The sequence below is a fragment of the Engystomops pustulosus genome, chromosome 4 (assembly GCF_040894005.1).
Source record: "Engystomops pustulosus chromosome 4, aEngPut4.maternal, whole genome shotgun sequence".
NCBI lineage: Eukaryota > Metazoa > Chordata > Amphibia > Anura > Leptodactylidae > Engystomops > Engystomops pustulosus.
The window spans coordinates 219,494,015-219,566,103 of NC_092414.1; the positions used below are offsets into that span (position 1 = coordinate 219,494,015).

General features: G+C 44.8%; 4 protein-coding genes across 4 annotated transcripts; all 4 read left to right on the top strand.

Annotated features, from left to right (window-relative positions):
- The first annotated feature begins 15,179 nt into the window (after positions 1–15,179).
- LOC140128641 (olfactory receptor 11L1-like) lies at positions 15,180–16,130 on the top strand. Its single transcript, XM_072150339.1, has one exon. The coding sequence runs from the start codon at positions 15,180–15,182 to the stop codon at positions 16,128–16,130; it is 951 nt and encodes a 316-aa protein (XP_072006440.1).
- Positions 16,131–30,243: 14,113 nt separating this feature from the next.
- LOC140128643 (olfactory receptor 10A7-like) lies at positions 30,244–31,170 on the top strand. Its single transcript, XM_072150340.1, has one exon. It carries the CDS (start codon positions 30,244–30,246, stop codon positions 31,168–31,170), a length of 927 nt encoding a protein of 308 aa, XP_072006441.1.
- A 6,650-nt stretch (positions 31,171–37,820) lies between these two features.
- Positions 37,821–41,066, top strand: LOC140128644 (olfactory receptor 1f45-like). The gene is made up of 2 exons (XM_072150341.1): positions 37,821–38,743; positions 40,487–41,066. Exons 1-2 carry the CDS (start codon positions 37,821–37,823, stop codon positions 41,064–41,066), a joined length of 1,503 nt encoding a protein of 500 aa, XP_072006442.1.
- Positions 41,067–54,547: 13,481 nt separating this feature from the next.
- LOC140128645 (olfactory receptor 11L1-like) lies at positions 54,548–55,474 on the top strand. Its single transcript, XM_072150342.1, has one exon. The coding sequence runs from the start codon at positions 54,548–54,550 to the stop codon at positions 55,472–55,474; it is 927 nt and encodes a 308-aa protein (XP_072006443.1).
- Positions 55,475–72,089: the final 16,615 nt, after the last annotated feature.

Consider the following 72,089-nt stretch of genomic DNA (forward strand, 5'->3'; position numbering starts at 1 on the left):
CAGATAATAGGGAAGAGCATTGCAGAGCAGGGCAGCTGTTTCCCGCTGGGTCAGGGGGGCCAGTTTCTTCCAAGCGGTCCTACTCAGATGCATGGTGACGGATACCGCGGAGAACTGCCCCGAAGAGGACAACTGAGGGGAGCAAAGTCATAGAGGCGGAGATTTCAACACTGAAGTCAAGCTCTCTCTTCATCAGAAAACCTCTTCATTGTATTTAGTGGCTCTGAACCCAAAGACATCACTAAAAAGATCTTCTGAAATCCAATGCATGATCTCAATCAAAGAGTAGGAGGTATTTGGAGCTCCTCACCTTGACTTCATTGTTAAACTCCTTGAATTTGTGCAACCAATTTACATTTTACTTCCAAGTTGATCTTCTGGATGATGTCATCCCACCAGACCATGAAAGAAACAAAAACTACAAGACGTCACATTCTTTGACAATATATTTGAATTGTTTTTTAGACCATTTGCCGATGACAGGTTCCCTTTAATGTAATATATTTGAGCATCTTATAGAGTTTACAACACCATAAAATTAATATTGATCTATAAATTAATACATAAATTATTCTAGTTCTAATGATATGGAACAGGGCACCGTACCAATTGGAAACACTTAGGCTTCATTGCCAAGATGCAATGATATGAGCCTTTCAATCAGATTATGCTTGGTTGAACAACGTACGTTTCTTGCTTGAACTTCCCCTTTTTCCAAAAACTATTGGAAGACCATTAAAATAAAATAAACTTCCTTGAATAAGATTATTTTATTTTAATGTTCTCTTTTTTATTTAAAAAATACTTTTTTAATGTAAGAAATAAAATAGAAATGTGTCTTTTTTACATAATATAGGTTCTATGGAAATTATTGGAGTAGGTGGGGGGGGGGGGGATTGGAATTCTCATGTTTATTACTTGTTTGTTTTATTTTATTGTACTATATTTCAGTTTAGATAGTTTATGCACCGGAGGGGGTCTGATCATTGCTACAACATACCTTCTGTTTTAGTAATCATTGATTGATCATCGCTGATTGTCAGTACAAGCGGTCTGCACAAACCTTAAATGATCTGCACCACCATAAGGGTGGAAGGGAGCAAGAAGTGACATTAGAGAACAAGAGGGCAGAGGCCAAACACAGCGGCCATTGAAGTGCCGCAGTTAGGTTTCACAACAGCATTTAAAAGGACAATGTCACAGATATCACTGGGATCCACGTATCTCTCTGTGACGGCGCCCGATCCCTAGCTCACTCACCTTTTCACGTTACTGCTCCCGTCCCGGCTGGCCAGCGTGTGCATTCCCGCTCCCTAGGGCACTCTCATATTTAAAGGGCCAGCGCGCCACTGACTGGCGATGGCCACTTTTGGTTTTTCTGTAAAAGCTGGCTTCTCCCAGCAACTCCTGTGCTTAGTGCTCTTTGCCAAAGAGAAAGCTTCCCTCAGCATTTGTTCCCTGCCTTCTGAACTCCTGTTATAACCCCGGACATGACCTTGACTCTGCTCCTTCGCTGGCAGCCTTGACCTCCTGCTCCGTACCCGACCTTGCATCATTGTCATCTGCCTTGACCATCTGTCTGTTCCTGACCACAAGACTGCCCAGTGATTCTGTACCTCGACCTTGGCTGCCACCTGTGGAACAACCTGGTGGCATAACACTGCAGCAAGACCATCCTGCTTTGCGGTGTGCTCTGGTGAAGACCGGGTGCCACTTAGACTCCGGTCCCAGGTGTCGACTTGTGTCGGCTTGTGTCATCGTCCGTGGTGGTCGAGGGGGTTCACTAACTCCGAGCCCTGACAGTCAACACACAAGTAAGGAGCATCGATCAACAGTGGGAGTCTTATGTATAAAAAAGCAATAATCTTTGTTTTATTTTCAGCATGTTTTCCATGTCTACCTAAAACATTTGTAGAGTGCTGCAGTTCACGGATGGTCAGGTGTCTATATGTATTGATTAGAGATGAGCGAGTATACTCGTCCAAGCTTGATGCTCGTTCGAGTATTAAGGTACTCGAAACGGCTCGTTGCTCGGACGAGTATTTCCCCTGCTCGAGATCGAGCATTTAATTAAACAAACACAGTGAAGAACAATGAAGAATAGAATAAAAAAAGGGAACACAGGATCATTTAAGTGAAAAACACAGTGAAAAACACAGTGAAGAATAGATTACAGATGTTCGGCACATCTGCTTACTTGTCGGAAGATACGTGCGGAACGGCAGCAGGGAGACATCGCGCACCAGGGAGACATCAAGCAGCAGGGAGACATCAAGCAGCACGGGGAGACATCGGGCAGCGGGGAGACATCGGGAAGCACGGGGGAGACATCGGGCAGCACGGGGGAGACATTGGGCAGCACGGGGAGACATCGGGCAGCACGGGGGAGACATCGGGCAGCACGGGGAGACATCGGGCAGCACGGGGAGACTTCAGTGGAAGAAGAGGAGCGATCCCGGGACAGCGTATCACCCCGACAAGTAAGCAGATGTGCCGAACATCTGTAATCTATTCTTCACTGTGTTTTTCACTGCGTTTTTCACTTAAATCATCCTGTGTTCACTGTTTTTATTCTATTCTTCACTGTTCTTCACATCTGCTAACTTGTCGGGAGATAATATACGCACGGAACAGTGAAGAATAGATTGCAGATGTTTGCATACATCTGATCACTTATCAGAAGACATTCTTTTTCAATTAAATAACACATTTTATTCCTGAACCATGGTCCCTTTGAAAAATGCTCGGGTCTCCCATTGACTTCAATGGGGCTCGTTATTCGAGACGAGCACTCGAACATCTGGAAAAGTTTGTCTCGAATAACGAGCACCCGAGCATTTTAGTGCTCGCTCATCTCTAGTATTGATGTTTCTGCACTTTTAAAATTACTACTGTCAATATGGTAATATGACAGCATTAAGCACGTATGTTTTACTACTGTTTGTACAAGTTGGAAGATACCATAGTGATAATGTGCTTGTCAGTACCAGGTATAATCACATGTAACCATAATAAACCTCTTTGTAAATCATGTTGCATATCTAGCCATAATGTACGTCTTAGTACATCCTATTAAAACACATTAGGGCAGATTTACTTACCCGGTCCATTCGCAATCCAGCGGCGGGTTCTCCGAAGCTGATTTGGGTCTTCTGGCGATTCGCTAAGGTAGTGCGCCCAATGTCCACCAGGTGTTGCTGCTGCGCTGAAATCTGTCGGAGTTCACAAGCTATCCTGGGTGCAGGTAAGTGTGCGTGTCAAGCGACACATTTTTTGTTTTAAATACGGCAGTTTTTCTGAATCTGTCGGGTTTTCCGATGGTCACGCCCCCCAATTTCTGTTGCGTGCATGCTGGAGCCGGCGCCACAATCTGATCACGTGCGCCAAAAACCCGGGCCAATTCATCGCAAAACGGTAATATTCGGGAAACCCGAAGGAAAAACACGATTCGGCCCCTTAGTAAATGACCCCCATTGTGCACATATTGCGAGCTCATATCGTGCTCAATATATATGGGACAGGTCCCTATAATTCCTGCCTCGTAGGAAACGTGTGTCCAAAAGCATTATCCAATATGCTTCCCTCATGTGTCATTTTTTTATATGATCTAAACCCCATTTGCTCAATGTGACCTGCTCCATAGCGGTAATAGTCATAGACTGTGTGGTCCAGTGGACTAGTACCTGCCAAATAAGAGGGCAGCTGGGTAAAAGTCTTCTCCAGAGAGATCCAAGGCTTTGCTTTGTAATTGTAACACCAGTCTAGGACTCTCGCTAAATCAGTTGCATTGTCATACGTCTTAACTAGAGATGAGCGAACATGCTCGTCCGAGCTTGATGCTCGGTCGAGCATTAGGGTACTCGAAACTGCTCGTTGCTCGGACGAATACTTTGCCCGCTCGAGAAAATGGCAGCTCCCGCCGTTTTGCTTTTTGGCGGCCAGAAACAGAGCCAATCACAAGCCAGGAGACTCTGCACTCCACCCAGCATGACGTGGTACCCTTACACGTCGATAGCAGTGGTTGGCTGGCCAGATCAGGTGACCCTGGGATAGACTAGCCGCTGGCCGCGCTGCTCGGATCATTCTGTCTCTGGATGCCGCTAGGGAGAGAGCTGCTGCTGGTCAGGGAAAGCGTTAGGGTGTTCTATTAGCTTACTGTTAGGCAGGAGTGATTCTCAAAGAACCCAACAGCCCTTCTTAGGGCTACAATAACGTTATACTTTTTTTATTTTAATTTGCATCTTTTACCATTTTGTGAGGAATTAGCAGGGGGACTTGCTACCGTTGTGTTTAGCTCTTAGTGGCACACATATCCATAGCAAAGGCTGAAGTGGCAAAATTCAGTAGGGGTTGGATTTCTATTAGGCAATAACTCAGTGTCATCTCATCTGGCATAGTAGTGTGCTTCCTTTGATACTTGGCTAGAAAATAGCCATAGGAGAATACAAATAGCTTCTTGAAGCCTACAGTAGCGTTCTATATATTTGATTTCTGGTTGATCTGCTGGTGGCTGTAGTTTCTGCAGTGCATGTACTTGCCAATTCTGAGCAATTTGTAGTGAGACTTGCGACCGCTGTGTTCTGCGCTTAGTGGCGCACATATCCATAGCAAAGGCTGAAGTGGCAAAATTCAGTAGGGGTTGGATTTCTATTAGGCAATAACTCAGTGTCATCTCATCTGGCATAGTAGTGTGCTTCCTTTGATACTTGGCTAGAAAATAGCCATAGGAGAATACAAATAGCTTCTTGAAGCCTACAGTAGCGTTCTATATATTTGATTTCTGGTTGATCTGCTGGTGGCTGTAGTTTCTGCAGTGCATGTACTTGCCAATTCTGAGCAATTTGTAGTGAGACTTGCAACCGCTGTGTTCTGCGCTTAGTGGCGCACATATCCATAGCAAAGGCTGAAGTGGGAAAATTCAGTAGGGGTTGGATTTCTATTAGGCAATAACTCAGTGTCATCTCATCTGGCATAGTAGTGTGCTTCCTTTGATACTTGGCTAGAAAATAGCCATAGGAGAATACAAATAGCTTCTTGAAGCCTACAGTAGCGTTCTATATATTTGATTTCTGGTTGATCTGCTGGTGGCTGTAGTTTCTGCAGTGCATGTACTTGCCAATTCTGAGCAATTTGTAGTGAGACTTGCGACCGCTGTGTTCTGCGCTTAGTGGCGCACATATCCATAGCAAAGGCTGAAGTGGCAAAATTCAGTAGGGGTTGGATTTCTATTAGGCAATAACTCAGTGTCATCTCATCTGGCATAGTAGTGTGCTTCCTTTGATACTTGGCTAGAAAATAGCCATAGGAGAATACAAATAGCTTCTTGAAGCCTACAGTAGCGTTCTATATATTTGATTTCTGGTTGATCTGCTGGTGGCTGTAGTTTCTGCAGTGCATGTACTTGCCAATTCTGAGCAATTTGTAGTGAGACTTGCGACCGCTGTGTTCTGCGCTTAGTGGCGCACATATCCATAGCAAAGGCTGAAGTGGCAAAATTCAGTAGGGGTTGGATTTCTATTAGGCAATAACTCAGTGTCATCTCATCTGGCATAGTAGTGTGCTTCCTTTGATACTTGGCTAGAAAATAGCCATAGGAGAATACAAATAGCTTCTTGAAGCCTACAGTAGCGTTCTATATATTTGATTTCTGGTTGATCTGCTGGTGGCTGTAGTTTCTGCAGTGCATGTACTTGCCAATTCTGAGCAATTTGTAGTGAGACTTGCGACCGCTGTGTTCTGCGCTTAGTGGCGCACATATCCATAGCAAAGGCTGAAGTGGCAAAATTCAGTAGGGGTTGGATTTCTATTAGGCAATAACTCAGTGTCATCTCATCTGGCATAGTAGTGTGCTTCCTTTGATACTTGGCTAGAAAATAGCCATAGGAGAATACAAATAGCTTCTTGAAGCCTACAGTAGCGTTCTATATATTTGATTTCTGGTTGATCTGCTGGTGGCTGTAGTTTCTGCAGTGCATGTACTTGCCAATTCTGAGCAATTTGTAGTGAGACTTGCGACCGCTGTGTTCTGCGCTTAGTGGCGCACATATCCATAGCAAAGGCTGAAGTGGCAAAATTCAGTAGGGGTTGGATTTCTATTAGGCAGTAACTCAGTGTCATCTCATCTGGCATAGTAGTGTGCTTCCTTTGATACTTGGCTAGAAAATAGCCATAGCAATAGGATAGGATTGTTTGGTTCTAAAAACTCAAAAAAAAACAAAAAACACAAAAAAAAACAAAAAACACAAAAAAACACACAAAAAAAAAAAAAAAAGTAAAAAAAAAAAAAAAAGTTATAACTCTCATTTTAAAAATGTTTAACCCCAGGGCTAGGGGTAGAGGACGAGGGCGGGGACGTGGGCGTCCAACTACTGCAGGGGTCAGAGGCCGTGGTCCTGGGCGGGGTGAGACACCACCTGCTGATGAGGGAGCAGGGGAACGCCGCAGAGCTACACTCCCTAGGTTCATGTCTGAAGTTACTGGGACTCGTGGTAGAGCACTGTTGAGGCCAGAACAGTGCGAACAGGTGATGTCGTGGATTGCTGACAATGCTTCGAGCAATTTGTCCACCACCAGTCAGTCTCCACGCAGTCCACCCATGTCACCGAAATCCCCACTCCTCCAGCTCCTGCACCTCAGCCTCCTCCCCCCCAGTCTGCCCCCTCCCAGGAAAATTTGCCATTTGAACCGGCATACTCTGAGGAACTGTTTTCTGGACCCTTCCCACAGTCACAAACCACTTGTCCGGTTGCTGCTGAGCAATTTTCCGATGCCCAGGTTTTCCACCAGTCACAGTCTGTGGGTGATGATGACCTTCTTGACGTAGTGGAAGTGTGTAAAGAGGTGTCCGACGATGAGGAGACACGGTTGTCAGACAGTGGGGAAGTTGTTGTCAGGGCAGGAAGTCCGAGGGGGGAGCAGACTGAGGGATCGGAGGATGATGAGGTGACAGACCCAAGCTGGGTTGAGAGGCCGGGTGAACACAGTGCTTCTGAGACGGAGGAGAGTCCTCGACCTGAACAGGTTGGAAGAGGCAGTGGTGGGGCCAGACGGAGAGGCAGGGCCAGAGCTGGTGCATCAGCGCCACTGTCAACTAGTGAAGCTCCCGTGGTGAGGGCTCTTGCGGCGAGGGCTAGATCTTCAGAAGTGTGGAGGTTCTTTAAGGAAACACCGGATGACCGACGGACTGTGGTGTGCAACATTTGCCAAACCAGGCTCAGCAGGGGTTCCACCACTACTAGCTTAACTACCACCAGTATGCGCAGGCATATGAATGCTAAGCACCCCACTCAGTGGCAACAAGCCCGTTCACCTCCGGCCGTGCACACCACTGCTCCTTCCCCTGTGTCAGCTGCTAGTCAGCCCCCTGCCCAGGACCCTGGCCCAAAAACCCCATCGTCGCCTCCACGATCCTCCACAGCATCCACCAGCGTTCAGCTCTCCATACCCCAGACGCTGGAGCGGAAACGCAAATATAGTGCAACCCACCCGCACGCCCAAGCCCTTAATGTGCACATCTCCAGATTGCTTAGCCTGGAGATGCTGCCCTATAGGCTAGTAGAGACCGAGGCCTTTCGCAACCTCATGGCGGCGGCCGCCCCTCGGTATTCGGTCCCCAGCCGCCACTACTTTTCCCGATGTGCCGTCCCAGCCCTGCACCAGCACGTGTCAGACAACATCATCCGTGCCCTGACCAACGCCGTTTCTGACAAGGTCCACCTGACCACGGACACGTGGACGAGTGCTGCCGGGCAGGGCCACTATATATCGCTGACGGCACATTGGGTTAACTTGGTGGAGGCTGGGACCGAGACTGACCCTGGGGCTGCTCATATACTGCCGACGCCGAGGATTGCGGGGCCTACCTCGGTCCAGGTGTTTCAGGCCTACTATGCCTCCTCCTCCTCCCACCCCTCCTCCACCTCCTCCTCCGAACTACCATCCGTGGGCACGGCGCCATCAGTCGGTAGCTCTAGGCACAGCAGCAGTGCCGTCGCTAAGCGACAGCAGGCGGTGCTCAAACTGCTGAGCCTAGGCGACAAAAGGCACACCGCCCAAGAGCTATTACAGGGCATCACGGCGCAGACTGATCTGTGGCTGGCACCGCTGAACCTCAAGCCGGGAATGGTTGTGTGTGACAACGGCCGTAACCTGGTGGCGGCTCTGCAACTCGGCAGACTGACACATGTGCCATGCCTGGCCCATGTGTTAAATCTGATAGTGCAGCGTTTCCTCAAGACATACCCCAATCTGTCTGATTTGCTCACGAAGGTGCGCCGCATCTGTGCGCATTTCAGGAAGTCCAGCCCAGATGCTGCCACTCTCAGGGCAGCGCAGCGCCGCCTCCAACTGCCCGCTCACCGACTGTTGTGCGACGTGCCCACGAGGTGGAATTCAACACTGACCATGTTATCCAGAGTTTACCAGCAGCGCAGAGCGATTGTAGACTGCCAGATGTCAACTTCCACCAGAACTGGTAGTCAGGTCAGTCAGCTTCCTCAAGTCTACAATGAGGAGTGGACGTGGATGTCTGATATCTGTCAGGTGCTGAGTAACTTTGAGGAGTCAACACAGATGGTCAGTGGCGATGCCGCCATCATCAGCCTCACCATCCCGCTGCTTGGCCTGTTGAAAAACTCTCTGGTCAGCATGAAGTCGGAAGCTTTGCGCTCGTCACAAGAGACGGGGGAAGAATATTCCCTTGTTGATAGCCAAAGCACCCTGAGGTCTGTTTCTCAGCGCATATCGGAGGAGGTGGAGGTGGAGGAGGATGAGGAGGAAGAGGAGGAGAATGTTGGCGAGACACAAGAGGGGACCATTGTTGAGTCCTTCACTGTTCAGCGTGTATGGGCAGAAGAAGAGGAGTTGGAGGAGGAGGAAATGGACAGTCAGGCCAGTGAGGGGAGTGAATTCTTACGCGTTGGTACTCTGGCGCATATGGCAGATTTCATGCTAGGCTGCCTATCCCGTGACCCTCGCGTTCAAAGAATTTATTCCAGCACCGATTACTGGGTGTTCACTCTCCTGGACCCACGGTACAAGCAAAATCTTGCCACTCTCATCCCTGCAGAGGAAAGGAGTGTGAGAATGCATGAATACCAGCAGGCCCTGGTGCACAAGCTGAAACAGTATTTCCCTTCTGACAGCGCTAGCGGCAGAGTGCGTAGTTCTGCGGGACAAGTAGCGAGGGAGAGTAGGCGAGCAGGCAGCTTGTCCAGCACTGGCAAGGGTACGCTTTACAAGGCTTTTGCCAGCTTTATGTCACCCCAGCAAGACACTGTCACCTGTCCCCAGTCTCGGCAGAGTAGGGCTGATCTTTACAGAAAGATGGTGAGGGAGTACGTAGCTGACCATACCATCGTCCTAAATGATCACACAGCTCCCTACAACTACTGGGTTTCAAAGCTGGACATGTGGCACGAACTGGCGCTGTACGCCTTGGAGGTTCTTGCCTGCCCTGCCGCTAGCGTCTTGTCCGAGCGGGTTTTCAGTGCAGCTGGTGGCATCATCACCGATAAGCGTACACGCCTGTCGACTGACAGCGCTGACAGGCTGACGCTTATTAAAATGAATAAAGGCTGGATTTCTCAGAATTTCCAATCTCCACCAGGTGAAGGAAGCTCAACCTGAATAATTGATCCACTCCTCCTCCTCCTCCTCATTTTCCTCCTTCTCCTCCTCTTTGTACAGTAAAGCAGAGGAAAATGGCTATTTTTTGACAGGGCCCACTGGCTCTTGCTATACTTCATGCATTTAATTTTTCTGGAGGGCCACCTACCCGGTCCTCTGTTTGAAACAATTTTTGTGAGTGCCACATACAGGCACTCAATCTATTCCATTTTTCTGGAGGGCCACCTACCTGCTCCTCTGGTTTGAAACATTTTTGGGACTGCCACATACAGGCACTCAATCTATTCCATTTTACTGCAGGGCCACCTACCTGCTCCTCTGGTTTGAAGAATTTTTGGGACTGCCACATACAGGCACTCAATCTATTCCATTTTACTGGAGGGCCACCTACCTGCTCCTCTGGTTTGAACAATTTTTGGGACTGCCACATACAGGCACTCAATCTATTCCATTTTACTGCAGGGCCACCTACCTGCTCCTCTGGTTTGAACAATTTTTGGGACTGCCACATACAGGCACTCAATCTATTCCATTTTACTGGAGGGCCACCTACCTGCTCCTCTGGTTTGAAACATTTTTGGGACTGCCACATACAGGCACTCAATCTATCCCATTTTACTGGAGGGCCACCTACCTGCTCCTCTGGTTTGAAACATTTTTGGGACTGCCACATACAGGCACTCAATCTATTCCATTTTACTGCAGGGCCACCTACCTGCTCCTCTGGTTTGAACAATTTTTGGGACTGCCACATACAGGCACTCAATCTATTCCATTTTACTGGAGGGCCACCTACCTGCTCCTCTGGTTTGAACAATTTTTGGGACTGCCACATACAGGCACTCAATCTATCCCATTTTACTGGAGGGCCACCTACCTGCTCCTCTGGTTTGAAAAATGTTTGGGACTGCCACATACAGGCACTATCCAAATTAAATTGTCTCCATAGCAGCCTCCACACGTTGTCTCCATTGCTACCTCCAAAAGTCGTCCATATAGCTGCCTCCATACATCGTCCCTTTATCAAACGAGGTGTGTCAGGCAGAAATTTGGGTTGTTTTCATGGATTCCACATCAAAGTTGTTAACTTTGTCGCCACCCTGCTGTGTAATCCACAAAATATACTTGCAAACTTTTACCATTTAGGGATATTATTTCAGCGCTTCTTGCGCATCTGTTTACATTCCCCTCACCCGCCATATCCTAAACTTATAAGAACGCTACTACACTTGATCTTATACAAAAGTGCTGTTTGGGGAGTAGCCTAGAGACAGGGGCTTGGATTTGCGAAAGCTCGCCTGGCAGCGGAGCGCCAGCTCCATGCGCATCATGCGCTTCTTGCGCATCTGTTTACATTCCCCTCACCCGGCATATCCTAAACTTATAAGAACGCTACTACACTTGATCTTATACAAAAGTGCTGTTTGGGGAGTAGCCTAGAGACAGGGGCTTGGATTTGCGAAAGCTCGCCTGGCAGCGGAGCGCCAGCTCCATGCGCATCATGCGCTTCTTGCGCATCTGTTTACATTCCCCTCACCCGGCATATCCTAAACTTATAAGAACGCTACTACACTTGATCTTATACAAAAGTGCTGTTTGGGGAGTAGCCTAGAGACAGGGGCTTGGATTGGCGAAAGCTCGCCTGGCAGCGGAGCGCCAGCTCCATGCGCATCATGCGCTTCTTGCGTATCTGTTTACATTCCCCTCACCCGGCATATCCTAAACTTATAAGAACGCTACTACACTTGATCTTATACAAAAGTGCTGTTTGGGGAGTAGCCTAGAGACAGGGGCTTGGATTGGCGAAAGCTCGCCTGGCAGCGGAGCGCCATCTCCATGCCAAGATCCAACTAACATAGTTTTAACTGCAGCACCTTTAATCTACTACTAGTTCACTGCCTCCATACATGGTCCCCTTATCAAACGAGCTGTGTCAGGCAGAATTTTGGGTTGTTTTCATGGCTTCCATGTTAACTTTGTCGCCACCCTGCTGTGTAATCCACAAAATATACTGGCAAACTTTTATCATGTACCGATATTATTTGAGCACTTCTTGCTCACCTCCTTTGGTTCCTCTCTGCCACCCATTGGTTTGAAGCCTGAGTCCATTTAGGGTATGTCGCCATGACACTCTCTAGCCTGCTGCCGCTGCCTCTGCATGCCGTCCCCTATAGTGTCAGGGTCAATTATTGCATGTTTTAGATGCTATCTAGCTTCATTCTGTCACTCTGTCATGGCCATGCTGTTGCCCATAATTTTGGCATAATGGTGCGTTTAAGCAGCCTCAGAGGCATCCATGCATGCTGCCCCTGCTGTTTCCTGTCCATTTCCGTGGTGTTTCCATCCTTTTCTGAGGTTCCCAGGTGTTTGGCCAAGCTTCCCTGTGCAGAGCCTTGGTCCCCTTGAAAAATGCTCGAGTCTCCCATTGACTTCAATGGGGTTCGTTATTCGAGACGAGCACTCGAGCATCGGGAAAAGTTCGTCTCGAATAACGAGTACCCGAGCATTTTAGTGTTCGCTCATCTCTAGTCTTAACCCTTTAACGCCAAAGCCACTTTTCACCTTCCTGACATTTTTTCAAATCTGCCCTGTGTCACTATAAGGGGTTAAAACTTTGTAACGCTTTGGCATATCCAAGTGATTTTGAAATTGTTTTCTCATGACACTTTGGACTTCATGTTAGCTGAAAAATTTTGGTGGTATGTTTTGCTTTTATTTATGAGAAAATCAGATATTTGGTGAAAATGGTGGAAAAATTCTCGATTTTCGAAATTCAAAATGTTCCACTGTTCCCACACATAGTCAAAACAGCAAAAAAAAGTAATAACTAACATTCACCGAATGTCTACTTTATGTGGACATGGTTTATTATGCATCCCCTCATTTTGTAGGATGTTACGGGGCTTTGAATTTTAGGTGCGGTTTTTCACATTTTCATTAAAAACGCAAAATCCTGCTATTGAGGGACCTGCTCAGGTATCAAGTCACTTTAAGAGGCCTAAGTAAAAGAAAAACCCCTTAAATTACCCCATTATAGAAATTACACCCCCTCATCATACATAAAACAATTTTAATGAAGTTTGTTAACCCTTTAATTGTTTTACAGGTTTTAAAACAAAATCGGATGCAATTTTGAAATTCAATTATTTTAGGCTAAAATAAGGTACCTTATATACTCGAGTATAAGCCTAGTTTTTCAACACAAAATTTGTGCTCAAAAACCCTAACTCGGCTTATGCTCGAGTCAACTAAAAAAATAAAGTCAAAACTCACCTTTCTGACATCACCCATAGGTCCTCTTCTGTCTGAGACAGTCTGAGACAGAAGAGGACCTATGGGGGACGTCGGAAAGATGAGTACAGTGTTATTTTTCTTCCTACTACAGGGGCTGGGCAGGCTGTATGCTACAGGGGTTGGGCAGGCTGTATGCTACAGGGGTTGGGCAGGCTGTATGCTACAGGGGCTGGGCAGGCTGTATGCTACAGGGGCTGGGAAGGCTGTATGCTACAAGGGCTGACAGACTATATACTGGGAGGCCGTAACCAATGCATTTCCCACCCTCGGCTTATACTCGAGTCAATAGGTTTTCCCAGTTTTTGTGTTGAAATTAGGGGTTTCGGCTTATACTCGGGTAGGCTTATACTCGAGTATATACGGTATTTTTTTAAAAAAAAATGTACACATTCTCAGTGTACAAAATACGAAAACACTCCACAAGGTTTGTTCCCCAATCTCTCTTGAGTATAACAATCCCCCATATGTGTTGGTAACCAGCTGTATGGGCACACTCCAGGGCACGAAGGGAAGCTGCACCATTCAGAGCAGATTATGCATTGTCACTTTTTATTGGCTAAACAATCTTTATTTTTTTGCCAATGTGGACATATAAGGGCTTATTTTTTGTGAAATCAGATGCACTTTACACATACTTCATCTTAGTGGGTCTGTAGCTTATTGATGAGATTGTATTAACTCTTAAATGTTTAAAGAAAAAGAAAATCATCAATTTTGGTTTCCTTTCTATTTGTATATTTTGTGCGTAGAACACCCTACACTAAAAATACTATATTATCTTTATTCTATAGATCACTACAACTATGGTGATACCTCATTTATGTAGTTTTTTAAATATCTTTACAATTTTACAGGAAAAAACTTATATAAAGAAAATTTATTTTGTTTTTGTATCGTCATCTTTTCATCGACATAACTTTAATATTTTTGGCTGACAGAGCTGGTTTAGGGCTCATTTTTTTATGTGTTGAGTTGTCAGTTTTCAGCGGTACAATTTTGGCACACATATCTTTTTGATCTCTTTTTGGAACATTTTTGTGAAGGGATTTTTGTTTTTACTGCGTTCAATGAATGGGTCCAATAATGTTTGTGAGTTATTGTACAGATTGTAACGGATGTGGGGATACCAAATATATTTTTTACTTTATTAGAGGAGACCCCCGTAAGCACTGCAGGAGTCCGATTCACTTGTGATGCCCTTTACAAGCCGAACCGCAGCTCGTAAGGGATTAACACCCGCTATCGGAGGAATCTCTGACCATGGGTGTTAGCGGCAGGTGTCGCCTATAATATACAGCAACACCCGCAGCCTCTGGTGTTGGCTCCGTTCAGTTCCGGTGCCAGAAGCTTGGCATAACAGTACTGTAAAATGTGGGAACGTCAAATGTTGGGAAGGGATTAAAGCCCGGGAGTCCTAACCCTCCTGCTCTTTTTTGGTCTAAATAAGGTGGTACGCTTGATTCTGGCAGGTTTGCCCGCCCAGATGAAACCATGTTATGGAGTATTCAATGAGCGGAAGAAGGAATAGGAATGGCCTCAAACAAGTATAATAGGCAAGGGAGGAAGTTCATTTTAAAAATAGTGCATCTCCCAAACCAGGCAAAATGCCTTAGGACCATTTGGAGCAGTCTCTTTGGATATTCTGGTGGACCAGGGAAAAATTCAAAGCATATAACCTGGACAGGTCTGCAGATAGATAAATCCCCAAGTATTTGATACTATCAGTAGCCCACTTAATTGTCTCTTTGAGAGAGTTAGGTAAAGATACATTTAAGGTCTCAGATTTAGACCAGTTGATTCAAAAATTGGATATTTGAGAGATCAAATGAATTTCCGGCATTCAGTTAGGTATGGAAATCTGTGGGTTAGAAATGAAGAACAATAAAGGCAACTCTGACTCTAATGACTGCACATCTTTGGCCTCATCTGTTTACTTCATTAGTTAGTTAAGAGTGTGATTATCTAATCAGGATCCTGAGGGAATATTCTGTGTTTATCTGACATTATAAAAGACGTCAACATCTGGAACATTATTTTCATTTGTGTTTATCGATCTCATAACATTATATGCGACCTCTTTACTCAAAATACCCGTGAGATCTGGAGAGCATCCTCTAAGGGGGACCATATGTGAGTAAAATGTAATTCCTCATTGTAGACTTAACTTGATACCTTTCTGGTTCTTATCAACACATTTTAACTTTTCACTTATTTTTACAGACTAATACATTTCTTGGATTATGATTGAGACATAAATGATGTGTGAGGAGAACCAGACACAAGTCACTGAGATTCATCTTCTCGGATTCCGAGGAATGTACAAATACAAATCTCTTCTATTCATTGTGTTTCTCCTGACTTACACATTAATACTGGCGGGAAATCTTCTAATAATCCTACTGGTGTCCACTATGGACCATCTCCAGATCCCGATGTTCATCTTTCTTAAACATTTATCTACAGCTGATGTCTTAATAACAACGAGTGTTGTCCCAATGATGTTGCACATAATACTCTTCGAGGAGGGAACCTTCTCCCTTTGGGTTTGCATCTTACAACTTTATTTTTTTGGTATTTTTGGGTTTGTTCAATGTTTTATCATCGCTGTCATGTCATATGATCGATATTTGGCCATTTGCCATCCATTACGTTACTCTTCACTGATGGGTCCAGATCTTTGCCTCCAGCTTATTATTGGGTCATGGTCTTTAGTAATTGTGTTACTGTTAAGTGAATTCATTTTTATTGTCCAGTTTAACTTTTGTGGCTTGAATTACATTGACCACTTCTTCTGTGACTTTGGTCCAACAATAAAATTGGCCACTTCAGACTTCATTTCTATATTGACCATGGAAGACTTTATTATTTCTATTTTTGTCTTATTTTTTCCTTTTGCTTTTATCATTTTGACCTACTTTTGTATTTCCTTCACCATTCTTAAAACGTCTTCAGCGAACGGTAAGAGAAAGGCCTTCTCCACCTGTAGCTCCCACCTGACCACCGTCTGTCTATATTATGGGACCCTGATCACAGTTTACATGGCTCCAAGTGATGAGAGCTCATCCGAAATCAACAAATACCGATCCCTGCTGTACATAGTAGTCGCTCCATTGATGAATCCTATTATCTACAGTCTGCGGAATCATGAGATCAAGAGAGCAGTGAGGAAAGTGATGAGTCACGTCTTTACAAATGAATCGAAAAGATGAAACATTTGATCTTAAGGTAGAGATGTGGCCATCGTTGCTCAAATATGATAAAGGACTTAATTTATTCATGAATCCAACGTAATATCACAACATGCTAACTTTAGCCATGAGAAATTGTAAAGCACATCACTTGGTGACCACACAGATGCATAGTGGACAAATAACTGGTGGGTTTGTGATGGCTTATTGAAAAATTCTGCACTTTTCATGAGCTTAATGAGAGGTAAAAGTTCAGGTCAATAATTTACAACATCAACTATGGAATTATGAATCATCTATGTATTAAATATCACAAAGCCGACTACATTTACTTACACCATTCGCCTAAAATTTGAGGACATCCTTATGTTTATAGAATTTTCTTGGTTCTGATCTTTAGTGATAATTTCTTCAGTGATAATTTCTGTGTTGTTTCATGTTATTATTGTTTGGAACATCTTGGTTATAGTTTGGGGAGTCTCCTTTCCGGTTTAAGTATAACTGTGCCCCTGTGACTTAATAAGGATTACAGGCAAATAATAGAGAACAGCCATTAATAGGGCAAAGATATCATATACTCGGCAGTGTATTATCACACACCATGGGTGTATTTGTCACAACTTGGACTAGTCTCATGTGTGTGTATTTGCAGCCAAAAAGTTACATGACCATAACAGAAAATGCCACCATTTCTATCTTGAACAATTGTGCAATTAACAACATACAGCTTTCTGGCACAGAAACATTCACATAAGACCAACCAAAGTAGTGATACCCCCCTCCCCCCCATTATATCAATTTGGTCATGCTCTAACATGAGTTAATTTTGTTAATGCCGGTAAAGGGTGCTCTATGCTCTTTTCCGGATGTCACCATGGTTTGATCCATTTATCAATATTGGGGAAAAAAATGGCATTGGATCTACTGTGCTAAGATGAAAGGACTAAACTAAGTGAATATTCTATGAAAATAAATATTTGAGCATTGTAAGAATGGAAGATCCCCAGATCATTGTCGTTAAAATGGAGTAGCGGCTAATCGGAGGAGTGGCTAAAGTGCCCGTTATAATACATGTTCAAATATATAATTAATAAATTACTTTACAAAAAATAAGCCAATGGTGTTATCAAAATGTAAACTTAAAAAAATAGGTAAGAACTCTGCCAAAGTCGACAGATTTCTGCTTAGGAGATATCAATTTTTCTCTTATTGTTTTACTTGTCATTTGACTGTGTGAATGCGCACTTAGCTTGCTGGCTGATTTGGAGTTTGTACCACACCCTTATCCTCCTGCACTCTGCTCTGGTCCAGTAACAGTTAATTGTTTTGACTGACGGAGCTCTCCTCCAAATCACCTGGAGCAGTCTCCAATCTTAAAAAAAATTACAATGAGTATGTCTATGTAACCCAGAAAATAAACAATAATCGCAAATAGGATTTTTTGTGATGAAAATTCCCCACTCAGCTTATACTCAGGTATATAAAAAAATGAACTGACTACTCACCATTGCAAAGGCCCGGGCAGCTTCTCTCCATCTTCAGCCCGCAGGACCACGACATCTCTGTGGGCAGCACCTCTTCTTTTTTCATGCCGGCTGCAGGTCAGCGACAGCTCTGTACACACGGCCTGGGTGGCACACAACTGTGATGTCAGCCTCCGCTGACATCACATTTGTGCGCCGGCCGGGCCGTGCGCAAGGAGCTGTCGCGGACCTGGTGCCGGCGCACAAGAAGAAAGAAAAGTGCGTTACCCACTGAGCTGTCACGGACCTGCGGAATGAAGATGAAGAGGATCTGCCCGGGCCATGTGAATGCTGAGTAGTGAGTTAACTTTTTTTTTACCGGCAAGCTATGCCCTACAGGGGGCTGGCAGGCTATACTTTACAGTGGGCTGGAAAACTATATACTACAGGGGGTGGCAGGCTATATACTACAGGGTTCTGGCAGGTTTTATACTACAGGGGCTGGCTGGCTATATACTACAGGGGGCTGGCTATATACTACAGGGGCTGGCAGGCTATATACTACAGGGGCTGGCAGGCTATATACTACAGGGGGCTGGCAGGCTATACTTTACAGTGGGCTGGAAAACTATATACTACAGGGGGTGGCAGGCTATATACTACAGGGTTCTGGCAGGTTTTATACTACAGGGGCTGGCTATATACTACAGGGGCTGGAAGGCTATATACTACAGGGGCTGGCAGGCTATATACTACAGGGGCTGGCAGGCTATATACTACAGGGGGCTCGTTGCCTATATACTACAGGGTCTGGCTATATACTGGGAGGCTGTGACCAATGCATTTCCCACCTTCAGCTTATACTCAAGTCAATAGGTTTTCCCAGTTTTTGGTGATAAAATGAGGTACAATGGCTTATACTCGGGTCAGCTTGTAATCAAGTATATACAGTAATAACCTCAAAAATTATATAAAAACATAGTGAAATAAAAAGTATCTCTTATAATAATACTTTCACAGGAAAAAGACAGGATGTATTATCAAGTATGACAAGAGTAACACCAATAAGGAAAGTAATAGGGGACAATGTATATCTAAATATGACTACTATACAGAGGATATGACCCAATTAGAAATAATAGTAAAAATAATAATAATAATAATAATAATCTTTATTTGTATAGCTTTATTTGTATAAATCCGTAGCACTTTACAAATCATAAAAACAACAAAGTTATATAAGCAAAATGAATCAAAGTATAGCTGAGTCCACCTCAAACCCTCAGCTTGTGGAAAATTTATGATTTTTAACTATTTTGTCCCGCATTAAATTGTAATAAAAAGTAAACACAAATATGTATCTACTTCATGGCCTGGAAGCCTTTCTGGAGAGCAAAAATATCCTTATGGGAAAAAAAAAACACCTAGCCTGAACGACAACTTATCTTTATTCTTTGGACCGGTACAATTACGACAATGCAGTATTCCTCTACATTTTTTCTTATGTTTACCCAATTTTTTTGAAAAAAGTTTATTGTTTTTGAATTGCCATGTTGCAAGTGCAATAACAGTTATTTTTGTGTGTCTACGGAGCTGGTTGAGAGCTTATTTTTTGCAGGATATGTTGTATTTTACATCAGTTCCATTTTCATAGTTTCATAGTTTTTAAGGCTGGAATTTATGAATTTAACAAATGGTTGGACCTCTCCGTGGCTTTCCATGTTGTGCCACCATGTTACTGCCACCTGTGGGCTCCTGCTGCTGCTTCTGCTGCCGCAACCTCCACACTCATCATTGTGCCACTTTGTGGCCTACCATGTTTCCACCACCTCCATAATTTGTCATTGTGCCACTCTGCAGCCTACTCATGCTGCTGCCAACTGACCGCTGTCTCCCCGAAACACCTTGTGATTTCCATAATGCTGTTTTCACCCTCCATCACTCAATGATGAGAGTGTGGAGGTGGCGACAGCAGAAGCAGCAGCAGTAGCCCACAGGTGGAAGCAACATGGTGGCAGTAACAGGGAAAGCCACAGATTGTCCCAATGATAGAGTGTGGAGGTGGTCGAAGCAGCAGGAGCCTGCAGGTGGCAGCAACATGGTGGCAGAAAACAGGAAAAGCCACATAGTGGCGCAATGATATAGTGTGGAGGTGGTGTCAGTAGCAGCAGGAGCCCACAAAACCCACAGCAGAAGAGGTCACATTTTGGCACAACAATGAAGTTTGAAATGAATTTGAATTTGAAATATTTAATGTAAATTTCAATTTATAGATTTGAGACGCCACATGCATAATACATTACAGTTTTCCTGAAAATATCAGCTCTTTGCCAAAAAAGAACTGCAAAAGTGGCACAAGCAGCAGCAGCTTGAGGTCAGGGGTGTGGAGGTGGCGGCAACATGGTAGGCCACAGAGTGGCACAATGATTTAGTGTGAAGGTGGCATCCGCAGCAGCAGGAGCCCACAGGTGTCAGCAACATGGTGGCAGCAACATGGAAAGTCACAGAGTGGCACAATGATAGAGTGTGGAGGTGGTGGCAGCAGCAGCAGGAATCCACAAAACCCACAGAAGAGGAGGCCACATTGTGGCACAATGATGAAGTTTGAAATTAATTTGAATTCAAAATATTCAATGTAAATTTCAATTTGTAGATTTGAGATGCCAGATTCATTCAGCATGAGGTCAGAGGTGTGGAGGTGGTGGCAACATGGTAGGCCACAGAGTGGAACAATGATAAAGTGTGAAGGTGGCATCAGCAGCAAGAGGAGGCCACAAAGTGGCACAATGACAACAGTGTGGAGGTGGCGGTGGCAGCAGGAGCCCACAGGTGGCAGCAACATGGAAAGGCACAGAGTGGCACAATGATATAGTTCGGAGGTGGCATCAGCAGCAGAAACAGGAGGCCACAAAGTGGCACAATGATAAGAGTGTGTAGGTGGCAGCAGCAGCAGGAGCCCACAGGTGGCATTGACATGGTGGCAGCAACATAGAAAGCCACAGAGTGGCACAATGATATTGTGTGGAGTTGCCATCAGCAGCAGCAATGGGAGGCCAAAAAGTCGCACAATGATATAGTGTGAAGGTGGGATCAGTAGCAGCAGGAGCCTGCAGAGTGGCACCAGGGCCAGATTAAGCTTGGTGAGGGCCCCTGGGCGCAAAATATGGTGGAGGCCCCCATTGAATGTAGTACAGACAGGGAACAACAATCGCTATAAACCGCCCCATAGCAATCACTATATACAGCTCCCCCAGGAATCACTATATACAGTTCCCCAGTAATAACTATATACAGCTCCCCCAACAATCACTGTATACAGCCCTCCAGCAATCACTATATACATCTTCCTCAGGAATCACTATATACAGCTCCCCCAGCAATCACTATATACAGCTCCCCCAGCAACTCTTTGCTGCAGGAGGTTGTTATGGAGGACTCTATGTACTTGTTCAGGAGAGGCCTGGATGCCTTTCTGCAGAGAAAAAAAATATCACGGGTTATGGGGATAAAACATTTATTTAATTCTTAAAGGTTGGACTTGATGGACTTCACTGTATACAGCTCCCCCAGCAATCACTATATAGAGCTCCCCCAGCAATCACTATATACAGCTCCTATAATAACTATATACACCCCCTATAATAATTACATATGCCCCCATAATAACTACATGCAGCCCTATAATAACTATATAGAGTCCCTTATAACTAAATACAGTCCCCCTATAATAACTATATGCAGTCCCCCTATAATAATTATATACAGTTCCTCTATAATAACTATATACAGTCCCCATATAAAAACTATATACACCCCCCTATAACTATATACAGTCCCCCTATAAGAACTATATACACCCCACCTATAACAACTATATACAGTCCCCCTATAATAACTATATACAGTCCCCCTATAAAACTATATACAGTCCCCCATATCAACTATATACACCCTCCTATAACAACTATACACACCCTCTATAACAACTTAGACTCCAAAACCAGACCCAGATCGTTACACTGGCCCTGACCATATTTACAGCTCCACATGACCTTGTTGCCGTGACCTTGGAAGAAACTGCCTTTTTGGAAAAAATTGCGGCTTGGAACTCTCCACCTCAGTTTGGCACAAGCCATTAGTTCTCTGAAGGGTCCATAACTTGGAAAGGGAGAGACTGCAGTAACAACAACTTTGACAAGAGCATGGTCAGCTTCTGCACCTTAGGATGGCTGGATGCATAGAGTTGTAATCTACTCACGCAACGACTGATGGTGCCATGCGTAGCGAGGAGCAGGTGCATCTGAACCGGGAGATTATGTTAAAGACAAACAGCTCCCTTCTTCAGAGGGAGGGAAACAGCATGTGTGCAACTAGGTGTTGCTGCTGTTGCTGTGCCTGCAGGATGGCCCACATCTGACAGCTGTTTCTCCCAGGCCATAGGATGGTGACGCTGCATGTGTTGGTGCGAGGGCCAAAGTTAGCTCCCTGGCCAAGCTTCACTTTCTGCCTGCAGATACAACATATACCCACGCTAGGCTCCTCTGGTGTCTTAACAAAAAACTGCCACATCGCCAAGGTGGTAATTTTCCTGCCAACACTCTGCACTGAGCAACTACTACCGCCCTGCCTTGCGGAGCCCGTGTGCCACGGCTTCCTTGGGCCTGCGAATCGGAATTTGTACCCGGCGGATGTTTGGCTCCCGTCGTCACACTGCTGCCACCATGATGACTCACGGCCACAGTACCGACTTGCTGCCTGCTCCACTGCCTGATGCGCAAGCTGATACTCTCTTCGCCGGACGGTGATGAATCCCTTGCTACACCCAGCTCCCAGGTGAGATTGGCTACATCATCGTCAATTTGCATTTCTCTGGCACTGCTACTCTCCTCACTGGTGTCTGTATGCACAGCCTGCCTACTGCACGAAGCAGAGGATTTCTGCCCCATCTGTTCACTGCCAAGCAGCTGCTAAATGTCCTCAAACACTTTGTCTTCGCTGAATAGTGGCGCTGTGCCCAGACCACCTGGTAGCTCTCTGGCTGAGGGAAATGTACAGGACATAGGCTGGATGAGGACAGATGAGGGCCGCTGACCTGCTCCTGGGCCATGCCAACTAATTGTTGTATCTGAGGAACCCACGGACTGTCCCACGGTTGTCAGATTTTATATGTGAGGAATTGGGTGACCTAGATCAACACACTGCTGCTAGATGACAAGGCAGTTCTGGCCTCACAGAGTCACCCCTGCTGCAAGGTCCACGTACTGTGCTGCGACCTCTGCCTGCTCCACCTGCCACCTTTCTGTCTGACATAGTGGTTAATCAACTACATGGATTTGATACTTATTTGTTGCTTTGAACTTTAGCAACAAAAAGTATTAGAATTTGCAATATACAGATACCCCACAATGGACACCCTGTAATAGGAGCGAACATCACTCTATAATCTAAGTAGATGTGACACGTATTGCTTCCTCTTAACTTTAGCAACAAAAAAATATTGTAGTCTGCGTTATACAGATGGCCCAAAACGCACACCCTGACAGTGGTCCACAAATCCCTACAGTAGCAGTGTGGATATGAAATAGATTTCTTTCTATTGGATTCAGTAACTAAAAAGAACTGCTATTTTGGGCATACAGATCCCCCAAAACGCATACCCTGGGAGAGGTCTACAAATCACTACAGCTGCCGCATAGATATGAAACAGATATCTTTAGCTAAAAAAACTAGAGAAAAAAAACTTCTTTCCCACGAATCAGCGTAAACTTCGGGTTCATGATGGAACAAATTTTCCATGAAATTTGTATTGAATTCCACTTCATTCGAATCGATTCGCCCTTCTCTAGATGCAAGTATCCACTTGGTCTCAATTCAAAAGGTCTCACCCATATCTACACTTGTAGAAACCTGTCAATAACAAATCCTCATTGATATTGTCAGGGGTTTATGCCCCAGATGGTAAATCCAGTGTGTTTGGGGGTAACATCACCTCCCCTGATATTGGTATGTACCAAATCAAGCCCCACAACCTTCAGACCCCTTGTTTTGCTAGCATGAAAAATGTGCTGCTACAGTAGAGATCATCTTACCTTGTGAGAAGTGTGCCCCCGCATTGTTGATACTCGATAGGTGCTGCTGTATTTGCTTTCTTGGTTCCTGCGAGGTTTGCCCCACATAGATATTTTGGCACAAACAAATTAACGCATAAATCAAGTTTTCATTTTGCAGTTCACATAGTTTTGCAATGTAAATTTTGAAGAGAATGTGGTTGAATGCCCTTCAGATTCTTAGCACGCCTGGCTATTAATATGTAAGATAAAGGTTGTTGAAGGTGGTCACTATTCCCAGTTAAGATTGTGTTGTCCGATCCTTTTTTGTTAAGATGTCTTCCCTCTGTGAATCACGAGCAAGTATGTAAGCTTTGGAAATTGTCTTCTTTAGGTATCCCCTGTTCCTGAATCTGTCGGTAAGTTCCTTCGCGTTTTTGTGAAAATCCTCCTGTTGTGTACAGTTCCGTCTCACCCGAATAAACTGTCCAACACGTATACTTGTATTCAGGTGGCCTGTGTGGAAACTGCTATAATGGAGGAGGCTGTTAGTCACTGGTTCTTTGCAATGTAAATATACGATCAATCCCCCACCTTTTTTGGTTAATTTGAGGTCCAAGAAATCCGCCATCACCTGTGAAGAGGTAAAAATTTGAATTATATTACAGGGGTTCCTGTTTAACCGGGCAATAAAGTCCTTACACATGTCTAAGGGTCCATCCCATAACATCAAAATGTAATCGATAAAGCAATGCCAACTTATATGGCTTATATTATATGACTCATAACTAGAGATGAGCGAGCACTAAAATGCTCAGGTGCTTGTTATTCGAGACAAACTTTTCCCGATGCTCGAGTGCTCGTCTCGAATAACGAGCCCCATTGAAGTCAATGGGAGACTCGAGCATTTTTCAAGGGGACCAAGGGTCTGCACAGGGAAGCCTGGCCAAACACCTGGAAACCTCTGAAAATTATGGAAACACCACAGAAATGGACAGGAAACAACAAGGGCAGCATGCATGGATGCCTCTGAGGCTGCTTAATCGCACCATTATGCCAAAACTATGGGCAACAGCATGGCCATGACAGAGTGACCGAATGAGGCTAGATAGCATCTAAAATATGCAATAATTGACCCTGACACTATAGAAGACGGCATGCAGAGGCAGCGACAGCAGCGGCAGGATAGAGAGTGGCATGGCGACATACCCCAAATGGACTCAGGCTTCAAACCAATGGGTGGCAGAGAGGAACCAAAGGAGGTGAGCAAGAAGCGCTGAAATGATTTCCTATGTGAACAAAAGGTTGACGGTATATTTAGTCGATAACACAGCATGGTGGCGACATAGTGACCAAGTCCGACATGTGGAGGCAGCCATGGAGACGACTTCCATGATTAAGAGTGACAGTATGGGGCATTCATATTGGTTTGCTATGATTGAAACTTCAGGTCTCCAGCATGGCGGCGACAGATGCGCTGAGTTCCATTATGTATCTGGTGAAACACCTGAAAATTCTGCCTGACACAGCTCGTTTGATAAGGGGATGATGTGCTGTATATCCTCTCGCGCTCCAGCGTCTGGGGTATAGACAGTTGAAAGCTGTGCATGGAGACATTGGTGGACGCTGTGGAGGATCGTGGAGGCGAAGTGGACAGGAAACAGCCGGGGCAGTATTCATGGATGCCTCTGAGGCTGCCTAATCTAGGGACGGAGCTGGCGGTCCGCTGCCAGGCGAGCTTTCGTCTGTCCAAGCCCCTGTCTCTCGGCTCCTCCCCACCCAAAATGGGCCTGGGCGCCAGAAGCGTTTCCTTTGAAAAAAGTATCATTTTCAAAGCAGGCGGGGGCTACAAACAACACTTCTAAGAACCTTTTGGATAAGATCAAGTGTAGTACTGTTCTTATAAGTTTGGGATATGGCGGGTGAGGGGAATGTAAACAGATGCGCAAGAAGCGCTGAAATAATATCTGTAAATGATAAAAGTTTGCCAGTATATTTTGTGGATAACACAGCAGGGTGGTGACAAAGTTAACAAGTTTGATGTGGAAGCCATGAAAACAACCCAAAATTCTGCCTGACACAGCTCGTTTGCTAAGGGGACGATGTATTGAGGCAGCTATATGGACGACTTTGGGAGGCAGCTATGGAGATGATGTGTGGAGGTAGTAATGGAGACAACGCGTGGAGGCAGCTATGGAGACAATTAAATTTGGATAGTGCCTGTATGTGGCAGTCCAAAAAAGTTTTCAAACCAGAGGACCGGGTGGGTGGCCCTCAAGAAAAATTAAATACATAGAGTACTATACCTAGAGCCAGTTGGCCCTGGCAAAAAATAGCCAGTTTCCTCTGATTTAGTGTAAAAAGAGGAGGAGAAGGAGGAAAATAAGGAGGAGGAGTTCATACATTATTCAGGTTGAGCTTCTTTCACCTGGAGGAGAATGGAAATCCTGAGAAATCCAGGCTTTATTCATCTTGATAAGCGTCAGTCTGTCAGCGCTGTCAGTCGACAGGCGTGTACACTATCGGTGATGATGCCACCAGCTGCACTGAAAACCCGCTCAGACAAAACGCTGGGGGCAGGGCAGGCAAGAACCTCCAAGGCGTACAGCGCCAGTTCGGGCCACATGTCCAGCTTTGAAACCCAGTAGTTGTAGGGAGCTGTGTGATCATTTAGGACGATGGTATGGTCAGCTACGTACTCCCTCATCATCTTTCTGTAAAGATCAGCCCTACTCTGCCGAGACTGGGGACAGGTGACAGTGTCTTGCTGGGGTGACATAAAACTGGCAAAGGCCTTGTAAAGCGTACCCCTGCCAGTGTTGGACAAGCTGCCTGCTCGCCTACTCTTACTCGCTACTTGTCCCGCAGAAGTACGCCCTCTGCCGCTAGCGCTGTTTCAGCTTGTGCACCAGAGCCTGCTGGTATTCATGCATTCTCACACTCCTTTCCTCTCCAGGGATGAGAGTGGAAAGATTTTGCTTGTACCGTGGGTCCAGGAGAGTGAATACCCAGTAATCGGAGCTGGAATAAATTCTTTAATCGCTAGGCAGCCTAGCATGAAATCTGCCATATGCGCCAGAGTCCCAACGCACAAGAATTCACTCCCCTCACTGGCCTGACTGCCCATTTCCTTCTTCTCCAACTCCTCCAACTCTTCTTCTTCTGCCCATACACGCTGAACAGTGAAGGACTGAGCAATGCTCCCCTCTTCTGTCTCGCCAACATTCTCCTCCTCTTCCTCCTCATCCACCTCCAACTCCTCCGATATGCGCTAAAAAACAGACCTGAGGGTGCTTTGGCTATCAACAAGGGAATCTTCTTCCCCCGTCTCTTGTGACGAGCGCAAAGCTTCTGACTTCATGCTGACCAGAGAGTTTTTAAACAGGCCAAGCAGCGGGATGGTGAGGCTGATGATGGCGGCATCGCCACTGACCATCTGTGTTGACTCCTCAAAGTTACTCAGCACCTGACAGATATCAGACATTCACATCCACTCCTCATTGTAGACTTGAGGAAGCTGACTGACCTGACTACCAGTTCTGGTGGAAGTTGACATCTGGCAGTCTACAATCGCTCTGCGCTGCTGGTAAACTCTGGATAACATGGTTAATGTTGAATTCCACCTCGTGGGCACGTCGCACAACAGTTGGTGAGCGGGCAGTTGGAGGCGGCGCTTCCCACTTAGCTGTTTGAGATGGATATGTATGTCACTAAGAGCTAAACACAACGGTCGCAAGTCTCCCTGCAAATTCCTCACAATATGGTACTAGCTGCACTACTAGTGCCAGCAAGCCCAGCCACAAGCAAACAAAAAAAAAAATATATAGAACGCTATTCTAGCCCTAAGAAGGGCTGTTGGGTTCTTGTAGAATCACTCCTGCCTAACAGTAAGCTAATATAACAGCCTAACGCTATCCCTGCAGCAGCAGCAGCTCTCTCCCTAACGGCATCCAGACAGAGAATGATGCGAGCAGCGCGGGCAGGGGCTAGTCTATTCCAGGGTCACCTGATCAGGCCAGCCAACCACTGCTATCGACGTGTAAGGGTACCACGTCATGCTGGGTGGAGTGAAGAGTCTCCTGGCTTGTGATTGGCTCGGTTTCTGGCTGCCAAAAATCAAAACGGCAGGAGATGCCATTTTCTTGAGCTGGTGAAGCAGTTACGAGTACACTAATGCTCGGAAGAGCATCAAGCTCGGACAAGTGTGTTTGCTCATCTCTACTCATGACTTATTATATGACTCATGGCCTATTATATGACTCATATTTTGTCAAAATCCCTCCAATGGGTACACATGCTCACCCTCCCACGACCCCAAAAAGAGGTTAGCGTAGGAGGGTGCACATCTTGTTTCAAATTTTTGTTTATAGAACTTATGATCAAAGACAAAATAGTTATGCATAAGTATGTACCCCAACTGGTCGAGTATGAATGAGTCGTGTATTCTGTCCCCCGTTGTCTTCTTGTCCAAGAAGTACGCCACTGCCGAGATCCTATCCTTATGAGCTATGTTGGTATATAGGGACTCCACGTCTAACGTGACCAGCCACATGTTGTCTGTAGTCTGTATGCAGTGTATCTTCTGAATAAGAGATGTGGAGTCCCTAATAGAGGAGGGTAGGGTCAATACCAGGGTCTGAAGAAAATGATCCACGTAACTGCACGCTTTCTCACAAAGGCCCCCAATCCCTGACACTATCGGCCACCCTGGTCAGGGATTTATAGACTTTTGGGAGCATGTAGAAGGTAGGTATCTTGGGGAGGAGACCATCATTAAATCATATTCCTTTTTCAGGATAATACTGTATTGGAACGCAGCGTCCATTAGAGTTTAAGTTTTTCCTGAAAAACCGATGTATGATCTGAGGGCAGTAAGGGGTAATATTACGTGTTGTTTAGATGACGTTTGGCCTCAATTGGATAAAGATCAATGGCCCAAAGCACAATATTACCCCCCTTATTGGCCTCCTTGATCAAAAAATTAGGATTGGATTTAAGTGATCTAATGGCCTGCCTCTCCTCCTTAGTCAAGCTCTTTCCACTACGATGGTTAATGTGGAGAGAATTGTTGTCCCGGGTCACACTATTATAAAAAATTTGGAGGGCGGGTACCAATGCCAAATTAGGTTTGGCCTGTGAGGGGAGGCGTAAAGGGCATATTTGCCTACCTGGGTTAGCAGGAGATTCATACCTGCATAGTAGATAAAGTAGATCACGGAGGGTCTGCCGATCAGTTTACGGAACTTCATCCAATAGTGAAGGTTGTTTATAAAGTACCTTAAAGGCCAAATGTTGACAGAATAAGAAAACATCTTTAATCACTTCAAATTTCTCCAAAGTGTGCATAGGTGAAAAGGTCAAACCCTTACTCAGGACTAAGGTTTCCATAGGGGTAGGTGTGTAATCTGAAAGATTGATGATTTGTAGTTTGCCCTCAATGGGGACAAAGAGGCCTGGGGGTTAATTAAATCCTATTTCTCTGTTTATTCCTTTTGTAAGTGGGGGACAGTCCCCCATATTGTCCAGTTCTTTTTTTGAGATGTATTTGTTATGTGCTTGCCCCTTCGGACCTCGTGTCGCGTTCGCTGGAATCCAATAAAAAAAAAATTCTCACCGGAGTACTGTTAGATGGGTCTTTCACCAATCATGGTTCTACCTGATAATTGTCTCTGGTTACCCCTATGTGACCATCTGAATGCTCTGTCTTTCTCAAAGTCCATTTTGTCTCTATGCATTCTATCCATTTTCCCTTGTAGTATATCCTCCTCTAAATTCTCAATTCTCTCCTAAAGTTGTGTCTGAAACAATTGTACCAGTGTCACTTTGTCAAAATGATTTACTTTTGCTTTCTAGTTCCTTGATTTTATCACAGGTCTGCGCCAAAACCATTTTATCATGCGCAATCAACATGTGTATAAGGATACTAGAGCATTGGAGTAAGGCTTTCTTTTTTTTGTCTGGAAATGGATAATATGATGGAAAAGGAAAGGACAGAAAGAGGAAGTGAGTCTTGAAGTTAGACCCTCTCAGTAGTCTCTACTCAATTGTCCATCTTACACTGAATGTTAGGGACCAAAGATGTTCATACGTACAAAATCACAGTCAGCAGGGCATCATTTTCTATAATTTATGGACAAAAAATGGCACTGAAGCCTGACTGGACACAGGTTTTGCGTATGGGATTATTTTGAAGAAGGAGCTTCTCCTCACACTCCATGCAGAAGATGGCTATGGAGTGTTGCCAGGTCACCAGGTTATCTAAAAAACTAAGTTTGGGAATGTCCATAGTTATAAAGAATTGGTTAATAGGAATTATCCACACTTATCCACACAGCAGTCTAAATTAGAATACTGTGCAATCAAAATCCTCAATGGACAACCAATTATTTGAAATCACCAGTCCCATCAGTTCACTTCACTACCTTTAGTTGTATTTTCATGTAAAGATCCTTGGGGAGATTTCCACATTTGTCTCACACATTATACGATGCTTTATAAAAGACGTGAATCCTAGTCAAATGTTAACACTTGTATAAAAGGCTCATTTATACATGTGTTTGTCTCAGATCCTCTAATAGAAATATTTAGTGAGGAAAATTTTGGACCTTCATTGAGACATAAATGATGTGTGAGGAGAACCAGACAGAAGTCACTGAGATTCATCTTCTTGGATTCCGAGGAATGTACAAATACAAAGCTCCTCTATTCATTGTGTTTCTCCTGACTTACACGTTAATACTGGGTGGAAATCTTATTATTATCCTTCTGGTGTCCACTATGGACCATCTCAAGACCCCGATGTTCTTCTTCCTGAAACATTTATCCATAGCTGATGTCCTACTAACCACCAGTGTTGTCCCCATGATGTTGCACATAATACTCTTAGATGAAGGCACTCTCCCCCTTTGGGGTTGTATGTTGCAGCTTTATTGTTTTGGTATTTTTGGTTTTACTCAAAGTTTTATCATTGCTGTCATGTCATATGATCGATATTTGGCCATTTGCCATCCATTGCGATACTCTTCCGTGATGGTTCCAGATCTTTGCCTCCAGCTTGTTATTGGCTCATGGTCTTTAAACATTTTACTAATATCAAGTCAGACTTTTGATGTTTTCCAGTTTAAATTTTGTGGCATAAATTATATTGACCACTTCTTCTGTGACTTTGGCCCCTTAATGGAACTGGCCACTTCAGACATTTCTAGTTTGATGCTTCATGACTTTGTTGATTCCATCTTAGTAATGTTATTTCCCTTGACTCTAATCATTTTTACCTATTTCTGTATTTTCTTCACTATCCTTAAATTTTCTTCAGCTAATAGTAAAAGAAAAGCCTTCTCCACTTGTAGCTCCCACCTGACCATAGTGTGTCTGTATTATGGGACTGTTATCGCAGTTTACATGACCTCAAGTGAAGAACGCACATCAAACATCAACAAGTACCGATCCCTGCTGTATATAGTAGTCACTCCATTGTTAAATCCCTTTATCTACAGTCTGAGAAATCACGAGATCAAGAGAGCCATGAGGAAAGTGTTGACTAATGTGTGATATATGTACCAGTTTGGGCTTCAGCACCCCCATATGTCTGTAAAATACTGCAGAGGGACTTCAGGGCGGGGGGACATTCATTGAGGTCGTGTTTTATCTTGGCTCCGCTGATATAGCATCATATTTGGCACCCTAAGTTGTCTTCAGCAAAACCTGTCCCACACCGTCGGAGAGGTAACTTCCTCTCAGTGGTCGGCTGACTTGAAGACCCAGACATATACTGCTCTCTGAGCGTGCAGCGCTGTCTGCATAAAGCGGGGAGCCTCAACATCTTCCGACCCGACACCGCAAGATGCGTCTGACTCCTGGACCGGCACCCCGCACTGCCGAGCAGAGTGCCATTGACAACGGGCACTGCCATTTTAAGGCCTGACACAAGGTCCATGGCGGCCACGTGGGAGAGACTGGGTGAAATGCGGGCAGGGATAAGATTTGGGCAAATGTCGGCCCAAAAGAGGAGTGCGCAAGACCTATACCCCAGCACAACTATAGCACAACCGCCACATGCTCACCCGCTGCTCCGCTCCTGCGTATTATCATCTAGCACTGGAGCTGCAGTGGAGCTGCACTGGAGTCCATTTTTAGATAAGTGACTTGCTCTGTTCATACGATTATGACTAGAGTCATTCTGCTATCTTCAGCAATACCAGGATTCTGACGAAATACATCACTTCAGAGACATTTAGCTACCCTGAACGCTGTTCATGTTCTGTTGCAATATACTGCTCTAGTGTTATTCTGTTATCTTCTATAGTTACCGAATCTGATCACCAGATCACTTCAAAACTACCTACCAAGAGTTAATTTTTTTTCTGTGTCAATTTACATCGTGCTACATCGGCTCCCCAGTCTAGCCCTCCCTTGTTACATCTTTGCTTGACACTGGGGTATGGAAAAGTACCATTTGGCTCTGCAGTCCAACATGCCCACCAAACCTTCACAATCCACCTCCCAAAGAGAACTCAAAACCACTGAGAAAGATCAGAAGCTGGGCCGCAAAAGCACTCAATCTAGTACATGCCCCCAAAATGAAGCACCATTTTCACCACTATCATCCCCAGATGACAACACCCCACCAAACTTGTCACCAGCATATGAGGCACCCTTGTCACCGGAACCCACACTGGATATGGCAGCGGCATTAGCCCAAGAAGTTCCTCTGGTCCTGATGCCATTTATAGACAAGAGATTGGAAGTCCTTCAAACCTCCATAAGCAACGCGCTAATGCAAATCACCAACAGCACGCAGGGCATAGGAGAGCTGGAAACCAGAGTAGCGGATGCCCTTCATATAATTTTTTTTCAAGGTGGTGAATACAAAAGGAAAAAAAGGTAAAAAATCAATTACAGAATTGTTGATTTTCCTACAACCCCCACTAAATAAAAAGATTATAGTTTTTCATTGATCAGGCATAGCAACTACAAAATATTTACCTGAAAAATTAATCTCATTAGCAGTGGTAGCAGAAGGAAAAATAGATTTTTCAAAAGAGAGAGAAGGTGACATGGCGGAACAATATAGAACTACACTTGTTTTGTGTCTGTCCAGAAGCCAAAAGTTAATGCGAACTGCCAGGGCCATGGCATGTTCTGAGGAATGTCCTTAACTGGTTTTGAAAATCCATATTTTAAAAAAATCCTTCACACTAGTGTAACACAGTGCTTACAGAACTCCATACAATACTGCTCAATGGAATGTTTGTCCTTTTGGATTGTTAGAATTTGGGTTTTCAGTTCAATTCAGAATAAATAGCCTCCTAAGAAACTCTTCTCAAGTTGCTGGATGATGGTCATGGAGAACCAAGCACGGAGAGGAATTTCATGGCTTGCTACACTGCATTGCCACTGTCTGGAGATGGACATAATGATAAAAAAGGAAAGGGCCGAAAGGGCAGTGAGTCCTGAAGTTAGATCCTCCCAGTTGTCTCTACACACTTGTCCATCTTACCCTGGATGTTAGGTACCAAAGTGAAAATGGAGATGAAAAAAAGTAAAAACACTGAAAGATGTTCATTCGTACAAAATCACAGTCAGCAGGGCATCATTTTCTATAATTTATGGACAAAATATGGTGCTGAAGCCTGAATAGTTACAGGTTACTTTTGAAGAAGGAGCTTCTCCTCACACTCCATACAGTAGATGGCTATTAGAGATGGGTGAATTTGTTGTAATTCAGTTCGACCCAGTTCGCCAAATTACGACAGATAACGACAGAACCTGTTCTGTTTAATGCGGATACATGTAGAAACTCCCCAAAAGAGTGCAGAGGGTGTCGGCAGTAATTTTGCATTGAGGTCACTGATCATTTTGCCCCTCATTTCATCCGTCAGTGTCCGCTTTCAATCGGTCAATAATCAGTATTGCTAAAGCCAAAAACAAACAGGAGTGGATCCAGAATATGATCCAGAGATGACCAGTAAAAGGGATATTTGCATGTCCTCTGTGTTCTGTATCCACTCCTGCTTTTGGCTATCAATTCTGAGGCTTTTCATTCCTTCTGACTTAAATGAAATGGAAAACCCAACAAAGTGCCAACGTCATAGAGTCGTGGAGGGTGAAATCACAGGGTGTTCCAGGGAGACAGCGGTCAGTTGGCAGCAGCATGACTAGACCGCATAGTGGCACAATGAAAAATTATGGAAGTGGCAGCAACAGCAGCAGCATGAGGTCGGAGAGCGGCACAATTACAAATTCTAGAGCTGGCAGCAACATGTTAGGTGACAGAGTGGCACAATGTCAAGGAGTGGAGGTGCCAGCAGCAGGAGGTCAGAAAGTGGCACAATGATAGAGTGTGGAGGTGGGTGGCAATTCCAGTCCCTGGTAAGGATGGTGGGAGGCAGATGGAGCAACTGGCAAGTAGTGAGAATCCAGATTCATATCTCAATGTTTCGGAGAGGCGACATGGCTGATCTAATCTGATGCATTAGGCATTGGTGTGTTGAAATCCTGGCCGATCCACACCTGATTCAACTTGACAAAGGTCAGTCACTCCACATTACTGGTGGACAAGCGGGTTCCCCTTGGGGTAGCGGTGGACCTCGCTGCACTGCACACCCACTCTGATGCCACACTACTGGCCGGGCATGACAGCTTCTCTACTGCAAACTCCATGAGTGGCAGCTACCTTTGGTGGCAAAGTGCTGTCCAAGTAGGTCACCACCCCACCACCTGCTGGTGCAGGGTCTGCTTCATGTCCTGCTGCTGTTGGCGGTGGCTACCCTCCTCACAAGGCGGGTGAAGGAAGCTGCTAATTAAGGACCTGAGACTTAAGCTGCTGCTGATGGAGCTGCTACTGCTCCTATCACCCCCCCCATCTCCCCACAGCAGCCTTGGCAGTAGTATGTGAGGGATGACTACCAGGAATCCCCTGGTCAGAGAGGATGAACAATGGCGCAAATAGGCAGCGGCCAACTGTCTGCACAGTATTTCTCTGTAGTACGCAAGATGTTCCTCCCTCTTGGCAGCTTGAAAAAAGTCACCCAATTTGGACTGGTAGTGAGGGTATAAGAGGGTGGAGAGCCAAAACTCATTACTAAGCCAGATGTTGACTATTCAGCTGTCACTAGTTAGGCAAAGCAGCATGCTGCGGGCCATCTGCACAAGTGACTCCCGGCCTCCTTCTCCACAGTATACTGCCACAGTGCTTCTGGGTCATCTGCCTTACCTACCTCCTCCGGATGCCCCTACTCCTCCTCTCCTGTCACCTGAGTAGAAAAAACACTAATTTCACCAAACTCTGCTTGTGCTCCAATGTCCTCCTCCTCCTCCAGTTGAGCCCCCACCGGACTCATGTGGCCATGATATGTAGTTGCCACTTCTCCACTGCTCTGACCAGACAGAATTTACAGCATCAGTTCCAGGACATGAAGCAGTGGGATGACGTTATTCATCCCGTAGTCCTGGCAACTGACTAATAGCATGGCCTCTTCAAAGGGCCTGAGCAAACGGCAGGTGTCATGCATTAGCTGCCAGTGGCTGACATCAAAGTTACACTGGGGAGTACTCCTGTCCACTTGCATCATCAAAAAATCATTAATGGCTTTTCTCTGTTCATACAGGCGGTCTAACATATGGAGGCTGAAATTCCAACGGGTGGAAACATGGCATATCAGACTATGTTGGGGGAGGCCGTTCTGACGCTGCAACTGCAAGGAGGGTGTGCTTGGCTTTGTAAGAATGGCAGAAGTGCATGCACAGTTTCCCGGCCATTTTAAGAATGTCTTGCAGGGTGCATGGACCATCCCTACTCACTGCAGCGTGGACACCATATTCCTCCCATTGTCTATCATCATGGTTCAAATTTGCAGTTGTTGTGGAGAAAGCCAAACATTGATTTCTTCTTGCATGATGCAGAGCAGTTCGTCCCCTGTGTGACATTTCGTTTGCCCAGGCAAACCAGTAGTAGAACTATGTGACACCGCTGTGCCCTGCACATGTGGAATGATGGAGCAGCACTTGTGGAGGCTGAGGTGGTGGTGGAGAAGGAAGAGGCGGACATTGGCACAGGAGCAGCAGTTTGACAATGGGGAGAAGAAAGTGGCGTCTCCTGTTCAAGTTGCTGTGCAGTACCAACAACTTGATCAGGAGCACGGTCATCTTCTGCACCTTAAGATAGCTGGATGCATAGAGTTGTCTCTTTGTAATCGCTTCCTTCAAGGGCTGTTGGCGCCATGCGTAGTGAGGAGCAGGAGCATCTGGACTGGGAGATGATGTCAAAGACAAACAGCTCCCTTCGGCTGAGGTGCTGGAGCCTTGACTGTCTGAAATGGCTTGTGTGCCACTAGGTGCTGCTGCGGCAGGATGGACCACAACATCTCCCAGGCCATTGGATGGTTACTCTGCATGTGTTAACGCAGGGCCGTGGTGCCAACGTTAGCTCCCTGGCCAGGCTTCACTTTCTGTCCACAGATTCTACATATACACACATTCTGCTCCTCTGGTGTCTGAACAAAAACTGCCACACACTGCACTGAGTGGCTAATAATGCAGCTGCCTCGCTGAGTCTCTGTGTCACTGCTTACTTGGACCTGTAAAGCGGTTTCTGTACCCTGCAGCCGTTTGGCTCCCATCCTCGCACTGCTGCCACCCTGCTAACTCACGGACACAGTAGCGACTTGCTGCCTGCTTGATGCACAAGCTGACACTCTCTTCTCCCGAAAATGATAATGAATCCCCTGCTACACCCGGCTCCCAAGTGCAATCGGCTACATCATCATTGATTTATGTTTCCCTGTCACTGCTATTCTCCTCAACAGTCTCAGCATGCACAGCCTGACTACTCCAGGAAGCAGCGGAAGTCTGCCCCACCTCTTCACTGCCAAGCAGCTGCTGACTGTCCTCAAACACTTCGTCCTTGCTGAATAGTGGCGCTGAGCGCAGACCACCTAGCAGCTCTCTGGCTGAGGGAAATGAACAGGACAGAGGCTGGTTGAGTACAGGTGAGGAGCGCTGACCTGCTCCTGGGCCATGCCAACTAATTCTTGTATCTGTCAAACCCACAAACTCTTGGCTGGGGTAGTCAGTTGTTAAATTTGAGGTATTGGATGACATAGCCAACCAATCAACAACATTTGGGCTGTTAATCAACACACTGCCACTAGATGACAACAGCAGTTGAGGCCTCACAGAGTCACCCCTGTTGCGACGTCCCCTTACTGTGCTGCAACCTCTGCCTGCTCCACCTGCAACCTTTCTGTCTGACATAGTGGTTAATCAACTATGTGGATTTGACAAGTATTTCTTGCTATCAACTTTAGCAACAAAATATTGAAATTTGTGGTATACTGATCCCCCAAAATGGACACCCTGGGATTAGAGCAGAAATCATTGCAGAAACGATGTGGATTTGACACAGATTTCTTCCTATTCACTTCAGAAACCAAAAAAATGCTATTTGGGGTTTACAGATCACCCAAAACAGATACCCTCGGATTGGAGTAGAAATCACTACAGCTGGGCGCTACAGGCAGCAAACGCAGTGTGAAATAACGAGATTGGAAATGGCCATCTGTTTTTATAGGGCTGTGTCACATCACATAAGCCTGACGGTCGCTGATTGGCTTACACGTCTGCACATGTGATCGAGGTTGTTCCTTTCTCCTTCCGAGAGTTCTCTTCCCCAAATAACACATTGTGCTCGCGCCCATTTAGCTTAAAAAACTGGGAAAAAAACTTTGTTCAAACGAATCACTGTATACTTCGGATTCGTGATGAATCGAATTTTCCCTGAAATTCGGACCGAATTTCACTTTGTTCAAATCGATTTGCCCATCTATAATGGCTATGCAGTGTTGCAAGTCATCTAAAAAACTAAATTTTGGAATGTCCATAGTTATAAGGAATGGTCAAGAAGAATTATCCACACTTATCCACATTGCAGTCTAAATTAGAATACTGTGAAATCAAAATCCTCAATGGACAACCAATTATACAAAATCACCAGTCCCATCAGTTCACTTCATTACCTTTAGTTGTATTTCCATGTAAAGATCCTTGGGGAGATTTTCACGTTTATCTAACACATTACACGATGCTTTATAAAAGACGTGAATCCTAGTCAAATGTTAACACTTGTATAAAAGGCTCATTTATACATTTGTTTGTCTCAGATCCTCTAATAAATATTTTGAACCTTCATTGAGACATAAATGATGTGCGAGGAAAATGAGACACAAGTCAATGAGATTCATCTTCTTGGATTCCGAGGTCTCTACAAGTACAAAGCTCCTCTATTCATTGTGTTTCTCCTGACTTACACATTAATACTGGGTGGAAATCTTATTATTATCCTTCTGGTGTCCGCAATGGACCATCTCAAGACCCCAATGTTCTTCTTCCTGAAACATTTATCTATAGCAGATGTCCTGCTAACCACCTGCGTTGTCCCCATGATGTTGCACATAATACTCTTAAATGAAGTCACTTTGCCCCTTTGGGGTTGTATTTTGCAGCTTTATTGTTTTGGTATTTTTGGTTTTACTCAAAGTTTTATCATTTCTATCATGTCATATGATCGATATTTGGCCATTTGCCATCCATTGCGATACTCTTCTGTGATGGTTCCAGATCTTTGCCTCCAGCTTGTTATTGGTTCATGGTGTTTACTCATTGTTCTAGCATCAAGTGAGTTTTTGGTTGTTATCCAGTTTAAATTTTGTGGCATAAATTATATTGACCACTTCTTCTGCGACTTTGGACCCACAATGGAGCTGGCCACTTCAGACATTTCTAGTTTGATGCTTCATGACTTTGTTGATTCCATCTTAGTAATGTTATTTCCCTTGACTCTAATAATTTTTACCTATTTCTGTATTTTCTTCACTATCCTTAAAATTTCTTCAGCTAATAGTAAAAGAAAAGCCTTCTCCACTTGTAGCTCCCACCTGACCATAGTGTGTCTGTATTATGGGACTGTTATCGCAGTTTACATGACCTCAAGTGAGGAACGCACATCCAACATCAACAAGTACCGATCCCTGCTGTATATAGTCGTCACTCCATTGTTAAATCCCTTTATCTATAGTCTGAGGAATCACGAGATCAAGAGAGCCTTGAGGAAAGTGTTGACTAATGTGTAAGATCTGTACCAGTTAGGCTTTATGCCTGTAAAATACTGCAGAGTATCTGCACAAATATGAACACTGCTGTATTTTACTTATGGCTGTCTTCAAATGGAACCTACTACCATGGATCTACCTATAAAAGTAGACTGGGTGGAAGGTGTATCTATAGGATGTGAGGATAGCCCTTTTAAGGGCAATTTTGAACTTTTATTTGCCTTATATGAGAATTTTCTAAAGAGTCTACTGGGGCGTTGAGTATCTGTAGCTGAGGCTACATGGCGCGGCTACTCCACGCCCCAGTAGCTTTTTTGATCCTCCTACCAGAAATTTCACCCCTCCCTCATCTGCGAAGCCTGACGGCTACACATGCACAGGTCTGCGCAGTCACTGCTCCGAAGCCAGAGCTGCGAGGAGCTACGGGCCAAAGATTTCTGGCAGGAGGATCAAAGAGGCTACTGGGGCATGGAGTAGCGGTGCCGTGTAGCCTCACCTCTGGCTACTCCACACCCCAGCAGGCTCTTTAGAAAATGTACATATTAGGCAAATAAAAGTTGTTAAAAAATTGCCGGGACGTGAGGATTAGCCCTCAAAAGATCTTCCCACCACCCAATCTACCCTTACTGGTAGATACATGGTGGTAGGTTGCCTTTAAGTGATTTCTACCTGACCTATCTTTTTTCTGCTATTTGTTATGCAAAACACAAGCCCTCATACAGCTCCGTACATGGAAAAATAAAAATGTTATAGTTTTTTGAAGATAGGGAGTAAAAAAGGGCCTTGGCGTTAAGGGGTTAAAAAAGCAACTATTTATCTTAAATTATAGTGAAATTGTTTCTCATTTAAGATTCTTATTTTTGTGATTTATAGATACATGTATATGATTCAGTGTTTAGAAGAGCATTTTTTTGCCCATATATATAAATAAATCACATAAAATCCACTTTAAATATTGTGCCCGTAGGTTGAGACCTTTCCTGTTCTATGAAAAAGACGATTCTTGGAATTTACCTGCTTCCAGTCTGAGTCAGATAAATATATTTAGAAACTTTACTTTTGTGGGCTACCTGTTTCAAGAGCTTCCTGCTCTCTTCATCAGATCCCGCAATTTACACTATAAAAATAAATTTAAAATGTATATAAAAAGATGTGAAGACCTCTCTGGCTCTGTTGCCTGTTACTTGTTCTCTGGCAGGGAGTGAGGAGGCGGGCATAAGTGATGAAGTTAGGCGCAAATAATCATCAGCCAATTATCAGCCAGTGTAGACACAATGGGCTTCTGTAATGTACATAGGAGCCCCTGAGGCTCATTTGCATTTTTGAAAGTCCCTTTTTATGTAAAATAAGCCCTTAACAGCCAAATAAAAAGTGGACCCCATTTTAGGGGACAAATCATTGTGTGCTTGGGCTATAGCACTACATCCTTGTGGTTGATTTACTTTGAGAAGCTTTTATGCATCAAATGGAAAGTGAGATAAGAACGAGCAGTCAGACCATTTTCTAATGCTCCTCTCTGTGCTGCCTGCACTGCATCAAGTAGTGTACAGGATGGCCTTCAATACAATAGAACCTGGTGACCTGAGAGAAAAAATGAGGGCGCTGCAAATGGACACCACTAACTAACTGGACCCGAGGAACCGACCGTAGTACGTCCAAATAGGAAATGTCCGCACCAATACAGTCATAAGTAACAGCGGAGCACCACAAGGGACCGTACTGTCCCCCTTTCTCTTCACCCTCTACACTTCGGACTTCAGATATAACTCGATCCTCTACCACCTGCAAACATTTTCGGACAACTTGTTTATTGTCAGTTGCATCAACGAGGGCAATGATGAGGAGTACAGAAATACCATCAGCGACTTTGTTAAGTGGAGTGAAAGCAACAATCTAGTGATCAATGTCGAAAAAACAAAGGAGATGTTGTTCCTAAAGAGGAACAACATGGCCGCAGGACCAATTAGGATAAACCGGCGAGAAATAGATCAAGTCAACACCTACAAGTACCTGGTGGTGCACATTCATGACAGGCTTGAATGGAGGACCAATATCGACTGGTTATGCAAAGAGGCCATGACCAGTTTGCACTTGTTGAGGAAGCGGAGGTCATTCCAAATCTCCACCCTAGTATTAAAAATATTTTACCAAACGATGATGGCGAGCGTATTGTTCTATGCGGTTGTCTGTTGGGGAGGAGGCTTAAACAGTAGAGAAAAGAACCGGCTCAACAAGGTCATGCGGAGAGCCCAGAGCACTATTGGGGAGACGCTGCATCCGCTGGAGGAAGTCTGGCAAACCGGATGCCTTAGGAAACTTGACGCCATAACAAAAAACTGAAGCCACCCACTACACGACATGCTACTGCAGCAACGGAGCGAGAGAAGTTATCGCTACCGCCAGGTGTGTTGCCACAACTCCTTCATCCCGAAGGCAATAGAACTATTCAACCATACGGTGGCTAAAGCAAAGAACTAAGTCACACCCTCATTCCCCCTCCCCGCAAACTCTCTCCCCACCCCCTAAAATTAAGGTAGTAACTGTAATGTTATTTGTGTTGTTTATTATGTGAAACACTGGTCATGCCTAACCTGGAGTAATGATGCAAAAAACAGTTTCCCAACGGGATTAATAAAGTTTTATTCTATTCTAAATGGAACAAAATAGCTAAGAAACATTTATTTTTTATATATATTTTCAACCCATAGAGGGCCCAATTGTTTAATAATTACAAATGCACATTTTCTTGCCTAAGTTACTTATTATTTTATTTCACCAATTGCTATTCTTCAATATATTTAAACAAATTAATTGACATATTATCAAGGTCAAGTTATTAGAAATTGTTTTATTTTTAAACTTAAATCAGACTCTGGAAACAATGATAATAAATAGAGATGAGCGAACATGCTCGTCCGAGCTTGATGCTCGGTCGAGCATTAGCGTACTCGAAACTGCTCGTTGCTCGGACGAATACTTCGCCCGCTCGAGAAAATGGCAGCTCCCACCGTTTTGCTTTTTGGCGGCCAGAAACAGAGCCAATCACAAGCCAGGAGACTCTGCACTCCACCCAGCATGACGTGGTACCCTTACACGTCGAGAGCAGTGGTTGGCTGGCCAGATCAGGTGACCCTGGGATAGACTAGCCCCTGCCTGCGCTGCTCGGATCATTCTCTGTCTGGATGCCGCTAGGGAGAGAGCTGCTGCTGGTCAGGGAAAGCGTTAGGGTGTTCTATTAGCTTACTGTTAGGCAGGAGTGATTCTCCAAGAACCCAACAGCCCTTCTTAGGGCTACAATAACGTTATACTTTTTTTTTTTTATTTGCAGCTAGTACCATATTGTGAGGAATTTGCAGGGGGACTTGCTACCGTTGTGTTTAGCTCTTAGTGGCACACATATCCACCTCAAACACCAAAGTGGGAAAATTTATTAGGGGTTTGATTTCAATTAGGCACAGTCTGAAAATTTACTTTTTATTTTACGTTTATTTTGTTTCATAACTCTGCGTCATCTCATCTGGCATAGTAGTGTGCTTTCATACTTGGCTAGAAAATAGCCATAGGAGAATCCAAACAGCTTACTTGCGCCTACAGTAGCGTTATATATATTTGATTTCTGGTTGATCTGCTGGTGGCTGTACTTGCTGCAGTGCATCTACTAGCAAATTGTGAGCAATTTGTAGTGAGACTTGCGACCGCTGTGTTTTGCGCTTAGTGACGCACATATCCATTGCAAAGACCGAAGTGGGAAAATTTAGTAGGGGTTGGATTTCAATTAGGCACAGTCTGCCATTTTTCCTTTTTTATTTTACGTTTATTTTGTTTCATAACTCTGCGTCATCTCATCTGGCATAGTAGTGTGCTTTCATACTTGGCTAGAAAATAGCCATAGGAGAATCCAAACGGCTTACTTACGCCTACAGTAGCATTATATATATTTGATTTCTGGTTGATCTGCTGGTGGCTGTACTTGCTGCAGTGCATCTACTAGCCAATTGTGAGCAATTTGTAGTGAGACTTGCGACTGCTGTGTTTTGCGCTTAGTGACGCACATATCCATTGCAAAGACCGAAGTGGGAAAATTTAGTAGGGGTTGGATTTCAATTAGGCACAGTCTGCCATTTTTCCTTTTTTATTTTACGTTTATTTTGTTTCATAACTCTGCGTCATCTCATCTGGCATAGTAGTGTGCTTTCATACTTGGCTAGAAAATAGCCATAGCAATAGGATAGCATCGTTTGGTTTTGAAAACTCAAAAACACAAAAAAAATCAAAAAACACAAAAAAAAGTTAAAAAAAAATTAAAGTTATAACTCTCATTTTAAAAATGTTTAACCCGAGGGCTAGGGGTAGAGGACGAGGGCGGGGACGTGGGCGTCCAACTACTGCAGGGGTCAGAGGCCGTGGTCCTGGCCGGGGTGAGACACCACCTGCTTATGAGGGAGCAGGGGAACGCCGCAGAGCTACACTCCCTAGGTTCATGTCTGAAGTTACTGGGACTCGTGGTAGAGCACTGTTGAGGCCAGAACAGTGCGAACAGGTGATGTCGTGGATTGCCGACAATGCTTCGAGCAATTTGTCCACCAGTCAGTCTTCCACGCAGTCCACCCATGTCACCGAAATCGCCACTCCTCCAGCTCCTGCACCTCAGCCTCCTCCCCCCCAGTCTGCCCCCTCCCAGGAAAATTTGGCATTTGAACCGGCATACTCTGAGGAACTGTTTTCTGGACCCTTCCCACAGTCACAAACCACTTGTCCGGTTGCTGCTGAGCAATTTTCCGATGCCCAGGTTTTCCACCAGTCACAGTCTGTGGGTGATGATGACCTTCTTGACGTAGTGGAAGTGTGTAAAGAGGTGTCCGACGATGAGGAGACACGGTTGTCAGACAGTGGGGAAGTTGTTGTCAGGGCAGGAAGTCCGAGGGGGGAGCAGACTGAGGGATCGGAGGATGATGAGGTGACAGACCCAAGCTGGGTTGATAGGCCGGGTGAACACAGTGCTTCTGAGACGGAGGAGAGTCCTCGACCAGAACAGGTTGGAAGAGGCAGTGGTGGGGCCAGATGGAGAGGCAGGGCCAGAGCTGGTGCATCAGCGCCAAATGTGTCAACTAGTGAAGCTCCCGTGGCGAGGGCTCTTGCGGCGAGGGCTAGATTTTCAGAAGTCTGGAGGTTCTTTAAGGAAACACCGGATGACCGACGGACTGTGGTGTGCAACATTTGCCAAACCAGGATCAGCAGGGGTTCCACCACTACTAGCTTAACTACCACCAGTATGCGCAGGCATATGAATGCTAAACACCCCACTCAGTGGCAACAAGCCCGTTCACCTCCGGCCGTGCACACCACTGCTCCTTCCCCTGTGTCAGCTGATAGTCAGCCCCCTGCCCAGGACCCTGCCACAAAAACCCCATCGTCGCCTCCACGATCCTCCACAGCATCCACCAGCGTTCAGCTCTCCATACCCCAGACGCTGGAGCGGAAACGCAAATATAGTGCAACCCACCCGCACGCCCAAGCCCTTAATGTCCACATCTCCAGATTGCTTAGCCTGGAGATGCTGCCCTATAGGCTAGTAGAGACCGAGGCCTTTCGCAACCTCATGGCGGCGGCCGCCCCTCGGTATTCGGTCCCCAGCCGCCACTACTTTTTCCGGTGTGCCGTCCCAGCCCTGCACCAGCACGTGTCAGACAACATCACCCGTGCCCTGACCAACGCCGTTTCTGACAAGGTCCACCTGACCACGGACACGTGGACGAGTGCTGCCGGGCAGGGCCACTATATATCGCTGACGGCACATTGGGTTAACTTGGTGGAGGCTGGGACCGAGTCTGACCCTGGGGCTGGTCATATACTGCCGACGCCGAGGATTGCGGGGCCTACCTCGGTCCAGGTGTTTCAGGCCTACTATGCCTCCTCCTCCTCCCACCCCTCCTCCACCTCCTCCTCCGAACTACCATCCGTGGGCACGGCGCCATCAGTCGGTAGCTCTAGGCACAGCAGCAGTGCCGTCGCTAAGCGACAGCAGGCGGTGCTCAAACTGCTGAGCCTAGGCGATAAAAGGCACACCGCCCAAGAGCTATTACAGGGCATCACGGCGCAGACTGATCTGTGGCTGGCACCGCTGAACCTGAAGCCAGGCATGGTTGTGTGTGACAACGGCCGTAACCTGGTGGCGGCTCTGCAACTCGGCAGACTGACACATGTGCCATGCCTGGCCCATGTGTTAAATCTGATAGTTCAGCGTTTCCTCAAGACATACCCCAATCTGTCAGATTTGCTCACGAAGGTGCGCCGCATCTGTGCGCATTTCAGGAAGTCCAGCACAGATGCTGCCACTCTCAGGGCAGCGCAGCGCCGCCTCCAACTGCCCGCTCACCGACTGTTGTGCGACGTGCCCACGAGGTGGAATTCAACACTGACCATGTTATCCAGAGTTTACCAGCAGCGCCGAGCCATTGTAGACTGCCAGATGTCAACTTCCACCAGAACTGGTAGTCAGGTCAGTCAGCTTCCTCAAGTCTACAATTAGGAGTGGACGTGGATGTCTGATATCTGTCAGGTGCTGAGTAACTTTGAGGAGTCAACACAGATGGTCAGTGGCGATGCCGCCATCATCAGCCTCACCATCCCGCTGCTTGGCCTGTTGAAAAACTCTCTGATCAGCATGAAGTCGGAAGCTTTGCGCTCGTCACAAGAGACGGGGGAAGAAGATTCCCTTGTTGATAGCCAAAGCACCCTTAGGTCTGTTTCTCAGCGCATATCGGAGGAGGTGGAGGTGGAGGAGGATGAGGAGGAAGAGGAGGAGAATGTTGGCGAGACACAAGAGGGGACCATTGTTGAGTCCTTTACTGTTCAGCGTGTATGGGCAGAAGAAGAGGAGTTGGAGGAGTTGGAGGAGGAGGAAATGGACAGTCAGGCCAGTGAGGGGAGTGAATTCTTACGCGTTGGTACTCTGGCGCATATGGCAGATTTCATGCTAGGCAGCCTATCCCGTGACCCTCGCGTTCAAAGAATTTATTCCAGCACCGATTACTGGGTGTTCACTCTCCTGGACCCACGGTACAAGCAAAATCTTTCCACTCTCATCCCTGCAGAGGAAAGGAGTGTGAGAATGCATGAATACCAGCAGGCCCTGGTGCACAAGCTGAAACAGTATTTCCCTTCTGACAGCGCTAGCGGCAGAGTGCGTACTTCTGCGGGACAAGTAGCGAGGGAGAGTAGGCGAGCAGGCAGCTTGTCCAGCACTGGCAAGGGTACGCTTTACAAGGCTTTTGCCAGCTTTATGTCACCCCAGCAAGACACTGTCACCTGTCCCCAGTCTCGGCAGAGTAGGGCTGATCTTTACAGAAAGATGGTGAGGGAGTACGTAGCTGACCATACCATCGTCCTAAATGATCACACAGCTCCCTACAACTACTGGGTTTCAAAGCTGGACATGTGGCACGAACTGGCGCTGTACGCCTTGGAGGTTCTTGCCTGCCCTGCCGCTAGCGTCTTGTCCGAGCGGGTTTTCAGTGCAGCTGGTGGCATCATCACCGATAAGCGTACACGCCTGTCGACTGACAGCGCTGACAGGCTGACGCTTATTAAGATGAATAAAGCCTGGATTTCTCATAATTTCCAATCTCCACCAGGTGAAGGAAGCTCAACCTGAATAATTGATCCACTCCTCCTCCTCCTCATTTTCCTCCTTCTCCTCCTCTTTGTACAGTAAAGCAGAGGAAACTGGCTATTTTTTGACAGGGCCCACTGGCTCTTGCTATAGTACTTTATGCATTTAATTTTTCTGGAGGGCCACCGACCCGGTCCTCTGTTTTAAACAATTTTTGGGAGTGCCACATACAGGCACTCAATCTATTCAATTTTTCTGGAGGGCCACCGACCCGTTCCTCTGTTTTAAACAATTTTTGGGAGTGCCACATACAGGCACTCAATCTATTCTATTTTTCTGGAGGGCCACCTGCCTGCTCCTCTGGTTTGAAAACTTTTTGGGACTGCCACATACAGGCACTCAATCGATTCCATTTTTCTGGAGGGCCACCTACCTGCTCCTCTGGTTTGAAAACTTTTTGGGACTGCCACATACAGGCACTCAATCTATTCTATTTTTCTGGAGGGCCACCTACCTGCTCCTCTGGTTTGAAAACTTTTTGGGACTGCCACATACAGGCACTCAATCTATTCAATTTTTCTGGAGGGCCACCTACCTGCTCCTCTGGTTTGAAAACTTTTTGGGACTGCCACATACAGGCACTCAATCTATTCAATTTTTCTGGAGGGCCACCTACCTGCTCCTCTGGTTTGAAAACTTTTTGGGACTGCCACATACAGGCACTCAATCTATTCAATTTTTCTGGAGGGCCACCTACCTGCTCCTCTGGTTTGAAAACTTTTTGGGACTGCCACATACAGGCACTCAATCTATTCAATTTTTCTGGAGGGCCACCTACCTGCTCCTCTGGTTTGAAAATTTTTTGGGACTGCCACATACAGGCACTATCCAAATTAAATTGTCTCCATAGCAGCCTCCACACGTTGTCTCCATTGCTACCTCCAAAAGTCGTCCTGGAAACTACAGACCCGTAAGTCTAACTGCTGTGGTGGGGAAAATATTTGAGGGGTTTATTAGAGATGCTATCCTGGAGTATCTCACTGTGTACAACCTTATAACCCAGCGTCAGCATGGGTTTATGAGAGATCGGTCCTGTCAGACTAATCTGATTGGTTTCTACGAGGAGGTAAGTTCAAGACTGGATCTGGGGGACGCTGTGGATGTTGTATATCTGGACTTTTCAAAGGCATTTGACACCGTGCCACATAAAAGGTTAGTATATAAAATGAGACTGCTGGGAGTAGGAGAAAATCTGTGTATCTGGGTAAGTAATTGGCTTAGTGATAGAAAACAGAGGGTGGTCATTAATGGCACATTCTCAGATTGGGTTGATGTTACCAGTGGAGTGCCACAGGGGTCAGTATTGGGGCCACTTCTTTTTAATATTTTTATTAATGACCTTGTAGTGGGTTTACACAGTCAAGTTTCAATATTTGCAGATGATACTAAGCTGTGTAAAGTAATAAATACTGAGGTCGATAGTTTAGCATTACAGAGGGATTTGTGGAAGCTTGAGGGATGGGCAGAGAAATGGTTGATGAGGTTTAATGTAGATAAATGTAAAGTTATGCACTTGGGCCATGGAAACAAAAAGTATAATTATGTTCTAAACGGTCAATTACTTAGTAAAACTGAAGCTGAAAAGGACTTGGGCGTATTGGTGGATGGTAAACTTAATTTTAGTGACCAGAGCCAGGCGGCTGCTGCTAAAGCAAATAAAATAATGGGATGTATCAAGAGAGGAATAGATTCTCATGATAAAGACATAGTTTTGCCCTTATACAAATCCCTGGTCAGACCACACATGGAATATTGTGTACAGTTTTGGGCACCAGTATATAAAAAGGATATAGTAGAGCTGGAACGGGTGCAGAGGAGAGCAACCAGGATTATTAGGGGAATGGGGGGACTAGAATACAATGACAGATTACAAAATTTGGGATTATTCAGTTTAGAAAAAAGACGACTGAGGGGAGACCTCATTACAATGTACAAATACCTGAACGGACAGTACAAGGATCTCTCCAAAGATCTTTTTATACCTAGGCCTGTGACCAGAAAAAGGGGGCATCCTCTACGCCTAGAGGAGAGGCGATTCTACCATCACCATAGACAAAGGTTCTTTACTGTAAGAGCAGTGAGACTATGGAACTCTCTGCCGCAGGAGGTTGTTATGGCGGACTCTATGTACATGTTCAAGAGAGGCCTGGATGACTTTCTGTAGAGAAAAAATATCACAGGTTATGTGGATAAAACATTTATTTAATTCTTGAAGGTTGGACTTGATGGACTTGCGTCTCCTTCCAGCCTTATATACTATGATACTATGATATACTATGATATAGCTGCCTCCATACATCGTCCCTTTATCAAACGAGGTGTGTCAGGCAGAAATTTGGGTTGTTTTCATGGATTCCACATCAAACTTGTTAACTTTGTCGCCACCCAGCTGTGTTATCCACAAAATATACTAATAAACTTTTATCATTTACCAATATTATTTCAGCGCTTCTTGCGCATCTGTTTACATTCCCCTCACCCGCCATATCCCAAACTTATAAGAACGCTACTACACTTGATCTTATACAAAAGGTTCTTAGAAGTGCTGTTTGGGGAGTAGCCTAGAGACAGGGGCTTGGATTGGCGAAAGCTCGCCTGGCTGCGGAGCGCCAGCTCCATCCCAAGATCCAACTAACATAGTTTTAACTGCAGCACCTTTAATCTACTACTAGTTCACTGCCTCCATAATAATAATAATAATCTTTATTTATATAGCGCCATCATATTCTGTAGCGCTTTACAAATCATAGGAAACAAATACAAATGTAATGTAACAGAGCACAACATTTGTATGGAACAACAGGAGTGAGGTCCCTGCTAGCCAGAGCTTACGGTTTATGAAGATGATGGGGTAACACGAGGTAAAAGAATATTTAATGGTCAAGCCATTCTTCTTAGGGAATAGAACAAAATATAATAAATGGAATTGCTGTCGCTTGAACCACTCAGCCGTCATCTTATATACCAGGTCCAGGGTGAATGGGACTGTAGAGAAGTCTGGTGCCTGTTGGTTGCTGGATAACAGATGGGAGGACGACACAGGACGGGTTAGTAGAAGAGTTAAAACTTCATGCAGTTAATGAGTGTTATAGGCTTGCCTAAAGAAATGGGTTTTAAGAGCACGTTTGAAACTTTGGAGGTTAGGTATTAGTCTGATAGTCCGGGGCAGAGCATTCCATAGAATTGGTGCAGCTCTAGAGAAGTCTTGGAGACGCGAGTGGGAGGTCCGCACTAGGGTAGAGGTTAATCTAAGATCACTGGCGGATCTAAGAGCACGGGTTGGGCGATAGACTGAGATAAGAGAGGAGAGGTAGGGGGGTGCAGCATTATACAGAGCTTTATGGATGAGGGTTATTATTTTAAACTATTCGAATGGAGACTGGCAGCCAGTGCAGCGACTGGCATGAACTGTAAGCATACATGGTCCCCTTATCAAACGAGCTGTGTCAGGCAGAATTTTGGGTTGTTTTCATGGCTTCCACAACAAACTTGTTAACTTTGTCGCCACCCTGCTGTGTAATCCACAAAAAATACTGGCAAACTTTTATCATTTACCGATATTATTTCAGCACTTCTTGCGCATCTGTTTACATTCCCCTCACCCGCCATATCCTAAACTTATAAGAACGCTACTACACTTGATTTTATACAAAAGGTTCTTAGAAGTGCTGTTTGGGGAGTAGCCTAGAGACAGGGGCTTGGATTGGCGAAAGCTCGCCTGGCAGCGGAGCGCCAGCTCCATGCCAAGATCCAACTAACATAGTTTTAACTGCAGCACCTTTAATCTACTACTAGTTCACTGCCTCCATACATGGTCCCCTTATCAAACGAGCTGTGTCAGGCAGAATTTTGGGTTGTTTTCATGGCTTCTATGTTAACTTTGTCGCCACCCTGCTGTGTAATCCACAAAATATACTGGCAAACTTTTATCATGTACCGATATTATTTGAGCGCTTCTTGCTCACCTCCTTTGGTTCCTCTCTGCCACCCATTGGTTTGAAGCCTGAGTCCATTTAGGGTATGTCGCCATGCCACTCTCTAGCCTGCCGCTGCTGCCGCTGCCTCTGCATGCCGTCCCCTATAGTGTCAGGGTCAATTATTGGATGTTTTAGATGCTATCTAGCTTCATTCTGTCACTCTGTCATGGCCATGCTGTTGCCCATAATTTTGGCATAATGGTGCGATTAAGCAGCCTCAGAGGCATCCATGCATGCTGCCCCTGCTGTTTCCTGTCCATTTCCGTGGTGTTTCCATCCTTTTCTGAGGTTCCCAGGTGTTTGGCCAAGCTTCCCTGTGCAGAGCCTTGGTCCCCTTGAAAAATGCTCGAGTCTCCCATTGACTTCAATGGGGTTCATTATTCGAGACGAGCACTCGAGCATCGGGAAAAGTTCGTCTCGAATAACAAGTACCCGAGCATTTTAGTGCTCGCTCATCTCTAATAATAAACCTTCACTGACTCATAATATCTGGCTCCTGGTCTGTTTTCAGCATATTAAATATTAGTCACATTTTAGGATAATTTTACTATAATTTCTATGATGGTAACAAATTTGGACCACAACAATGGGGGTCATTTACTAAGGGCCTGAATCGCGTTTTTCCATCGGGTTCCCCGAATTTTACAGTTTTGCGCCGATTTTCCATGAATTGCCCCGGGTTTTTGGCGCACGTGATCGGATTGTGGCGCACTGGCGTCGGCATGCATGCGACAGAAATCGGGGGGAGTGGCCGTAAGAAAACCCGACGGATTCGAAAAAAAACCTGTATTTTTTTTTTTTTAAAGTGTTTCTTGACAGCAGCGACACCTAGTGGACATCGGGCGCACTACCTCAGTGAATCGCCGGAAGACCCGAATCCTCCATAGAGAACGCGCCGCTGGATCGCGAATGGACCGGGTAAGTAAATCTGCCCCAATGTCTCACACTGGGATCATCTCTTAACTGAATTAAGGTTTGTGAAAGATGAAGCTAACAATGAATTTTGAGATGATAAGAAGGGACCTTAATAATCTCGTCAGGATCACATGGAGCTGCGAATTTGATCATGAAGTCTTCGACATTTGCGTTACAGAATAATGTCCTGTTTTGGCACATAAATGTAATTATTTGTACAATGAAAACTTTGACAATTTTCCAATGTATTTTCTGCATCACATTCTCAAGGTTTTTTCCAGTTTTCTGCTTGTTTTCCGAGATCAACGAGTTTTTGAGTAAACTTTCTCAGAGTAAATAATATTTAGAAACACTTCTTTTTAAGTTTTTTTTGGTTCCTATTGCATTCTTTTTTTAATATTCTTTTACAACTTTATTTGCATTTCACTATATACAGTTGTAGACGTACTGCCCGCCCATAGTCTACTTGACATCTTGCGCTCAGCAGCGGATTTATCCGACGTTGAGCTTTTGCATTTGCACTCTCGTAAAGGGAGCTGAAACGTCATCGGAACACATGGTAACTAACATCTAACACCCACAGTCGGAGTGATCTTTGCTCGTGAGTGTTTAACCTGTTAAGTGCTGCAATTAGCACACCCACTGCATTCAAACTACCTGCTGGGGTTCTCTCCCCCATGATCATCCCCCCCCCCCAGCGCGTGCTGTTGTTGGGGGGGGGGGCAATTGTTTTTATTGCGCCCAGAGTTATGATCAGGACCCTAGGGCTGTCCTCAGGCAGTGCCTGTAAGATACTGTGACAGGATCTTAAAGGCACAGGCACAAGTTTACTAAAAACCAGGATCCGGAAATAAAGAAACTCTACCTGAGTTTGGATCTGGAAAAGCAGAATTGAAAATCTTACAAAAGCAGTACAAACTAGGGGTTGTGTCACTAATTAGGGACTTCTGTCATTAGAGCACAGCATTTTGAATATACACCTATTACTAAATTTTTCTAGTTCTCAATATATAAACTTGCCAGTGTCCCCAGTACTTTGACAGTTTCATTTTACAGTTGTCGACATTTATTCCCTACTTAGTAGCCATGTAAGCAGGTCGGGCTCAGCTGAAACTATGAATCCCAGGCGGTTCCTGCAAATATTTACGTATCTCAATAGATTGAAATACAGCTGCAACATCCCCCACCGGGGCCTAGCCTTTTGTTTTTGGCCTGAAGGCGGCCGGGCCAGTATACCGGTGTGGCTGGCTATTGCCGCCTTGGGCACGCAGTGGTCCCGGTGCTTGGTATGGGGACCGGAGGGCTGTCCTACAGCCTGGCAGGTCTCCAGCTGGTGGTGTGTGCAAAAATTAGGAGGGAGAGGCTGATGTAATGGTTTATCCCTGAGGCTACCCCTGAGTGTCTGTAAGATGAGTCCCTGGGAAACGGATGGGAAAACCCGCAGTGGTAAGCAGCCTTATTCAGGGATTAGACGGAGGCAACATTGTGCAAATCAACTCACAGTTCTTTATTCAACAGCAGGCAAGCTGGAAGAGTAATGGAGAGTTTACATACAGGAAGTTTACATGCAGCCTGGTCATGGATTTTGGCTCTGGGTTTAAGTCTCTGGACTTGCCCTGGGTTCTAGGCAAGGGCCTGAGGCATCTATGGTTCCTGTTATTAGGAAGCTTTCTGTGGCAGCACTGACATGTGACTGGACTCAGCAGACTAAGACCAAGACCATGAGATCTGACTCTCTGCTCTGAAAGACCATGTGCTCCCACCCACCACCCTTGGTGCTTTACAAGAACATAATTGAACAATAACATCTCACAACGTTAACTCTTGCCTTACCCAGCAGTGGCTACAGCTGCAATTACTAAGTTCTCCAGTACTTAGAGACATCCTATAGAGGTGATCAGCCTCCCTAATAGCTCCTGACATGGAGAGGGCACTAATTACAACTAGCACCTTGCCTATGCATTGGCAGGGGTGTTGCACAGTGTATGAATACAAACTGCTTTATATGCTTTTCTGAACCGCCTGTTATTTATAGAACTGAGTAAATGAGTGTGAGACGCTTCTGCTTACGTGGTTGCTAAGCATGATTTAGCTGTTGACAACTGTAGAATGAGACTGACAATGTATTTGGGACACTGGAAAGTCAATATATTGAGAACTAGGCAAATTTGGTAATGCTATATATTACGAACATGTTCTAAATGATACACTCTGATGACAGAAGATTATTATAAGTGACATAACCACTTTAATTCTTAGGCATAGAGTGATGGAGGTGTGGTCCTATAAAAAGAGGCTTAGCTGTAGAAAAATTATTTTATGGTGGTAAAGTGGCCTTAAAGTAACACTCATGTCAAACTGTTGTGTATAAGGTAATATAATCCACAGATTTTAGACGTGTGGGTTAGTTCTCTTGAACAATCAGTCATGACACAAGAGGCTGAATAATGGTCACGATGTAGCCAATAATGTTATACATAAGATTATAGTGATATGACATTGGAGATGGAGATAAGCTCTACGACCACTTGTTCAGAAGGTGGAAGAAGCTCTGATTCCCATTTTAGGAAGACAACACCAACGCCCTGTAGACTGAACGAGCAGGGCTAAAATATTGAATGTGAAATGAAGAGAAAGATTGGAAATGGCAGCAGGGTCTGGTCAAGGATGGGAAGGGGGGAGGGGGCACCCAGAATTAAATGGCTTAAGTTGACCGATACGGTATAAAAAAACTAATGCAAAAAATTTTGTTTTAAATTCCAGGTCACCTCATGACATTCTTCTCATAAAGTAAGCTACATGGGATATTCATGGAAGACATCTATGTATCATTCATTGTGAAGTCTAATGATCTCTTATCATGTATAATAACAAAAACCATAACAATCCTGGGCGACTCTGACTCTAATGACTGCACATCTTTGGCCTCATCTGTCACTTCATTAGTTGGAGTGTGATTATCTAATCAGGATCCTGAGGGAATATTCTGTGTTTATCTGACATTATAAAAGACGTCAACATCTGGAACATTATATTATTTTGTGTTTATCGATCTCAAAACAGTTACATGTGACCTTTTTACTCAAAATACCCGTGAGATCTGGAGAGCATCCTCTAAGGGGGACCATATGTGAGTAAAATGTAATTCCTCATTGTAGATTTAATTTGATACATTTCTGGTTCTTATAATCACAACTTAACTCTTTATTTTTTTTAGAGACTAAAACATTTCTTGGATTTTGATTGAGACATAAATGATGTGCGAGGAGAACCAGACACAAGTCACCCAAATTCGTCTTCTTGGATTTCGAGGTCTCTACAAATACAAAACTCTTCTATTCATTGTGTTTCTCCTGACTTACACATTAATACTGGTGGGAAATCTTCTAATTATCCTACTGGTGTCCACTAAGGACCATCTCAAGACCCCGATGTTCTTCTTCCTGAAACATTTATCCACAGCTGATGTCCTGCTAACCACCAGTGTTGTCCCCATGATGTTGCACATAATACTCTTTGAGGGGGGCACTTTGCCCCTTTGGGGTTGTATTTTCCAGCTTTATTGTTTTGGTATTTTTGGTTTTACTCAAAGTTTTATCATTGCTGTCATGTCATATGATCGATATTTGGCCATTTGCCATCCATTGCGATACTCTTCTGTGATGGTTCCAGATCTTTGCCTCCAGCTTGTTATTGGTTCATGGTCTTTAATCATTGTACTAATATCAAGTGAGTTTTTTGTTATTATCCAGTTTAAATTTTGTGGCATAAATTATATTGACCACTTCTTCTGTGACTTTGGCCCCTTAATGGAACTGGCCACTTCGGACATTTCTAGTTTGATGCTTCATGACTTTGTTGATTCCATCTTAATAATGTTATTTCCCTTGACTCTAATCATTTTTACCTATTTCTGTATTTTCTTCACTATCCTTCAAATTTCTTCAGCTAATAGTAAAAGAAAAGCCTTCTCCACTTGTAGCTCTCACCTGACCATCGTGTGTCTGTATTATGGGACCGTTATCGCAGTTTACATGACCTCAAGTCAAGAACTCACAACCAATATCAACAAGTACCGATCCCTGCTGTATATAGTCGTCACTCCATTGTTAAATCCTATTATCTACAGTCTGAGGAATCACGAGATCAAGAGAGCCATGAGGAAAGTGTTGACTAATGTGTGATATATGTTACCAGTCCAGGCTTCAGAATCGCCCTATGCCTGTAAAATACTGCAAAGGATCTGCACAAATATGAACAATACTGTATTCACTTCTGACTGTCTTTAATTGATTTCTACTCGACCCATCTTTTTTCTGCTAACTTGGTTTTGGGCTAGCGAAGGTTACGCTGACTGTGATCGATGGATGTCATCACCACTTGCATTCCTTCCCTGCTAGTCCGGTTAGTATGGAAGTTTGTCCAATAACTTTATGGACCCGGACTCTTATATCTCCTAAGTGGATTACTTGTAAGCTTCCGAGTGCTTGAGATAAGCCTTATTTGGAGCTTGCTAGCAATTTCTGGACCTTCCTCTTTTTGTCAGCCTGACCATCAGTTTGTCTCTTGATTGTTTACTGCATTGTCCTCTTGGTTCTGCCCATATTTGTGTGACCATTTTTCTGTGTTTGTTTTGCCCAGTATTTTCACTCTGGTTTAGGAAGGGAATGTCAACCAGCTGTCACTGAATGTCTTGGGTAGAATCGGCAAGTAGGTAGGGACAGCTGGGTAGGTTTAGCTTTCCCATTGTCCATGTCTGTCGTTCTACCATCTTTTTGTCCATTCCAAAACAGTAAGATGTCTTTTAAAATAGATATAAACATTATACATGTGATCTAAAGGTATGAATGTGTTCTGTAAATAAAATGAAAACATAGTAAGCTTGTTTTTTTCAATTTACATATTTCCAAATTCTGTTTATTTTCTGAGATGCTGTTCTGGGCACATCCAGCCGAGAGAAAAATTACTGTATATACTTGTGTATAAGCATAATGTTGTGTATAAGCAAAAATAAGCAAAAAATGTGCTGTAAAACGTCCCCTCGGTTTGTATACGAGTCAATACACAAATGTGAATGCACTTAAAAAATAATAAACTTATATACTCATCCTCCGGTGGCCCTGATGCACAGCGGGGCTCCCCCGATGTCCGTGCGGGTCCCCTTTTAACTTCCACGCCTGTCTTCTTTCTTCTGTAACATTATGCTGGGCACCGCCATGTTTTTCTTCCGGGCGGCGCATAGTATGACGTCAGCAGCGGCGCCTGCCGGGGGAGAGCGATGGCAGCGCCAAGCACGATGTTACAGAAGAAAAAAGATAGGCACGGAATCCAGAAGACGAGCCGCGCTGACATCAAGGGAGCAGCGCTGCGCATCGGGGCCAGTGGAGGGTGAGTATATAAGTTTTTTTTTTAATGCTGGACTGGCTGTATACTACTGGGGGCAGGCTGGGCTGGCTGTATACTACTTGGGGCAGGCTGGGCTCGCTGTGTACTACTGGGGACAGGCTGGGGTAGCTGTATACTACTGGGGGCAGGCTGGGGTGGGTGTATACTACTGGGGGGCAGGCTGGGGTGGCTCTATACTACTGGAGGAAGGCTGTATACTACTGGGGGAAGGCTGTATACTACTGGGGTCAGGCTGTATACTACTGGGGGCAGGCTGGGCTGGCTGTATACTATTGGGGGCAGGCTGGGCTGGCTGTATACTACTGGGGGCAGGCTGGGGTGGCTCTATACTACTGGGGGCAGGCTGGGGTGGCTCCATTCTACTGAGGGCAGGTTGGGGCAGGCTGTATACTACTGGGGGCAGGCTGGGATGACTGTACACTACTGGGGCAGGATGGTGTGGCTGTATACTACTGGGGGCAGGCTGTATACTACTGGGGGCAGGCTGTGCTGGCTGTATACTACTGAGGGCAAGCTGGGCTGGCGGTATACTACTGGGGGCAGGCTGGGCAGGCTGTATAGTACAGGGGGCAGGCTGGATACTATAGGGGGCTGGCTGGCTATATACTGGGGGGTTCTGTGACCAATGCATTTCCCACCCTCGGCTTGTAGACAATTCAATAGGTTTTCCCTGTTTTTTTGGTAAAATTAGGGGTCTCGGCTTATACTCGGGTCGGCTTATACTCAAGTATATACGGTAAGTAAGGAATGGTTTGTATTATATGAGATCAATTATGTATCATGTTTGTACCAAATATCTTTTATTGTAGATGACATTTCCACTTTACCGACATATGACGTACTACTACATCACATTCCGGCTGTGGGTGTATGGGGCTGTCTCACAGGTCCTCTCCAGACAAGGTGGGCATATGCCGCATATTGCAGCAGACACCCACTGGCAACACCGGTGGTCGTTACCAGCACCGATCGCGGGTGTTAACCATATAAATGCTATGGCAAATCTGGCGGTGCATGGGCGCCGCCATCTTGGATTTGATTGTCGCCCTCTGTGAGGTTATCGGGGGTGGTGATTGGTTGCTTTGACAGCCTTGGGCATTATGAAGACCCAAGGCTATTTGGTTTTAAACTATTCATTGCAATATGCTACTGGGGGCAGGCTGGGCTGGCTGTATAATACTGAGGGCAAGCTGGGCTGGCTGTATACTACTAGGGGCAGGCTGGGCTGGCTGTATACTATTGGGGCAAGCTGGGCTGGCTGTATACTACTGGGGGCAGGCTGGGGTGGCTCTATACTACTGGGGGCAGGCTGGGGTGGCTCCATTCTACTGAGGGCAGGTTGGGGCAGGCTGTATACTACTGGGGGCAGGCTGGTGTGGCTGTATACTACTGGGGGCAGGCTGTATACTACTGGGGGAAGGCTGTGCTGGCTGTATACTACTGAGGGCAAGCTGGGCTGGCTGTATACTACTGGGGGCAGGCTGGGCAGGCTGTATAGTACAGGGGGCAGGCTGGATACTATAGGGGGCTGACTGGCTATATACTGGGGGGTTCTGTGACCAATGCATTTCCCACCCTTGGCTTATAGACAATTCAATAGGTTTTCCCTGTTTTTTTGGTAAAATTAGGGGTCTCGGCTTATACTCGGGTCGGCTTATACTCAAGTATATACGGTAAGTAAGGAATGGTTATGTATCATGTTGGTAGTAAATATCTTTTACTGTAGATGACATTTCAAACAAGGTGGGCATTTGCTGCATATTGCAGCAGACACCCACCGGCAACACAAATGCTATGGAAAATCTGGCGGTGCATGGGTGCCACCATCTTGGATTTGATTGTCGCCCTCTGTGAGGTTATTGGGGGTGGTGAGTGGTCGCTTTGACAGCCTTATGAAGACCCAAGGCTATTTGGTTTTAAACTATTCATTGCAATACGTGACTTGCACATTGTAATGAATGAGGAGCTAAATACCCATATACTTCTATACTGTAGTATGGCAGCATTTGGTAGGATCAATCAGACAAAATATGGTTAAAGTACCTAAATCAGTCCGAAAAATAGTAAAAAAATCATAAGCATGTCAGGTATCGCCGCGTCCCAAAATGTCCGATCTATCCAAATATAATTAAGGTTATTTCCAACGTTTAATACCGTAATAGAAAATAGTTGAAAAAATCAAAAATACCAATTTTGTTGCCATTTCGAAAAAAAATAAAAAATTTTATAAAAAGAGATCAAAAGGCCATTTAGTCTTAAAAATGGTAGCATTGAAAAGTCATCAAAAGTTGCAAAAAATCCAGCACAAACAGCTTGTTATGCAGAAAACAAGTCCTCACACAGCTCAGTGCATGGGGAAAAAAAGGTATGGATTTTTGAAGGTGGGGAGAAAAACATGGAAACCCAAAAATTAAAAAGGGCCACCATTTATTTTTATAGTGAAATTGTTTCTCATTTAAGATTCTTATTTTTGTGATTTTTAGATACCTTATATACTCGAGTATAAGCCTAGTTTTTCATCACAAAAAATGTGCTGAAAAACCCAAACTCGGCTTATACTCGAGTCAAAAAATAAATATATCTAAACTCACCTTTCCGGCGACCCCTGTATATCTTCTGTGCGATCTGTCCGGCAGCGGCGGCAGGCTATATACACTGGGGCAGGGTCTGGCAGGCTATATACACTGGGGCAGGGTCTGGCAGGCTATATACACTGGGGCAGGGTCTGGCAGGCTATATACACTGGGGCAGGGTCTGGCAGGCTATATACACTGGGGCATGGTCTGGCAGGCTATATACACTGGGGCAGGGTCTGGCAGGCTATATACACTGGGGCAGGGTCTGGCAGGCTATATACACTGGGGCAGGGTCTGGCAGGCTATATACACTGGGGCAGGGGCTGGCTGGCTATATACTGGGGAGGCTGTGACCAATGCATTTCCCACCCTCGGCTTATACTCGAGTCAATAGGTTTTCTCAGTATTTTGTGGTAAAATTAGGGGCCTCGGCTTATACTCGGGTCGGCTTATACTCGAGTATATACAGTACATTTATATGTTTGAGTGTTTAGAAGAGTTTTTTGCCATTTTATAATTAAATCACATAATAGCCACTTTATATATTGTGCCCGTAGTTTGAGATCTTTCCTGTTCCAATTTTGTTATGAAGAAGACAATTCTTGGAATTCACCTGCTACCAGACGGAGTCAGATAAATATATTTATAAACTTTATTTTTGTGGACTACGTGTTTCAAGAGCTTCCTGCTCTCTTCATCTGGTCCCGTAATTTACACTATAAAAATAAATTAAAAGGTATATAAAAAGATACATGTGAATAGGAATATAATAATATTTATTTCCAAGACACAAAAAAGGTTTATCATTACTTATATACACACATAAGTCACTACGGATGTAAACTTAATTTATATAGAGTACAAAATTAGATATAAATAATAGTATAAATAAATATAAAAGAGTATTAAAAAGTATAAATCTATATCAGGAATACAGACACATAATATATAAACACAAACTAAAGTTGTTGGTGTGTATTTAATTTAGATAAAAGACATTTGTAAAGGAAGAAATTCTATATGAATATGAAAAGAAATAATACAGGTACCATATACTCTCGAGGGTAAGCCAACCCAAATATCAGCTGAGGTACCTAATTTTACCACAAAAAACTGGGAAAACCTATTGTCCTGCATATAAGCCTAGAGTGGGAAATGCAATGGTGCCAGACCATGCCCCCAGTATATAGCTATCCACCCCCTGGCCCCCAGTATATAGCTATCCACCCCCTGGCACCCAGTTTATAGCTATACAGCCCCCTTGCCCCCAGTATATAACTATCCAGCCCCCTGGCCCCCAGTTTATAGCTATCCAGCCCCCTGGCCCCTAGTATATAGCTATCCAGCTCCCTGGCCCCCAGTTTATAGCTATCCTGCCCCCTGGCCTCCAGTATATAGCTATCCTGCCCCTGGCCTCCAGTATATAGCTACCAAGCCCTTGGCCCCCAGTATATAGCTATCCAGCCCTCTTGCCCCCCAGTATATAGCTATCCAGTCCCCTCACCCCCAGTATATAGCCATCCCCCTGTATACCCTAAACTCAAAACAATAAAGTCAATACACAGTTCTCCGATGCCCACACAGGTCCTCTTCTTACTTCCGGGAGTGGTAGGCCCCGTGAAGCAACATCCATGATGCAACATCTTTGCTACAAAGAGACACCATGTCCCACATGTGAACGTTCCTCTTTGTATGTGGATCGTATGTTTATTGTAACCTAAGTAACATGTTCTCTTTATTCTATGGATAGTATGATTATGGCAATAGCTTATGTATGTATTTTTCCTTAAAGGGGTATGCCTCTTTCAGCAAATTAATGTTATTGTTTGTATGATGAAAACTTACAATAGATACTCGAGTATGCGCCATGTTTTTCAGCGCAAATTTATGCTGAAAATTACCCATTTGGCTTATACTCGGGTATTTAAAAAATAAATAAATGCAGTACTCACCATTCTGACACCCCAGGCAGCTCCTCTTCTATATTCAGGTACGCTGGTGCCAGCTCCAGGTCTGTGACAGCTCCGTGCACATGTTCCGGACAGCACACAATAGTGATGTCAGCCGCCGCACAATTATGCTCTATTCGGGCCGTGCGCACGGAGCTGTCACGAACCTGGAGCCGGCACCAGTGCACCTGAAGATAGAAGAAGGGCTGCCCAGCCTGTCGGAATTATGAGTATTTGTCTTCAAAGTTTTAATTATTCAAACAATAACAATTATAATTACCATATATACTCGAGTATATGCCTAGTTTTTCAGCACAAAAAAATATGCTGAAAACCCAAACTCAGCTTATACTCGAGTAAAAAAAATATATCAAAACTCCCCTTTCCGGCTTCCCCCACTGCTGGCTATATACTAGGGCAGGGGGCTGGCTATATACTGGGGGATATGTGCTGGCAGGCTTTATAATGGGGGGCAGGTGCTGGCTATATACTATGGGGCAGGGTCCGGCAGGCTATATACTGGGGAGGCTGTGACCAATGCATTTCCCACCTTCAGCTTATACTCGATTTCCCAGGTTTTGTGGTAAAATTATGGGCATCGGCTTATACTTGGGTCGGCTTATACTCGAGTATCATTTTGATGAAATGGGAATACCCCTTTTAGTTCTACTAAACTTACAGAACAAAACCTAATGTGGGGAAAATCTATATAGTTTTTGCTTATGGGGCCTGTTTTTTTGGTACATAAGTTATAAGGTATTTTTAACAGTTTTTATTTTTTAGCTTATTTTTGATCAGGTATAAATCTTTATATATAACTTTTTAATGTAAATAAATTTTTTGGTCGAAATTTGTGGTTTGTCAAGTTCATTGAAACTTTGAAAGTTTAAAAAAATGTGCTTCTGGATATGGACATGACCCTGAAATGTAGGTAGAAATGGGAAAAGAGCTTAAAAATTTAGGTAATAACACAGGAGTTGCCCTGAAAAAAATAATAATACTTATATAATATATAATAATAAATATAATATAAATAATACAAATGAAAAAATAATTAAAAAATGCTGTTAATATTATTGGATGTTCATATCAGTTTATTCTCATAAGCAATGGATGCAGAATCCAGTATGAAAGGTTCTGGAGAACTGTTGAAATCTTCAAACTGTCTCTTAGGGCACCCAGGTTGATGCTCAAAAGATACGAGAGAGGAAGAAGAACGGAGAAACAGCTGCACTAACCTTGTGAAGTAGTTTGGATTGTAGTACAAAGGAGGCAAGATAGATTAACCGCTCACCTGAAGGCATATGAGTATGCACATGTAGAATGTAGATGACGCGCATCGGCAGCCAGTGGTCCCTTACAGTCTGCAGGTTCCGTCCCAGTCAACGGAGTAGCAGAGATGCAAATGGAGACACCCAGTCGGTAAAATGACTGGGTGTCTCCAATTTTGAATCCAGCAAATGAAGAATTTGACTTACTTGAACTGTCTAGTCCATTATAATGAATGGGATGATATTTATGATATGGTCCATATTGGCTGTGGACAGGTAGATTCTCTTGTCAGTGAGGACATCCCCAGTGGTGCAGAACAGGTGCTCAGAAACTGCCAGGGCTGCATCTGCCATAAGGCAAAGATGAAAATCTTGCCTCAGGCGGTAAAATGCAGATCCCTTTGGGGAGCGGCAAAATTTTCCGTTCTACTGTAATGTGGGTGATTTATATAATGAAGGGATGTTTAATATGTGTGGAGCGTGTGGTCAGTTGTGTTGTGAGGGGTTTGAATTAATTACGAGCACAGTGTTGTTATCCAGGTGACTTTATACTGTGACTGTGGTATTTTTTGAGATTCTGGGTGGAGATTTCCTCACAGAGTTGAAGACGTCTGGCCGCAAATTCAGCATTGATAGGTCTTGGATTGGAGAACCCAGAATAAAATCCTCTTACTGATGGAAAAGCTTGTCATCTTACAAGGTACAAGATGCCAGTAATGACTCTTAGAACCTGCCATGTGGGGGAAACAGAGCCTAGTGTCAGGACCAGTGTACCATCAATAATATTCACATTTTCCCTGGTTTTAGTAGGGGTGGGATCTTTTAGATATTCTGCACCAAACTGATCTTTTCTTATTTCAAGATTTGGCAAATTGTTACTATACTCTCTTAGGACTACTCTGACCCTCGTCTAATACCCCACTATGGTCAATACCCCATTATCTGTAGCTTCCCTTCAAGGCATACACCCTTCAGTGTCAGGCATTCGGTCATCCCCTGCAGGTTGGGCATCCGAAAGTCTGTGTTCCCATAACCACCAAAAATGTGCGAAAACCCACCCAATGATGACATCATACATTGACAAGGAGATTAAACCAACCAGAGCTTTTACTGCCCTGAACCTAGTATTTATGCATACCTCGGCAGTGGAATAGTTATGGGTGTCCCCATGTATACAGGTTGCATCAATGGTTTTGGCCTGACATTTTCAGTTCTTACTAGGGTGATCAGACTGCCTGAGTCAAAAAATGCAGATACAGTTCTACCTTCCACAGTAATCAGGCACATTTGTTTTTTACCCTCAGCATTTGGCAATAAAACACAAGCAATCTGTGCATAAACGGCAGTTTTGTAGGGGGCATCACATTGCACAGGTTCATCATAAAGTGGACAATTGGCAAAAACATGACCTGGCAAATTACATTGGAAGCATGAAATCACATCTTTACTGAGTCTCTTATAGGCCACCGACCTCCCTGGCACAGTTTGCCAGCCTCTAGAGCCTGGACCACCAGCATTTTTAGGATCTCCATGGCTCATCCATTTGTACAAAGAAACAGGAAGGGATCTTAAGTTTTTAACCATTACAACCCAATTCACCATCTGAGGGCCTGTCAGGATCTCCGCTGTAACCACTTCTTGGCTAAGTGAATCAGATCATGCATCTGAGAAAGTGAAGGTTTGTCCATGTTATAGTCCCAGTTGTGGACATGTCTTGCACGGACAGAGACCGTAACTCCAAAATGAGTTAGGATCTCCTTTTGAGCTTACTATAGTCCATTGCATCCCAATTCCCGAGGTCAAAGTATACCTTTTGAGGTTCACCTGTAAGGAAAGATGCCAAAAGTCCTGCCCACTTTTCTTTTGGCCATTCTTGTCTTTTCTTTGCTCCTCCTGTGTAGCCTGCAGTTGTGCCATCAGCCTATGGCTTGTTTTCTCCAGCTGCATTTGCTGCACTCTGGAAGCCTCCAGTTGAGATGCAACAGATTTATTTTCCTTAAAATATAGCAGCAAAAACAAAGGAATAACAAAAATAAATCCTAGGCCGTCTATCCACTAACAAGGGTCCTGACTACCAGGACCTCCTGCACGGTTTCCCAAACAACACAGCAGTAGAGTCACAGTTGTTTCCCCAGGTACAGAGAGCCCTGATTGTTATCACTGGTCTCCTTAAATTAGCCCAGCGCACCTGTAGACCAGGTAATGATGAAAAATCCTTACTGTCCGGATGGAGTAAGGCCCACAATCACTTCCCCACTCCAACAACACAGGTCCCTAGTAGATCTCAGAAAAACTAATGCAGAGATGTCTGCAAAAGAACAAACACTTTCTGGTTGCTCATCCAGGTAGAAGTGATATACCTTGGGAAATGTACACCCCATCCACAACTTCTCCAGACACTCTGTCACACTACCCAGTTTGTCTCTGAACAGTTTAAAGTGGCCTTCTTCATCAGTCTCCTTTCTGCGAAGGTCCTGGCATGTCTTCCTCCACTCTGGGACAGGAAAGACCTGGTCACAGCCAATATCACCACCTTCTTCACTGAATTCCGGTCCATCCTTGAGGAACTGGCCGGGGCATCTTCTGCTGAAAATGCTCTCCTGAATCTTCACCAAGGGGACTCCTCTTTTGGAGACTATGTGGTCCAGCTCCATACGTAAGTTTCTGAGCTGGATTGGAATGAGGCAGCCTTCCCTGCTACTTTTAAAAAAGTAATGTTTGGTCACACTCTGATGTCAGTGGTGGCTAACGTCAGAGCCGGTGCGCCACAATGTCGCATGGACCTGCCACTGCGGGTAGAAGAAGAGAAGACCTGTGGGGGGGTGACAAGAAGGGGATTATCAATTTTTTTTTTTTAATTGAGCATAAGTCAAGTTTGGTTTTTCAGCACATTTTTTGTGCTGAAAAACTTGGCTTATACTCAAGTATATATGTTAACTGCATATAATAACTCTTGTGACTCCACTGATAATCAGAATCAGATATGATCTTCTATGTAGATACAATGAAAAAAGAGGAATGAAATCTTAAAGCTTAAAAGTAAAGTGCAAAAAAATGAACATATCTGTCAGGATCGGTGGTAGTGAATCCTCTGTACCACCACGGACGATGATGTAAGACAACACCTGGGACTGGAATCTAAGTGGCACCCGGTCTTCACCAGAGCCCACCGCAAAGCAGGTTGGACTTTCTGCGGCATGGTACCACCAGGTACGACTCCACAGGTGAAGTACAGAATCATCAGGCAAAGTCGTGGTCAGGGACATGCGGGAGGTCAAGACAGGCAGCACAGAATCAGTCATGGATGTAGCGGAAGGTCAAAAAAAGGCAGCAAGGGATCAGAATCGTGGTAAAAACAGGAAATCACTATAAACACAGAAGACATAGGAACAAGCTTTCTCAATGGCAACAAGGCACAAAGATGCGGCAAGGAAAACAGGAAGGGCCTTTGTATTTATCAGAAATGGCAGCCGGCCAGCGGTAACTTTCGGCGCGCTGGCCCTAGGAGGTGGGGATGCATGCGTCTGACTGCTGGAGACAGCATTGGAACCAGTAGAGGTAAGCACCTTGTCAGGGGTCTGGGGACATATCTAGTGGAAAACGGGTGCTCTTGTGACCCGTATCATGGGTCACAGGAGCACCCTTGACAATATCTTCCATATAGACAAGAATTTTTTTCTTTCCAACATAGGCAAGATTTTTACATATACACAAGATAACAAAATAACACATTTTCTAATTAAATGTTATTAACAAAAATCCAACATTTTACAGATATAAGTCTAACCTGTCTCTATCAGTCCTGATGTACACAATTCGGGTTTAGCGTGGTTCCAACTGTAAATCTTTTGACTATGGTCGAATTCGTCTCATGAATAGCTTCTCTTTTCTGCATACTGCAGTGCTCCTTGTCTCCTGACCCCCCCCCCCTCATTACAAGACCAGCTCAAACACAGGCACTTCCTGCCACCAAGCAGACATGTGCAGAGACTTACTCTAAAAGCTACATTAGAGATGACTGTGTATTTTATTAATCAGGTGAGGGAGCAGAGCTGAGAGCGTCATTGTGCTTTATATCCATCTCATGGATCTCAGCATCTCTCATCTCTGATCTGTCTCATTTATCCTTTTCTATGTGCCTGATTATAATAGAATGTGTAGAACCTAAATAAAAGTGTAGATAGACCTGTACCCTCATAATCTAAGCACATTGTCAGTACACAACATCTCATAGCACAGAGGAATCATGAAGTGTCTACTCAGAGTCTCCACCCACACTCTGGAATCTTACGCTGACCATCACTGAGTGATAGGAGCTAAAACAGCAATAAATCTGAGTAAAATTGCAAATTAAGGGTATTAAAATGATCTCTATTGTGTAAACATTGTAAGGTGGTTAAAATTTGAGAACCTTCTTTCATGGGCAAACACATTTGACTCTTGTGACCTGTAATGATCGCTGCAATGTGGTTAACTCAACAAAAATAAATTAAAAGCGAGTTTAAAAAAGTTTTTAAAATGTTGTTTCCGTGCTGTGAGCAAATCTTTTTTTATTATGCATTTGGCCTCCTTGTCAGAAAGTGATTCTTGCTACAAGTTCTTAGTGTTGAAAGCGTCTTAAAAACTTTTTTCTAATGTCTTTGTTTCTTCTCAGTCTCTTGCACCTTGTTCTAGCTCCTTCCTCTGTGGTATCAGTAATAAATTCCCTGTGGGTTCTCCGCATATTTTTTGCAGTTTATCATCTATAAAAAAGGAACAGCAAATGATATCTGCAGTAAATGTCTCTTTTATTGACAAAGACTGAGATTCTGTGATGCATTTATGTTACTTTTATAACAAGTCTGGAAGCCGTGAACTGCATGAACAAATCTCCTCTGATGTAAGTACAAGTCTCCATTTGACTAGAATGTTATATTACTGTTATATTAGGCTTACTGCCTATCTAAATTTTTCTGGAAACGGTTCTGTTCCAATGTTTAATAAGGTCATTTCAGGATTTGGGTTTATTGTGCCACTGCTTATTCTGGTGATTAGAGTAAAAACTTTTTACCACATATCTTTAAATGGAACCTGTCACCAGATTTTCACTACTAAGCACAATGACAAGTTCCCATAGCTCTAAAGTAACTTGTGCCCACACTGTTTTTAGATTAAAAAAATGCATTGTTCCTATCCCCAGAAAATTGACTTTGTAAGCCTACCTAGCACCCTGCTAGGAGGATCAGCAAGGGGTTTATGTTCTTCATGGGAGAAAGTGTATCTTTTACATCAAGTCTTCTCTTCATCCTTCCCTTCTGCAGTGCAGAGGATGACTCAGAATCAGCAGAAGAGAGAGAATGAGAGGAGACAGCTCCTTCTGGCTGGGTGCTAGGTAGGCAAAGTTTATTTGCTGGTGATAGGAATTATGCATTTTTTAGCTAAAAAAACGAGTGGGCACACATTAGCAAAGTGCTTTTGGAACCTGTCAGTGCACTTATTATGATAATCTGGTAACAGGTTCTCTTTACTATGAGGTCAAGTCTGCCAGAGATGGAATTCATTGGCTTTTCAACCACATTTTTCGTAGCAAGGTTTATTGTAATTTTTAAAGATCATAATTAGAGATGAGCGAGCACTAAAATGCTCGAGTGCTCGTTATTCGAGACGAACTTTTCCAGATGCTCGAGTGCTCGTCTCGAATAACGAGCCCCATTGAAGTCAATGGGAGACTCGAGCATTTTTCAAAGGGACCATGGTTCGGGAATAAAATGTGTTAATTAATTGAAAAAGAATGTCTTCTGATAAGTTAGCATATGTATGCAAACATCTGCAATCTATTCTTCACTGTTCCGCGCGTATATTATCTCCCGACAAGTTAACAGATGTGAAGAACAGTGAAGAATAGAATAAAAACAGTGACCACATGATCATTTAAGTGAAAAACACAGTGAAGAATAGATTGCAGATGTTCTGCACATCTGCTTACTTGTCGGGAGATACGCTGTCCCGGGATCCGCTGCTCTTCTTCCACTGAAGTCTCCCCGATGTCTCCGTGCCCCGATGTCTCCGTGCCCATATGTCTCCGTGCCCCGATGTCTCCGTGCCCATATGTCTCCGTGCCCCGATGTCTCCGTGCCCATATGTCTCCGTGCCCCGATGTCTCCGTGCCCATATGTCTCCGTGCCCATATGTCTCCGTGCCCATATGTCTCCGTGCCCTGATGTCTCCGTGCCCATATGTCTCCGTGCCCCGATGTCTCCGTGCCCATATGTCTCCGTGCCCCTATGTCTCCGTGCCCCGATGTCTCCGTGCCCCGATGTCTCCGTGCCCATATGTCTCCGTGCCCCGATGTCTCCGTGCCCATATGTCTCCGTGCCCATATGTCTCCGTGCCCATATGTCTCCGTGCCCCGATGTCTCCGTGCCCATATGTCTCCGTGCCCCGATGTCTCCGTGCCCATATGTCTCCGTGCCCATATGTCTCCGTGCCCATATGTCTCCGTGCCCCGATGTCTCCGTGCCCATATGTCTCCGTGCCCCGATGTCTCCGTGCCCATATGTCTCCGTGCCCCTATGTCTCCGTGCCCCGATGTCTCCGTGCCCCGATGTCTCCGTGCCCATATGTCTCCGTGCCCATATGTCTCCGTGCCCATATGTCTCCGTGCCCCGATGTCTCCGTGCCCATATGTCTCCGTGCCCCGATGTCTCCGTGCCCATATGTCTCCGTGCCCATATGTCTCCGTGCCCATATGTCTCCGTGCCCCGATGTCTCCGTGCCCATATGTCTCCGTGCCCCGATGTCTCCGTGCCCATATGTCTCCGTGCCCCTATGTCTCCGTGCCCCGATGTCTCCGTGCCCCGATGTCTCCGTGCCCATATGTCTCCGTGCCCCGATGTCTCCGTGCCCATATGTCTCCGTGCCCCGATGTCTTCGTGCCCATATGTCTCCGTGCCCATATGTCTCCGTGCCCCTATGTCTCCGTGCCCCGATGTCTCCGTGCCCCGATGTCTCCGTGCCCATATGTCTCCGTGCCCATATGTCTCCGTGCCCATATGTCTCCGTGCCCCGATGTCTCCGTGCCCCGATGTCTCCGTGCCGCTCCCCGATGTCTCCGTGCCGCTGCCCGATGTCTCTGTGCTGCTCCCCGGTGTCTCTGTGCTGCTCCCTTGTGTCTCCGTCCTGCTCACCGTGTTCTGCAATGTCTTCTTCACACATATATATTGTTCTTCACATACTATTTTGTTCGCACCGTTCCGCGCGTATCTCCCGACAAGTAAGCAGATGTGCCGAACATCTGTAATCTATTCTTCACTGTGTTCTTCACTGTGTTTTTCACTTAAATGATCCTGTGTTCACTGTGTTCACTGTTTTTATTCTATTCTTCATTGTTCTTCACTGTGTTTTTTTAATTAAATGCTCGATCTCGAGCAGGGGAAATACTCGTCCGAGCAACGAGCAGTTTCGAGTACCTTAATGCTCGAACGAGCATCAAGCTCGGACGAGCATGTTCGCTCATCTCTAATCATAATGTTTCTAAAAGGTTAATGCAGATATGTAATTTTCATGAGGACCTCATGGCTCTCATTTAGTTCTGGATGGTAAAGCATTTATTGAGATTGCCTGCCCCATTGCAACATTTTATTTAATTTCTGTTTTACCATTGGCTCTGAATACAGGCAGTCCCTGGGTTACATACAGGATGGGTTCCATAGTTTTGTTCTTAAGTTGAATTTGTATGTTAGTGAAAACTGTATATTTTATAATTGCCCAGTGACAATTGGAGTTTCAAAATTTCTTACTGTCCTGGTAACAAAGAATATCAATAAAGCTTCATTACAGACACCTTATAGCTGATCATTGCAGCCTGGGACTACAGTAACATCCAAAAAGGTCACCAGAGGTCACAGTGGGCAGAGGGGTCCATCTTTAACCACAGGTCGTCTGTAAGATGGGTGTCCTTAACTAGGGACCACCTGTAAAGCTGTTTTTTAGTCTTTTGTCTTAATTTTAAAAATTTGCAATAGTTTTCTTGCTTAACTTTATTTCTATTTAATATTTTCACAATATTTTATACATTTTCTAATTTGAATACGTTGAAAGAAAAACTAAAGGGCAGATTAAATTCCAATTGCAAAACTTCAAATTTCTTATTTTTCCCTTTTCTTCCCATTTAGAAGAACGAGCACATGTGGGCTGGATATGTCATCACACGCTGAGCTGGGATCATTTTCACATGTTGGGTAGTACACCCCACAAGAGCAAATGGATCGCCTGAACATAGTCCAGTTGAGTACTACATACTGCCTATAAAGTTGTCTCCTAACTAGCAGAACTGGGAGAACAAATATATCTGTTGCATTCTCTTTTTTGATTTTGGGCTTGCATGTCCTGTGTACAGAACTGTATGTTAGTCTAGTTTTACAGATTACCAGAATGGGACACATTTGCTTACTTGATCTGGAGGAGTTCCCGAAAGTGCATTGTCCAATAAGATTGTGCGTCTGTTATCCTGCATGTGTCGCTTCCCCGCTCAGGTCCCCGGAGTTCACCTTCTTCTTCCTGGTGCATGTAAGTGCCTTGTCCGTGTACAATGCGCTGTGCGGGGAGTCACTAAGATCGTGCGCCCGATATCCTGCATGTGTCGCTTCCCCGCTCAGGTCCCGGAGTTCACCTTCTTCTTCCTGGTGCATGTAAGTGCATTGCCGGTGTATAATGCGCTGTGCGGGGAGTCAGTAAGATCGTACCCCGATATCCTGCATGTGTCACTTCCCCGCTCAGGTCCCTGGAGTTCACCTTCTTCTTCCTGGTGCATGTAAGTGCATTGTCCGTGTATAATGCGCTGTGCAGGGAGTCACTGGGATCCTGCACCCGATATCCTGCATGTGTCGCTTCCCCGCTCAGGTCCCTGGAGTTCACCTTCTTCTTCCTGGTGCATGTAAGTGCATTGTCCATGTATAATGTGCTGTGCAGGGAGTCACTAGGATCCTGCGCCCGATATCCTGCATGTGTCGCTTCCCCGCTCAGGTCCCTGGAGTTCACCATCTTCTTCCCGGTGTAAGTAACTGCGTGTCTTGTGACACAATTTTAAAGTTAAATCCTGCGGTTTGTCCGAATAAGTCGGACCGTCTGATGGCCCGCCCCCTGATTTGTGTTGCATGAAAGCCGGTGCCACTACGTCAAAATCTGATCGTGTGCGCCAAAATCCCCTTCTAAATAACTGTCCCAGTGGTACAAATATGAAAACATTGCAATAGCCGGCTAAAGTGTGGTCCGCGGGACCCTTAGTAAATGTGCCCCAATATTTGTGGTTTTTACATGAATATAGTGTAAAGTATCCTTCCTCCCAATCCCAATGTGGGAAATATTCAAATGTACGAATATGCAGTGTTATACTCTCTTTAATATCTTATATATCTTATGTCAAATAAGTGGTGTCTCTGTTCAGCTCTCAGTTTTATTATCAGCATAATTGTTGTCTGCACTTGTAACATCATATATCTGTAGATCATTAGTTTGACTATTGCCTTAAGGAGCATCTGCCACCACGAATGACATTTTTAGCTAGTGACGGGTTCCTACAGTCTATGCTTATTTTAAAAAAAAATGCCTTTGGCAGCA

Excerpts from the sequence above, each read along its gene's own strand:
- LOC140128644 (XM_072150341.1), top strand. The coding sequence starts at position 37,821 with ATGTGCGAGGAAAATGAGACACAAGTCAATGAGATTCATCTTCTTGGA. Across the intron at positions 38,744-40,486 it reads AGGAAAGTGTTGACTAATGT|ATATAACTCGATCCTCTACC; the intron begins GTAAGATCTGTA and ends TTCGGACTTCAG.
- LOC140128645 (XM_072150342.1), top strand. The coding sequence starts at position 54,548 with ATGTGCGAGGAGAACCAGACACAAGTCACCCAAATTCGTCTTCTTGGA.
- LOC140128641 (XM_072150339.1), top strand. The coding sequence starts at position 15,180 with ATGTGTGAGGAGAACCAGACACAAGTCACTGAGATTCATCTTCTCGGA.
- LOC140128643 (XM_072150340.1), top strand. The coding sequence starts at position 30,244 with ATGTGTGAGGAGAACCAGACAGAAGTCACTGAGATTCATCTTCTTGGA.